The sequence below is a fragment of the Theropithecus gelada genome, chromosome 17 (genome assembly GCF_003255815.1).
Source record: "Theropithecus gelada isolate Dixy chromosome 17, Tgel_1.0, whole genome shotgun sequence".
Taxonomy (NCBI): domain Eukaryota; kingdom Metazoa; phylum Chordata; class Mammalia; order Primates; family Cercopithecidae; genus Theropithecus; species Theropithecus gelada.
The window spans coordinates 44,621,635-44,693,723 of NC_037685.1; the positions used below are offsets into that span (position 1 = coordinate 44,621,635).

The 72,089-nt window shown below is 36.5% G+C and overlaps 1 long non-coding RNA gene across 1 annotated transcript; it reads left to right on the plus strand.

Annotated features, from left to right (window-relative positions):
- The first annotated feature begins 13,666 nt into the window (after window positions 1-13,666).
- LOC112611067 lies at window positions 13,667-36,341 on the plus strand. Its single transcript, XR_003116538.1, has 4 exons — window positions 13,667-13,755; window positions 13,939-14,469; window positions 34,947-35,077; window positions 36,074-36,341. It is a non-coding gene; the product is annotated as an uncharacterized LOC112611067 (long non-coding RNA).
- Window positions 36,342-72,089: the final 35,748 nt, after the last annotated feature.

Here is a 72,089-nt window from a genome sequence, read left to right on the forward strand (position 1 = left end):
GATAATGCATTATAATATAATTAAATATGTTAACACGTAAACAATATTAATGGAAGGTTGTTCAGTGGGTGTAGAGTCTCAGTTTTGCAAGATAAAAATGTTCTAGAGATCTGTTCCACAGCAATATAAATATAGTGAACACGACTGAACTGTATACTTAAAAGTATTTAAGATAATAAATTTTATATTATGCATTTTATCATAATTAAAAATTAATTATCTAATTAATAAATTTTGAACACAAGACATATTAGCATACATTTTTTCAAAACATTTCTAAACCTGTTAATTGTCAAATTCATTGCTCCAAGCATTTCTGTGTTTATCTTATATGTTTTGTTGTGTATATTTTAATATATTGTGTTATACCATGTTTTTATGTGTCTCTCTGTGTTCTCTCTTTTAGGACTTCACATCGATTTGTTGTGTCAGTAACTGTTTCTTGATTTTAGTAATCCCAACACTTAGTGCAGAGAATGCTATGAAACTGACCCTCAAAAAATTCCTGGATTAAATGAAGAAATGAATGAATGTATCTGGTTAAAAATATCAATCAATCTACCTTACAGACTTCTAGAAACATAGTTCCTAAAATAACTATGTGAGGTAATGCATATGTTAATTAACTCAATTTAGCCATTCCACAATGTATGTACATTTTAATACATCATGTTGTGCAAGATAAATACATGCAATTTTATTTGTCAATTAAAAACAAATAAAACAAATAAGTTGGCAAAAAGAAGAAGCACAGCTCTTAACTGTGGGTTAATTTGACACAGTATCATTGTGATTTCAGCCATTACAAAGGTGCTATTAATAAAAATTACTATCCACAAACCCCAGGTGGGCCTAAAAAGACTGTTCGGTAATTAACAGATGTTCCCACAATGTCCTGTTGTTTATGAAGGTAACTGTTTCTACAATTAAATACTGAACACACTCTCCAGGCATTATTCCAGGTGATTTTACACATACTCTACTTGCTAATCGCTAATCTATTTTTTCTTTTTTTTTTTTTTTTTTAGACGGAGTCTCGCTCTGTCACTCAGGCTGGAGTGCAGTAGCATGATCTTGGCTCACTGCAACCTCAGCCTCCCAGGTTCAAGTCGTTCTCCTACCTCAGCCTCCCAAGTAGCTGGGATTACAGGTGCACACCACCATGCCTGGCTAATTTTTTTTAGTAGAGACGGGGTTTTACCATCTTGCCCAGGCTGGTTTCAAACTCCTGATCTTGTGATCCACCTGTAATTGCTTCCCAAAGTGCTGGTATTAAAGGTGTGAGCCACCATGCTCGGCCGCTAATCTTTGTGTCAATCCTTAGAGGTAAGCATTCTCTTCCTCACTTTTCAATTGAGGAAATGTAGGCACAGAAAAGAAAAGTAATGTCCAAAGTCATACAATCGAGTGTGTCCTTGAAATTTTCATGTAAATATACAGAAAGTGCATAGTCACCTTGATGAATTTTTCAAAGTAAACCCATCAGTATAGCTAGAATTAGATCAGGAATTAAAACATCTTCGTCACCTAGAAACTTCCCTCCTGCACCAGCCTAGGTACACTAACCACTAAAGGTAACCACTGTCTTTTCTCACTGTAGAATAGTTTTGCTTGTATTTGAAATTTGAATAAAAGTTCTTATAGAGAATGTAATCATATACAGTCTGGCTTTATCCACTCAAGGAGTTTGGAGTTTCATCCATGTTGCTGGGTGTAGCAATAATCTACTCATTTCAATTGTGGTCTAGAATTCCATTCTATGGGTATAACAAAATTCATCAATTCTACTGTTGATTGACATTTGGGCTTTTCCCGTTTGGAGCTATTCCAAATAATGCCACCATTAACATTTTGTACAAATGTAGGGTACACATATTTATAAATTTCTGCTAGAATGAAATCATAGGTCGTAAGAGATCTTAGAATTTAGTTCATTCATTTTTACTCAATTTCAGGGCTCTTTGACAATTCTGTAGCATATCATTATGTTTTACTAAATCCATTTAGTCATTTTGCCATTCAACCATTTATTTATTGTATATATGTGTATGTGTATATATATGAATGTACATGTGTATATATACATGTGTATACATGTATGTGTCCATACACGTATATATATTTGTATGTACATACATGTATGTGTGTGCGAGTGTATGTATACACATGGTTGGGGGAAGAAAGAGAGAAGAGATAAATAATAAAGTTTGTTATGCACCAGGCACTCACACTGTGCAGGTCCTGGTGATAGGATGAAAACCATCTGGAGCTTTTTCTTATCTTCATGGAATTATAATCCAATAGTTTCATTCACTGCAGTTAACCTAGAGGAAAAAAATAAAAACAGATTAATATTTCTAAATTTCCTATGTACATTCACAGAGCCAACTGAACTAGTGTCAATGAAGTGAAATAACCAACAAAATTGGTCACATTATAATGCCTTGCATTCATATAAGTTGGACTGTTTATTCTATTTACTCCTTGTTACTACACCCAAGGTTAGTGTTTATGTCAGAAAGGCTCCCAGGGGTAAATAATCTCTCAAAACCAAGAATCTGAGTTTTGCAGATTGCCAATGATTCAGTTTTCCTTTAATATCTTATGGAGGCCGCAAAACATATGTGGTAGAAAACCGACGCTGGCCAGAAGACTCACAATGACCGGATTTGATCACGGTTCTGGTCACAGCCATTGTGCGCCATCTTTCATTATCGGCTGGAACTTTCTGGGGCTGTTTCCAGTGTAAAAAGGGACTGATCCACATGAACACAGAGCTTTTCAAGCTCATGTACTTCACATTTTGGTTTATAGCTGGCAGTTCTGGCATTATTTGAATTGTGGTGCAAAAAAATCCACTTTTAGGAAAACTATTTACAATACCCTAATATAGTCCTTTAAGAGAACATGCAATTGGGTTTATTTTACAATACGCTGCATGATATATTTAAAGTGCAATAAATTCTAGTCGTTTTCTTTAGTAGGTAAAAATCTGTATTTACCTTTTAGTTCATCTATTTAATATAGACAGTGAAGGTCTAGTGAACAATTTTCTAGGTTTTCTTACTAATCTGCTTCATTATTTTGTCATCATTTAGTAAAAATCCCTCAACAAATGCTATAAACATTAAATGAACAAGGAAGACCAACCAAAAATTATAATATTAGCTATGGCATACACATACACACACACTCACAAACAGTGTATCTAATTCTGTATCTTCAGCTCTCATAAAACAGGATTTTTCGTGCATATTTTTTATTCCATCTTCACTCAATTAAAAAGCACATTTCTGAAGCATTTAATGTGAGTTGCTATTTATGCCCGTCAATAATTCACATCATCTGCAAAAAATATGTTTGTATCCTTTCTACCCCCGTCAGAGATGAAAGGAAGGAACTGATGTGCTAAAATGGCTTCATGTGCCCAAATCATGCAAATTCTCTAAGCTATTTCCTAAGATTTGCAGATGTGTAAATTGCATCTTTTTTTTAAAGAGTAGGTATACAACGGTATGAATCTCAAATCAGTTTTTGTTCCACCTCATAGTTCTTCAAATGATGAGAACTGATTTATTATTGAGGCATTGTCAAAACTCTGAATGGAGTATAATCTTCCTTTTTAATCTTTCATGAGGCAACTGGGTAAAAAAAAATTACAGATGCAAACGATGTGTGTCAGTGTACATATGCACACACACTTACATAATATCAGCATGTATGTCACACTAATGGGGATGAGATCTCATGGTGCACCAGAGTGACTTGAGAAAAACCTCCGAACGGTGACATTAAAAAGGAAAAGGACTGCATTTAATAAAATCTGGACAACATGGCAAAATGTACACAGTGTCTGACACATAGAAAACCCTCAATAAAGTGTTTGTCTACTCCCATAAAATAGTGGGATCATTTTCCTTTTAGCTTGCAGCTATAGAATAAAGATGGGCTGTTTTAAGTGGTTAGATTCTTTGTGCCTATTTTATTGTATTCATTTTTATACAGAGTTAGTATAACCACTTTACCCATTTGAGAGGAAATTGCCTTTCCAAGACACCAGAGATGCATTTAAGTCTATGGAAGAAATGTTATTCCAACTGATGTCCTCAAGTCTTGGAAACAAACTGTTAACTTTTTCTTTTCAGTGAGTTTATGATAGTCTTTTAAAATAACATTAGTGTTTCCACTAATGTGGGAATATGTATTATATATACATTATATATAATACATATTATATATAAATTATATGTTATAAATTATATATTATATATGTTATAATATATAAAGTTTTATATAATTATATACAATATAATTATAAATATATATTAATTATATGTAATATATAATTTATAATATATAATTTTATACAACTATACATAATATACAATATATTCATTTATATGAATTTATTTATAAATAAAGAATATGGTTTATTCTTTATAAATAAATATAAATATAAAGAAATATATAATATATAATATAATAAATATATAACATATAATATAATAAATATATAATATATAATATACATAATATATATATAAAAATATAAATATAAATATAAAGAAATGGTTGTAATAAATGTGCAGGTGGATATAGATAAACTCTGACTTCCCAGTGGCCACCCTGGCTGATGCAAAAGACCATAAATCCTTTGTATTTGTAAAGGAAGCATCAAAGTGCACTGGAATTTATTTGAACCCTTTTCAGATTTTCTGAGTAGTTCTTTTATTCTTCTCCCAAATAGTCATTTACACTGTTTAAGCAACTTTCTGAAGCATGAATAAAACTCGCAAAGTTAATAAGAAGCACTGCAATTCTCTATCTGTAACTTGAAACAAGATTTGGGTTGAACCTATGACAGGGCACACTGAATGGCTTATATTTGGTGGGTCTTCTCTGCATTGTTTTCTGAAGGGTTTCCTAAGTTTCTCCAGGTGTGCCCCTGGCAGGGATTAGGAAGCAGGAGCAATGGACAGGCAACAGACACAGCTGAGGTGCACTGAACCTTCTCCAGATGACTTCCCTCCTCTCCTCTGAGACACAGTGCAATAACACCTTATGGATAGAAAGTCTCTGAGGCAACATCATGGAGGCTGAGTCCTCAGCACTGGGGAAACCTGGGAAGAATGATGGAGAGAGAAGAGCAAGGAAAGAAAGAGGAGAAGGAAGGAACTGGAGAGTCCAGAGAAATGCTGAGGCTCTCCCTGTAACTTTTTGGCAATGGTTCTTGGGCAGCTCTCATTCCTAGAATTTGAACTGTAAAAACTTTGGCATTAGGTGTAGAATGTAATTATCTCTTATGGAATGTACATCAGAATATCAGTAATAAACTGAGTAATTTTAAAATCACTCATTTTCTGCTTATTTCTGCTGCTATCTTGATATGGTTTGGCTGTGTCCCCACCCAAATCTCATCTTGAACTCTAACTCCCCCAGTTCCCACGTGTTGTGGAAGGAACCTGGTAAGAGGTAACTGAATCATGGGGTGGGTCTTTCCTGTGCTGTTCTTATGATAGTGACTATGTCTCATGAGATCTGATGGTTTTAACAAACAGGAGTTTCCCTGCACAAGTTCTCTCTCTTTGCCTGCTGCCATCCATGTAAGACGTGACTTACTCATCCTTGCCTTCCACCATGATTGTGAGGCCTCCCCAGTCACGTGGAACTGTGAGTCTCTTAAACCTCTTTCTTTTTGTAAATTGCCCAGTCTCGGGTGTGTCTTTATTAGCACCATGAAAACAGACTAATACATATCTACACCATTCCTCAGTATCTATCTCATAGCAGAGACTCAAAATATTTTTCTTTGAAAGATGTGAGTTTGAATTGAAAATCTAATATCCTTCCTAATAGTACCACCCATGTTGATCTAATTTGTGCTTTGATTAAAACTATCAATAATATTCCAATGACATACAATTTAGCTCTAAGAATACAGTAGTCCTCCCTTATCTGCACTTTCACTTTCTGTAGTTTCAATTACCTGTGGCACACTGTCTTTTCAAAATATTAAATGAAAAATTCTATAAATAAACAATTCCTAAGTTTTAAATTGGGCGCTGCTCTGAGTAACATGATGAAATCTCTGCTGTCCCATTCAATTCTTCCCTTGACGTGAATCATCCCTTCTCCAGCGTCTCCATGCTGCAGACACAACCTGCTTATTAGGTCAATAGTAGGCCACCCTGCATCATGATGCCTTTCTCATTCACCTCACTGCATCACATTACATAGGCATAGTATCTTCTCACATCATCAAAAAAGGGTGAGTACAGTACAGTAAGATATTTTGAAAGAAAGACCCCATCAGACAACTTTTATTACAGTATATAGTTATAATTATTCTATTTTATTGTTAGCTATTATTGTTTATCTCTAACTACGCCTAGTTTATAAATTAAACTTTATCACACATGTGTATGTATATGATGAAAACATAGTATGTGTAGGGCTTGGTACTATTCATGGTTTCAGGCATCTACTGGGAGCCTTAGAATGCATCCCACTAGAATAAGGGGGAACATATTCCCACGAGGGCAAGGGGGAGCATATTCCCACCAGGGCAAGGAGGATACTGTGTTGTGAACATCAACTATTGCAGGAAAGAAGAGAAAGCTTTAATACGTTGTTGCTTTCAAATTCAGCAGGAATTTGACAAACATTTTTTCTCCTAAATATTGCTGTTTAAGTTTTGGTCTTGAAAACGAAATCTTTCTTTGCCAAAAATGCCAAAAATGCCAACTATCTCATTTATTCATTTAAAAAAATCCATCTTTCTCTATAGCATGTCACATGCTTCTGACCTAACATGGAAATGTGGAGAAATCCCTTCCTGGAATTTCTCCTCAAAAGTGCAAACTTGCCTGCTCCTTCCCTTTTAGCCGTGGCATTCTTGGTTTCCAATTTATTCTCTCCTTCAACTGCCCTATATTTATTCTTTCCCCAATTTATTCTCTCCATCAATTGTTCCTAGAGGGCGAATGGTCTCTGAGCACCAAACCATGGCCCTGCTCTCAGCCATCACCGTTCTGGGCCATGGCTGAACACTGACTTCTTCATAGAAACAGTCTAGGATCGTACGGAGGCCAAAGAAGAAGATCTTCTTGAATTCCCAAGTTAATCTTATTCTTTTTAACTTCCCTTTACTGCCTTCATTGAGTCTTACTATTCCCAGATACAAGAGCCCCTAGAGTATAGTTTATCTGTGCTGGTTCACTCAATGAGTGCACCTGTGGTTTTATCATATGGTCGGTGTTTCTATCCTATTTGGTTATCTGTCTACATGATAGTCTGCATGGATGATGGATGGCCACTTTGAATTCAACGTGTTCAAAATTGGATTCATTATCTTTCTCTAAAAGCTGGTTTCCTTTAAAATAATTCATTTCTATCTGAGGTATGCCATCATCACAGATTTTGCAATAAATCTTGGAAACACAATTTCTCATCCTCTTTTTTTCATAATCTCATTCTAAAGTTTCAATGCTTTTCCTTCTAAAAATGATCATGTTGAGCCATTTCTTTTTATTTCCATGTCACCACTTCATCACTAATTGCCATTGTTACAGGATTCCACATCTATATTATTTTCACAATTCTCATGGAGTGGTCATTTTGCCTCACAAAGCCTACCAGTCTTTTCCCAAACTTTGCCAATGCCTCCTATATTCACTGCCTCAAATCCAAATCTTTACTTACCTAAATCAAGCCTGCTCTCAGTTGAGGTTGTTTTGTTCTTCGTGGTTAAAATGTTTGAATCTGAAATAAACACAGTAGTTTCTTGATTACATTGTATATCTTCATATGTTTTTTAAAAACTCTCAATGCCAGTTTACTTAAAATCAATGAATAGTGATTTCAGTGTGGTAGCTAAGTAAATGTTGTTCTTGTAAAAGTCAAGAAGGAAATAATGGTTATATAGCGTTTTCATTTATACACAGCTTTTCTATTTTCTTGGAATTTCTCATTGAAATTTGTATTATCATAGGACTTCTTTTTATTGTTTCTCTAAATTTTGTCTATATATTTTTCTATATCTCATACTATACATTTTCTTAGTTTATCCCTCTGTTTGACTATAGCACATCCTGAAGTAATTTTCTAAAAAAATATTGGCATAAGGTAAATTTTCAGAATTATTTTTGTATTATAAAATATCATAATTTGAAGCTCATACTTGATTGATGTTATGATGATAGATTGAAAATAAGTTCTCCGTAGAATTTTTGAGGCATTCCTCCATTGTCTTCTAACATCCAGTGTTTCTGACACAATTTCTAATAATTTTATATTAAAATACTGACTTACAATAGTTTCTAAGATAATACAAAGTATTCCTGTATATCTTTCCCCCCACTTTTCCTAAAGTTTCCATCTTACATAATGATGTTTTATTTGCTACAACTAAGAAATTAACATTGGTACAACAATAATAACTAAAATAGACTTTATTTGTATTTCTTTAGTTGTTCAACTAATGTCTTGCTTTCTGTTCTAGAACTTTGAGTAGCATACCCTATTTCATCTAACTTTCATGTTTCCTCAGACCCCTCTAATCTGTGACAGTTCCTTAGTCTTACTTTGTTTCTCATGACTTTGGCTTTTTTGTTTTTGTTTTTGTTTTTTGAGATTGAGTTTTGCTCTGTCTCCCAGACTGGAGTACAGTGGCAAGATCTTTGCTTACTGCAAACTCCACCTCCTGGGTTCAAGCAATTCTTCTGCCTCAGCCTCCCAAGTAGCTGGGATTACAGGCCCACACCACCACACCTGGCTAATTTTGGTATTTTTTTAGTACAGTTGGGTTTTCTCCATGTTGGCCAGGCTGGTCTCAAACTCCTGACCTCAAATGAACCACCCATCTCGGCCTCCCAAAGTGCTGGAATTAAAGGTGGGAGCCATGGTGCCCAGCCAACTTTGACATTTTTGAAGAGCCTGAACAGGTAGGTTGTAAAATACATCTCAATTTTTCTTTGGCTGAGGCTTGCTCATGATGAAACTTGGGTTATGTATGTGTGGGAGCAATGCCATAAAAGTGAAGTGTCCTTGTCATCTAAGAAGAACATCCATGGACCCCTGACTCTTATCTCTTGTACGTGACCAGATTTTTCTGTTGGTATTTTCTGTGGTTCCAAGGGATGTTTAAAAACATGAATTGTCCCATTCATTGCATTAGGTTTCCACTGAACCTCTTTTGATGTGCCTGTTTGTATATTCAAGCTCTGAAAATTTCTCATTTATTTGTTTTTTGATATGTCCTACTTTCCTTAATCTTTGTCCTCCTTTAATCTTATTTACACCAGCATTTATTAGCCTTTTGTTTACACGGTATCATGAGTTATTTTCTTTTTATGAGTAAATTACTCTTGAAGATGATTTACTAAAACACTGGTTCTTACGGTCTTTTCTCAAAGTTTAAAAGGTGAAACTCATAATTTTTTTTTTTAAATTTCTGATCTCCACACATTCAAAACTAAAATACGGGCAGGCATAATTTTGGCTTCTACTTCTTCTACTTTTAATAATTAACACAATTATTTTGAACTATTCTGGCCTCTGAACACTTCAAAGCAGTGACCCATAATGTACGGCATTCTTCATCTCATCTGACTTGCAGCTGACCAGGCGGGCATGCTGGTTGTACGGCTTGGCTCTCTGTCCACGATCCTGAAGGGATGGAAGCCAATCGTTTGGTCATTCTGACACCAGACACTGTATGCAAAGCTGACTGTGTTTTCTCTGGTGAATTGGGAAGAGGGACTACACTTGAAATCGACGAGATGAGTTTCAGTTACCAGCTGTTCCACTTGGGTCCTTTCCGTTCCTGTAAGTCTCCCGGACACTGGCATGAGGTCATGTTTCCTTTGTCTTCAGTAACACTTTTCATAATCAAGTTCTAGGCCACTAGATAAAGGCTACTCTTACGATTTCTATTTCCTTATTAAAGTAGGTTATACACAGAAAACATACATTGGAGCCTGCCTTCCTGATTTTCCTGCAGTGGTTTACTTACTCTGATTTCCCTGTTCGATATGGAGTTGCTTCAAAAACACATGTTCAACTGAAATTCTAGAATCCCTTTTAAAAATCAGGGTTGGGTGCAGTGGCTCATGCTTATAATCCCAGCACTTTGGGAGACCGAGGTGGGCAGATCACGAGGTCCGGAGTTCGAGACCAGCCTGGCCAACATAGTGAAACCCAGTCTCTACTGAAAAAAAAAAAAAAATTAGCCATTAGCCAGGTGTGATGGTGGGTGCCTGTAATCCCAGCTACCTGGGAGGCTGAGGTGGGAGAATCACTTGAACCTGCCAGGTGGAGGTTGCAGTGAGCTGAGATCGTACCACTCCACTCCAGCCTGGGCAACAGAGTGAGACTCCATCTCAAAACAAACAAACAAACAAAAAATCAGCGGTCCATCAAATACATACGACTTGCTAAGCAAATTAAGGATGTTTGTCCTTACATACAAACCTTAGTTCTTATAACTGGAGCCAACAACAGATTCATACAGCCAACTCTAGACAGTCGAGAGACTGTTTACCCAGGTTACACACCATCTCTACATCATCTCTTCCTCCCACAAGCTGCCATCTAATTTTAGTTACGTCAGTATTAGTGCCTTCATAATGATGGAGGAAAGGTATTAAATTTCTTTCTTCTGGAGGCCCTGTTTTTAATAAATCAATCACAAATGAGATTTATTAAAAACAAATGGCTGAAATGATTTTTAGATTATTCATATTTCATAGTAACTGCCTATCAAAACAGTAATGACTACACATGAAGTTGTTCTATATTTATTTTGTCCAGTAAATTTTCTTCTGGATAAACATATGGAAAGAAAATGGCTTTCTTAGTTAAAATGATATTTAACATAATTTCAAAGCTATGACAATTTCCTTATATTTGAAACACTTTCTGCTGATGCAGCATTCTTTAAAGCATAGTTTATTCCATGACTTGAAGATAGAAAACCTCCTGAGTATGAAACACTGGGTACCCAAATGTCCAGAGAAAGTCTCCCTCCTTTTTTATACCTCGGAAGCCAAATATGTTATTTACTCTTGAACGTGTTCCTACATCTTGCTCCATAGGTCATTTAATGATATCACCATTCATTCAATGTCCAAACTGCACTCATTGGATACACGAGGCTTTAGGGCAGTTTGAGGTTCCCTTAAGACCGAAACAAACAAGTAAACACCTCTGACTATGTTTGGTCGTTTAGTCTATGGTGGATCTGTAGAATGCATTTTTTTAAAACTGAAGTTTGGATGTTTTATTTATTTTAGAAATGTAAAAGGTTTCTGTGTCTGTGAACATGCAGTGTTGTATGGTAGAGGAAGATATAGGCTCTGAAGTAAGATAGATCTATAAGTGACTTTACTTCTTTCACAGATGTTGGAGGAACAATTTTAAAAGTTGCTTAAAATTTCAGATCTCTCTTCCCATATATAAGTGGAAAATTTATATATATTTAAATGTCTGTCATTAAGATACTTTATTTATTTATTTATTTATTGAAACAGGATCTCACTCTGGTACCCAGGCCAGAGTGAAGTGGCACGACATTGGCTCACTGCAACCTCTGCCTACCAGGTTTGAGCGATTCTCCTGCCTTGGCCTCCCTAGTAACTGGGACTATGGGTGCACCCTACCACGCCCAGCTAATTATTGTATTTTTAGTAGAGATGGGGTTTTACCATGTTGACCAGGCTGATCTCAAACTCCTGATCTCAGATGATCTGCCCACCTCAACCTCCCAAAGTGCTTGGATTACAGGTGTGAGCCACTATGCCCAGCCGTGAAGATACTTATTAACAATATGTAAAATTACAGAATCTGGCATTTAGAGGTGCTCAATTATTTATATAAACATGTGAATAGAAAAGAATATAAATCTCCATTCTTGATGACATAAATGATCATATAAAATGTTATATATTCCAGAAGGTTCAGAAAAAATTAAGACTAGATTTGAAATAAAATTATCTAATAAAGAAATATGAATGGGATGTAAAATAATGTCAACTACTCACCCTTTGAATAAGCAGGCTTATAAGAAGCTAGGGAAGAATTCTTATGCTTCTCAAATAATTAATTTTCTGCAGGAATCAAGGTGCTCAGTACTTCCTCTTGTCTCCTTTAGTCTATGCAGATACACTTGGTAAATAGTCTCATTTCCCCTTCATGTCTTCCTTTCTTCCCTTCATTGTAATAATGACCTGTAAGTACAAGAAGAATTACTGTCAGGTAAAAGCCTTTTTAATAGATCCTGCAATGAAAATTATAATTACTTTAAAGCAGTAAAATTGTAATTCTAGTAGGTAATACTCAGGCATGTTCTTCCCAAACATTCCTTTAAGTCTTCCGTGATATTTTCTGAAGCTCCGAAAGAATTTCCCCTTTTAAAGAACTGACATATAAAATACATGCACTCTCCCACTAGAGATAAGAGCTACTTTACTCCCGTATTTTATTATTGTAGGGATAGATAAGTGGATAGATGATGTCAAGCACTCAAATGATCAGACCTATAAAGGGCTAGACATAGAAAGACATAATTTCCCTGACCTCTCCAATGTGCAGTCTATTCTCACTCTAGAGGATGAAATGCAATGACCCAACTCTAAGAATGAAGGTACACAATGTATTTCAGCGGAGTGGACGCATAGCTATGGCCTTACAGTTGGCACTTACTCTATGCTCTGGTGATACTGAATTTGGATATGATACACAACAATATTCAGCTTTTGGAGGGCTGGGGAAGGGTCCATTGCAAAACTGTGTGGAGTTGACCCTTGGTAACAAAGCAGAATTTACATTTCTGTTTTAAATATTATAAGGTACAGTACTGTTCTAATTGCTCTACATAAATAATTTAATTTACTCAAATGCTTAGTGTTTTATGTATTATTATTCGTCTCACTTTATAGTTGTGTAATCTGTCTAGGTAACTCATCTGAAGGCAATGCTTAGCACTGCTTAGCAGCCCAATAGTGGTACCAGCTCAGGATCTTAGTTTCATTTATACTTTGTCTCTGTAGACCTTGCTTTATTCCGGGCTTGAGAAGGAGTTCTCCAAGGATTTGGAAGTAACTCCTTTTCCATTGAAGTTGTTTAAAGAACACTTACCTTTTGAGTAAGCCAGAAGTTTTTTTTTGAAAATATGTGGAATATTATGTTTTTTATTTTATAATGCCCACTTGAGCTGCATACCCAAGGCTACCTGTCAATAATCAGTCACTTTTCACAGGTTATTTTTACTACAATCTATGACAAAGATGATCACAATGAGCTATTTAGTCTCTTAAACCTCTGCTTTGTACTTGATTACCTAAAACACTATTTATTTCACTTCAGTCCTATAAATACTTACTGAGTGCCTGTTATGTGCCAGGCACAGATGCCAAGACATAACCTGTGATTTAACAGAGTAACATAATATCATGCATTGCTTTAGGAGTGTGTACACTGGGCAAAGGGAGCAAAGAGGCACTTGGCTCACCCTAGAGCAAGAGCAGAAGCTCTCCAGATTTGCTGACCTAGAAGGACAAGTCTTGAAGTAGGAGGGTGGGGGAACCAGATTAACAAGGGAGGTAAAAACGTGATCTAGGGAGGCATCCGAGGGAGCAAAGGCACGAGTGAGCCTGGTACACTTTTGGGCAGGCAGAAGGAAGGCAGTTAGGCCGTTAGGAAAGCAGTATGGCTGCAGTGAATTCTACAAAGAAGGCTATGGGAAAGACGCCTGGAAAGGTAGCGAGGTAAGGATACGGACAAGCTATGCCAAAGAGCTGGACTTTGTCATGGAGAGTGACTAGATGCTTTTACATAGGAAAGTCACCTGATAATATTAAAACCTGTGAAACATCACTCTGGTGAAAGTGTGAATGAATTTGAAAGGAGTGTAACATTGTTCTACTTTGGTTTACTCCTCAGTACCCTTGGCTGTGTACATTTGACTAAAGAGAGGACTATAAAATCAAAAACCAATGAAATAGTTTCCAGAACACAAAACTATTAAGCTTAAGAAAAGGACAGAAGGAACTGAAAAGAGAGGAAATGTGTTTTGGAGCATCACATTTCCACCTCAGAAGAAATAGGGAAGGAAGGAGGAGGGTGTTCCCACAGCTCTTCAACCAGGCCAGCTCCTCAGCCTACATCCCCATCTCATCAAGTACGAGGGATTTTTCAACTGGACCAACCAGATGGTTTAACAGTGCACTCCCACACCATTCAACTACGCAAGGGAGATTCACTTAACATATGCAGTCATATAACACCTACTAACATTTTCAAACATTAAACCTTTAAAAAAGAGTCCTAAGAAATAGAAGCATGAAGAATCCTCTCTCAAGTATATAGACACTACTTCATGGTGTGGTAATATATGCATATGGAAGCTAGTAAACACCTCTAGGAGATGCAAAAGGAATTAGAACCTCCACAAGGTGCAAGCAAAACCTTGAAGTAAGCCTGCTCTTTACTCAGTACTTTTTTCCTCTTCGACATTGTAGGTGTGTTATCTCTATCATCTGTATTTGTCTATTGCAGTCTCCATTGATGGTGAAAGTGTTTTCAGTCTTTGGCATTTCTCATCTAGTGCTAGAACAATGCGTTGCATGGAGTAGCAGGTTTATAAACATTTGTGAGTAAAAAAATCCAACCTAAAACCCAAGGTAAACTCCTGAACCAAATACCCAGAGTAATGTGAATCTTTTTCTATACTCTAGAGTTTATGGCTAGAAACCGCACTGAATGCACTGTATCCTAAACTGGGGTCAGGACGGTGGAAAAATGAGTCTAGTGATGAAAGGAAGCAGCTGTGCAAGCTATGAAAAAACCTGGTATGGGAAACTTTTTATGTGATGGCTGTATACGTTTTTCTTATTTTTTAAGAGCAGGTAGCTATCTTCTCATATATAATATACAAACCTCCATTTTTTGATGTATGCCATAGAACTGTCATTTTAATTATTTATTTTCAATTTATTTTCTGTTCTACTAATGAAGATTACAATGAAGAGGAAGGTGAAATCAATTTTTTTTAAAAAAAGGAAAAATATAAAATTCAGACCTAAATCTGTTTTTCTTCTTCTGATCCATTTACCCAGCTTCATCTTCATATTACCTGTATTCCTGTGCTGTAGGGCAGTATTTAATTGGTTCTCAAAGTCATCCAATTCAGGAAGCTTTCTAGACACTCAGTACTTCCCCTCAAACATACCCTTTCTGCCCGCACACGCGCGGGCACACACACACACACACACACACACAGACACACAGATCTTCCTTCTCTAAACGCCCCATGATACTGGATCTATCCTTTGATCACTCTTGTTTACGATGTGGTATTGTTGTTGAGTATATCCTGTGTATCAAGCTCTCTGTTATGTATTTTAAGGATTTAAAATGACTTTGTTGTTTGTACATACTTTGTGTAACATCCTTTTCTATGAGAGCATAAAGACAAAATTTGCATCTGATTTTTTAGAACATGATATACATACACTTTTCAGAGAGCATGCCTCTAATTAAATATTTGATGAGTGCAGAAGAATGAGTGAGAGTATGAATGTCTTTAAAAGATCATTTGGTTATTACATTAAACCAGATAGTCTCTTGGTAAACTTTAAGTTACATTATGTGGAAAGAATTACAAATTCTCCACTGGCACACATGTTGCAGCATTTACTATCTTCTTTCATCTGATCACATGTCAAAAGGAGATTTTTGAGCCATCATTCAGGTAATCGTTCATGAGGCCCAGACCAAAATATTGTTATAAATGTAGTTAAAATTATCATTTTGTTAACTGCTATATTAAGAAAAAATGGATACAAAATAAATTTTACATGTATAAAATGTACCACTTAATAGCTTTTGGCATATGGTCACCCCTTAAAACTGATACTGGCTACCCCTTCCCAAAGCAACCACTGACCTACTTTCTGGCCTTATCTATTACCTTATATTTCCTAGAATTTTGTGTAAAAGGAACTATACAGTGTACCTTTTGTTGTTGTTGTTGTTTGACTTATTTCATTCAGAATGATTTTTTTTTTTGAGATTCATTCACATTGTTGAGCGTATCAATACTTCATTTTTGCTGCTTGGTAGTATTTCATCGCATGGGTGTGCTACGGTTTTTATATTCAATCATCTGTTAATGAACATTTGCATTGTTTCCTAATTTGCAGTGTTACAAATAAAACTGGTATGAATTTGTATGTACAAATATTTGCATGGACATATGCTTTCATTTCCGGTGGGGAAACACCTAGAATGGGAATCAATAAATCCTACAGTAGGTATGTATTTAAAATGTTAAGCAACCATCAAACTATTTTCTGAAGTAACTCCATGGCTTTATCTTCTCACCGGTAGTGTGAAAATTCCAGTTCTCTCAGGATTCTTGACCAAATTTAGTGTGGACAGTGTCTTGAAATTGATTCAAATAGGTGTATAGTGCTGTCATATTGTGCACTTCATTTGGACTTTTTCTAAAAACTAAGTACATTGAACATCTTTTAATGTGCCTATTGCTATCCACGTCTTCTTTGATGAAGTGTCTATTCAAATCAGTTACCCATCTTTTAATAGGGTTGTTTGTTATTTTAAGTTTTAAGAATATTTTAAAAAATATTTTGAATGCAAGTTCTTTATTAGATGTTACACATATAGCTTGATGAATAGTTTTTCCCAGTCTGTGGCTTGTCTTTACATTAATGGTACCTTTGGAAGGGCAGTTCAATTTTGATGAATTAGATGAATTACAACATATCAATTTATTCTATTATTTATCTGAGTCTTATCTAAAGTCACAAATAATTTGTTTCTTTTTTCTAGAATTTTTGTAATTTTAGACTTAACTCTTAAATCTTATTTGAGTTCATATTTTATATAAGGCATGGTATGAATTAGAGATGCATTATTTACATATGGACATCCAATTAGTCGAGCACCATTTATTTAAAGGCTATCCTTTTTCCATTTAATCTTCTGTAAAACTTTGTCAAAAATTAATTGTCCATAAGTGTATAGATCTACTTCTGGAATATCTATTTATTCTCTTGGTCTCATATTTGTCATCATATGATAAGTCTTCAAATCTAATAATGTTAGGTCTACAACTTTGTCTTTTTTATTGAACATATTCTATTTTAGATGCTTTGCATTTCTGTATTTATTTTGGAAACAGTTCACTAATTTCCAAAAAAGACAGCCTAGAGTTTTAATGAGTACATATAGTAGTATTTCTTCCTTTCCAATCTTGGTGATTATTTTTCTTTTTCTTTCCTGATTTCATTGACTAAAAATTCCAGTAAAATGTTAAATAAAACTGGTGAGAGTTGAATCTGTTTTGCTCCTCACCTTAGTGAAAAAAGTTTCAATCTTTCGCTATTAAGTTTGATGTTAGCTCTAGGCATTTCTCATGCCATTTTTCAGATTGAGATGTGTCTATCTTAACTCTTCTAAGAACACTTATCAGGAAATTCAGTTTATAAATGTGTGTAATTTCAGATTAATTTTCAAACATAAAACCAAACCTTAATTCTTAGAATATCTCCTACTTTTTATATGTCATTATTTTTGTATATTGTTGAATTTGATTTGTTATAATTCTGTTAGAACTTCTGCATTTTTGCTCATGATGAATATTAGTCTACGCTTTGTTTTCTATGAATATAATTGTCTGGTTATGATATCAGAGTAAATCCAGGCCACAAAATGTGTTGGGACGTGATTCCCCCTTTTAAATTTTCTGGGAAAACTTGGGTAGAGTTGGCATTTTTCCGTAAATATTTGATATAATTCATCAGCGAAACCATCTGGGTCTGAAATTTTGGTGGGGGCAGGTTTTTAATTACAGTGTAGAGTACTTCAAGTAATCTAACTCTTCTTGAGCGACTATTATATTTTCTCAATAAATGTGTTCATTTTTTGAAGTTGTCATATTTCGTGGCATACAGTTGTTTGCAACCTTCTTTTTTATTACCTAGTATCTATGGATCTTTAGTAATGCCATTTCCATTCTTTGGAAATTTGGTGCCTTTTTTCACATAATTCTGGCTAGAGATGTATTAATTATTGATTGACTCAAAGATTTATCTTTACTTTTTTGAATTTCTCTATTGTTTGTATTTTTATGTTGTTGATTACTATCGGATTTTTACTGTTTTATTTATTCTATATATTTTGTGATTAATTTGGTGATTCTTTTCTAGTTTCTTAAGTTGGAAAGTGAAGTGAATAATTTGGAGCCCTTTTTCTAATATAGATGTTTAGTACTATACATTCAGCTAAGCACTGCTTCAGTGGTATCTTACTTATTCTGACATGATGCATTTTTATTTTCATTCAGTTCATGTATTTTAATATTTCCATATTTTGCTTTGTTATTTGACACATGGACTGTTTTTAAGTATGTTATGTAATACCCAAATAATTCAGGAATCTCCATATATCTTTCTGTTATTTATTTCTTATTTAATTTTACTTTTACCACAGAACATATCTTATATGGTATGAATCATGTTAAATAAATTAAGACCTGTTTTATTGTCCATAATATGGTCTATTTTGGTAAATGTTACATGTGAACTTGAGAATAATGTGAAATCTTATGTTGTTACAAGGAATATTCTTGGTGTCAAGTAGATTAACTTGATTGATACAGTTGTTCAAGTCTTCTATATTCTTAGTAACTTTCTATTTCTTTCATCAGTTAATAAGGCTGAATGTTAAAATATCAGCACATATTTGAAGAATTGTCTAGTTCTTTATTCAGTTCTATCAGTTTTTATTTAATATATTTCTATTTCTTTATTGTGGCATAAAACACATAAAATTTACCATCTTAACCATTTTCCAAGTGTACAGTTAAGTAATGTTAAGTATATTCTCATTGTGGTGAGACACATCTCCATACATTTTCATCTTGCAAATTTCAGTATATACCTATTAAGCAGCTCCTCTTCCTACTCTGCCTACAGCCTCTGGTAACCACCATTCCACATTCTGTTTCTATAACTTGGACTTTTTTAATACTATGTACATTGGATCATACAATATTTGTCATCTTGTGACTAGCATATTTCACTTTACATAATGTCTCGATGGTTTCTCAATGTTGTAGCAAAGGATTTTTGTCCTTTTTAAGGCTGAATGATATTCTGCTTTATGTATCCATCACAGACTTTGTGGTTATTACACATCTTGGCTATTTCAAATAGTGCTGCTAAGAACATGAATGTAAAAATATCTCTTCAGGTCCCTGTTCTCAATCATTTTGGATAAGTACCCAAAGATGAGATTGCTGGATCATATGCTAGTTCTCTTTTTAATTATTTAAGGAAACTCCATGCTGTTTTTCATGATGATTGCATCATTACACAATTCTGCCAGGAGTGCAAGAGAATTCCAATTTCTCCACATCCTCACCAAGATTCACTTTCTGTGATTTTTGTTGTGGTTGTTTGTTTGTTTTGTTGTTGATGTTGTTTTACATAGTAGCCATCCTAATGGGCATGTCGTGATATCTTGTTGATATCTTGTTGATTTACTTTTCTCAGTGATTAATGATGTTGAGTACTTTTTATATGTTTGCTGGCTATTAATATATCATCTTTGTAGCAATGTCTATTCAAGTTCTTTGGCAATTTGTAACTAGTTTTTATTATTTTCTGTTGTTGCATTGTATTTATTTATATATTCCAGACATTAACTTTTCATCAAATATATGACTTGCAAATATTTTCCCCCATTCCGTAGACTGTCTTTTCATTCTGTTTATTGAGTCCTTTAATTACAAAAGCTTTCAGTTTGATGTCATCCCATTTGTTTATTTTTAATTTTTGTCATATGTACTTTAGTGTCATAGACATGAAATTATTGCCAAGTCCAATGTCATGAAGGTTTTCCCTTATATTTTCATCTAGAAATTTTATAGATTTAGGTCTTATACTTAGGCCTTTAATCCACTTTGAGTTTATTTTGGTGTATGGTGAAAGATAAAGTTCCAACTTCACTCTTTTCCATATGAGTATCTAGTTTTCCAACATCACTTGTTGAAGACACTACCCTTTCCACATGCAGTAGTCTTGGCAATTTTATCAAATATAATTTAATTATATAAGTGAAGGTATATTCCTAGGCTCTCTCATCTTTTCCATTGCTTTATTTGTTTGTCTTTGTGCCAGTAACACACTACTTTAACTACTGTAGCTAAGTAATAGGCATCGAAATAAGGAGATGTGATTCTTTTGAATTCCTCCATACTCAAAATTGTTTGACTCTTCAGGGTCCCTGAGCTTCCATATGAATTTCTGGATGCATTTTTCTTTTTCTGCAAGGAAATAAAAGCCACTGAGATTTCTATAGGGATTGCATTGAGTTCATAAAGTTCTTTGGGTGATATGGACATCTTACCAATATTATTAAGTCTTCTAATTCATGAACACAGAATGTCTTTCCATTTATTTGTACCTTTGTCACTGTATTTCAGAACTGCTTTGTAGTTTTCACTGTATAGTCTTTCACCTCCATGGGTAGATTTATTTCTATGTTTTTTATTCTTTTTGATGCTAACATAAATGTAATTTTTCTCTTAATTTCTCTTTTAGAATGTTCATTGTTATTGTAAAGAAACATAACTAATTTTTGTTTGTTAATTTTTGTATACTGCAGCTATGTTGAATTCTCTTATTAATTCTAACAGGTTTGTATGTGGGTGTAAAACTTTAATGAGTTTCTATATTATAAGATCATGATATTTGTGAACAAAGATAATGTTCTTTCTTCCTTTCTAATTTAGGTTCCCTTTATTTCTTTATTTTGCTTAATTGCTCTGGATAGGATTTCTAATATTATGTTGAATGGAAGTGGCAAGAGCAGTATCCTTATCTTATTTCTGGTTGCAAAGAAAAATATTTCAGAATTTTACCACTGAGAATGATTTTTAACTGTGGGCTTTTCCTAAATGGTTTCTGGAGTATTATTAATTTCTTTCATCAAACCATGTTTTCCTGTTTCTTTGTTAATTTTTTTAAAATTTAAATTTATAGTTTCCAAGTAGGTGTATATATTTATGGGATACGTTTCCTGTTTTTATGTATGCTGTGTAATTCTTTTTTGGAATTTGGACATTTGGGGAAAAAAAACTCTCTTTTAGTCTTTGCACACTGGTTTCATTCAGGGAAAGACCTCCTCCCTAAGACTGGATGGAGGTCTAGGACTTCTCAAATCTTTCCTGATCATTTGCACCCCCATTCCCCAATGTCTGGCAGCAGAATGGAAGCTCCAATTTACTGCTTGCCTACTTTCAAGAGTTTCTAAATTCTGCCACCTATTCCATCAATGCTCCAATTCAAGCTCGATAGAAATGAAGTCCTCAAGCCGTTGTAGACAAGCCAGAATGTTGGATATATGAAACATTCATTTGTTTAGTCCCTGACAGAGAAACGCCAGTGTGAGAGGATGTCTCCTAGTTGTAACATGCTATGCTGTGGGAGGGAAGGGACATGAACAGTGTCAAACATCACATTATTTTCTACTTTTTTTTATTGGAATCTTCTCTGCATTTTGCAATGGCCTGGATTTTATAGCCTGTCAAGTGGTCTCTAGAGTTCTCACAGAGGTATTCCAGTCCACATAATGCTGCTAACTCAGTGTCATTTTGGGGGAAAAAGAACCTGTAGCTTCTCAGTCTGTCATAATGCTGATGTCATTCACAACTTAAAGTATTTTGAAGCTCTGTTAGGTACGTAAGAATTTTAAATGTTATGTCCTTTTGATGAATTCAGTCTTTTTATCATTATGAAACAAACTTTTAAAAATAGGTGATCAAGCCGGGCGCAGTGGCTCACCCCTGTAATGCCAGCACTTTGGGAGGCCGAGGCAGGTGGATCACGAGGTCAGGAGAACGAGACCATCCTGGCTAACACGGTGAAACCCCCGTCTCTACTAAAAAATACAAAAAAATTAGCCAGGCGAGGTGGCGGGCGCCTGTAGTCCCAGCTACCTGGGAGGCTGAGGCAGGAGAATGGCGGGAACCCGGGAGGCGGAGCTTGCAGTGAGCTGAGATGGCACCACCACACTCCAGCCTGGGCGACAGAGCCAGACTCCGCCTCAGAAAAAAAAAAAAAAAGATGATCATATTTTTTCCTCTGAAATCTGCTGTTTTTAAATTAATATGCCAATTCAGATTTATTTTTATTAACGTTAATGTAAAATTTGGTATATTTTCCACATCTTTATTTTTATTACTCATATATATATACACACACACACAAATATAAATCCAGTTCCTTCCATGTTGCTGCAAGTGATGGAATTTGATTCTTTTTTTATATCTAGAGGTTATTATGTTGAGTCAAATAAGCCAGGCACAGAAAGACAAATATTACATGCTCTTACTCATATGTGAGAGCAAAAAAAAAGTGGATCTCATGGAGGTAGAGACTAGAATGGTGGTAATCAGAAGGTATTAATAGAATGGGAAGTGAGGAAAAGGAATAAAAAGAAGTTGGCTTGTACAAAATGACATTTAGATAAAAAGAATAAATGTTAGTATTTGATAGTACATTAGAAAAATTATAGTTAAAAATAATTTATTGTATATTTCAAAATAGCTAGAAGAGAAAAATTGTAATGTTCCCAACATAGAACAAATATAAATATTTGAGGTGATAGATATCAATTATCCTGATTTGATCATTACACATTGCATACATATATCAGAATATCCCAGGTATCCCCAAATATTTACAACTAGGATATATCAATTAAAAATGTAAAAGGGCATATCTTGTAAACAAGGTGTATTTGGGTTTGTTTTTTTAAAATTCAGTATTATAATCTTTTCCTTTTGATTGGAGACTTTTCTTTAGACTATTTTCATATGGCGGCATTATTCATGTGTTTCTGTTTAGCTCTGTTATCTGACTCTGGTTTCTATTTGTCTTATGTGTGTTCCTTTTTTCACCTTTTCCTCCTTTTTTTGCTTTCTTTTAGATTAGTTGTAAAACACTACCAATATTAGTTGTAAAACTTAAAAAAAAAAAGCAAAAAAGAGGAAAAGGTGAAGAAAGACATTTTTATATATATTTTCTCATTTTTTGGCTTAATAAATATAACACTTTGTTATGTGATTTCAGTTGGTTGATTTAGAGTTTATAATATGCATATTTAACTTATAACAGCCTAATTCCAAGTAATATTATGTTAACTATAATACTAAAACTCAAAGTAGTGGGCTTCCTTTCCTCTCCTCCAAAACTTTGTGCTGATCTCATTGTGTTTATCATTTCTAGTGTTCTCAATATCTTTGTGTAGATCCAGGCTTCCAGTGATTTCATTTTTCTTCTACCTGAAAGAATTCTTCTACTACTTCTGGCAGTGTGGGTCTGCTGGTGACAAATTCTATCAGGTTTGGGGCTTTGTATCTCTGAAGAAGGCTTTATTTCACTTCTATTTTTGAAAGACACATATTGCAGGATATGGAATTCTCATTTGACAGGTGTTTTTCTTCCAGTACACTAAAGAGGTCTCTTTTCACTTGTGTTGATTCTAATGATAAATCTACTCTCTGTCATTCTTATTTTTCGCTCCTTTTTAATGTGATAGGTCTCTCTTCTCTGGTTTCATTTAAGATTTTCTCTTCATTATATTTTTAGCAAACTGATTATAGTGTATCTTTTTTATGTTTGAGGTTCTTGACTTCTTGAGTCTGCAGGTTTATCGCTTTTGTCAAGGTTGGAAAATGTTTGACCATTATTTTTTTCAAATTATTTTCCTGCACCCCCATTTTTTTTCTTCTTCAGGAGCTCCAGTGGTACATATAAGACCACTTGAAGATGATTTACAATTCATTGATTTTTTTCACTTTTTAAATGTTTTTTCTTAGTTTTATTTTGAATTGTTTCTATTGCTTTGTCTTCAAGTTCACTTTTTTTTTTTTTTTCCTGCAGTGGCTAATTTTCCATTAATCCCATCCTGTAAATTTCTCATCAGAATGAACGTTGTTTTTATTTCTAGAAGTTGATTTAGATCTTTTATACACCTTCCATATCTCTATCTAATTTGATAAAACACAGAATGTTATCATAATGATTGTTTTGGGTTGCAAGCTCCGCCTCCCCGGTTCACGCCATTCTCCTGCCTCAGCCTCCTGAGTAGCTGGGATTACAGGCGCCCGCCACCATGCCCAGCTAATTTTTTGTATTTTTAGTAGAGACGGGGTTTCACCATGTTAGCCAGGATGGTCTCGATCTCCTGACCTCGTGATCCACCCACCACGGCCTCCCAAAGTGCTGGGATTACAGGTGTGAGCCACCGTGCCTGGCCTATTATTGCTTATTCTATATAACAATTCTAGTTATTATTTCTTATGGTCTAACATGAAAGCAGCATAAACACAAGACGAAAATCCCATGTTTACAAACCAAATACATTTAAAAGATTGTTGTTACATATCAGCTGAGGAAAAATGCCCAATGGCAGATGGGGAGAAAAGCTAATGAGATTCCATGAGCTAAACCCACCATGACAAATGTAAATGAATAGTACTAAGTGATTCACGTGTTTATTTCACCAATTTCATTTGCAGGAGAATAAGTAGAAAAGTAAGATCGAACTATTGTCTTCCACAAAAAGAAAGAGCCTTGATGCTTATTTCCCAAACTTATTCAACAGAATGTTACTGTTCAAAGTCATTACAGAAAGTGCCCTTTTTCACACTTCTCAGGCCACTTTTATACTTTTCAGCAACACCTAAAGCAATTGGCAGGCACTTGCTTGTACAATGTTCAGACTCCACTAGTACAATAAGCAAAAGCTCTGCATATGTATTTCATTTGCTTTACAAGTGACGTCAGGAAACAAACACATGGCTTATCTAGGCTGGACGGTTGGGGGAAGTGACAATTTGATCTTGGTTCAAGGTTGCATTTACTTAGGTTTACTACTGAACTACAACTAAAAGAAGCAAAGATATGTTAGGTGAGCACAAAGAACAGATGTTGCATCCTAGTTCACTTACTGCTGGAGGAGTGCCTGAGGCTCCCAGTCAATGCACCCTGTAGGGAGAGAAGAATATATTAAGTTAGGATCAGAGCTGCGCACCTATTTGGCTTCTGTGTATCAGCTCTACATTCCCATCCGCACCATATATACAAACTCTTGACTTTCCAGTTATATACTTCATTTGTCTGTAAAGAAATACTGAATAAATATTCAGTTTTTTCTACAAGTCTAGACCAGAACAGGTGTTCTGTTTCCGATTACAAGTTGTAATTCCGCAAAGAATTTCAAATATATGAAGAGGAAGTCAGCTAGCATTCCATGCAATATCTTCATTAAAACGCATCACAGTTTAGCTCCTATGACAGTCTTTGTGCAACATCTTGCATTGAAACATAGTATTGTTAAAGAAACAGAATGTTTAACGTACTATGACTTAATATAGCTCAGCATTTTGTTTTCATCTTTATTTATTTGCTTCAATTTGTTCTTTTTCCTACTTAAACAACTAAAATTTAGTAATTATACTTTTTTTGAGAATTAAGTACCTAAACTTACATTCTGGACTTCAAGATTCATTGTATCGTACAGTAGACTTAAAGTTATGTAATTAAATAACTGTTTTGATTTGTTTTGTTTTTAGCACTTAAATCTTTTATGTGTATGTGTGGTAGGATGTGCACACAGTGTGAACATTTGTGTATGTGCGTGTGTGTGTTGAGTTGGAAAGTAGTAAATATCTCTTTTTGCTACAAGTGTGCTGTAAACACATTACTCCAATCACATTTGGTTTTAGTTACTTGGTCTCTAGCTAAGTATGGTTCCCTATTTAAGAAAGATACAAATCAAGTTAATTGTGATCGCTCTTATGCTCCATAAACAATCTGAGTGTTTGGAAGCATTGGAGGCACAGCCTTAACAGGCTACCACTAAAGATTAGCCAAAATAAACATTGTGCATGCAAAAAGTCCCATCAGGAGGACAAAGGAAGGAGGAAAGACTGCAGAACTCTTGTTTCACACGCTGCCTTTCACTGGATTGTTTCTGAGCAAGATACTTTCATGTTGGCCAGATACTAATTGGGTAGAAAAACAGAATTGTAATATATTTTATCAAAAAAAATGTAGAATATTTTTCACGTTTTTACATGCAACATAACTTCCTAACTGCAGGATTTTTTTTTCTGAAAAGAATTTCACATTAATTAACAAGCCAGCAGTCTCTACGGGGTCATAGATGGCCAAACCAAATCATAACCAAATCACAATGCCCAGCCACTCCTAGCTCCTACTCCCAACTCCAGACCATGGAACTGTGGGTGACAGCATGACAGGGGAGTCATTCATTACAAGCTGACATGACAAGATTCAAAACAAATGTTTGGACAATCACATTTCATTTCTTAAGAACTTGGACGGGGGGCTGTAGAGGAAATGGAGCACTTGGCAATGGAAGGAAGCTGGATGTCTGCTTCCATGGTGGGGCTGCTTCTGTTTCACACGTTTCTACTAAACCTAGAGAGAAGGTGCATGATTCCCTACTTCTCATTCCCGCTTTCTGACACTGTCTCCTCCATGAAAATCCTGCTGTGAATATCACACATCTTCTTCCTCCTGCTCCTTGTTGCTGTTCATTTACCAGCTATCAGATCCCATTCTGTGTTGCTATTATTCTTAGTAATCTGAATTCTTGCGTAGGTGATCCTTTCAACAGCTGGGCCTCTCGGTTCCTGGGAATCCCCTCCTTTCATAAGCTTGTCCTCACTCAACTCAGCCACGGCTCCCACGGTCATTTCCTAGTTGTGGTCATGACCAAGGACCAGGTACCCTTGTCTCCAAACACCATCTTCCTAGTTCACTCCCTCTAGAACCCTTTGACCTTACAGGAACCCACAGACCTTTAATCCTACCATACCTTTACTCTCTCTTTTGCCAATTCACTTTTCCCTTCATGCAGAATAATTTCCATGGCCCCTAGGCACAGTTACTACCTGGTGTATACCCCAAATGTTTATCCTCCCCTCGCTTCATCATGGTTGCTTGGAAAAAAAATACATTACGGGCTGAGTATAACCAACTTTCTGCCTCTTCCATACCTACATTTGTACAACCTTTTATGGAACTAATCAGTGCTGGAGAAATACACACATCCATGCTGGCAGGTCCAACTTTAAGTTCATGATCACTAACCCCAAAAGGGCTCCTAATACCTCCTGGCAACTACACTCGTAACATATTTCCTGTTCACTCTCCTCTTTTACATTTCTCTTTCACACCTTTCCTCTCCTCAAACTTCCAACACCTCCTCCTCCATTCTCACACCAAACTGGTTTCTTGATTTTTGATTTAGATAGAAAATAGAAGCCAGTCAGAAAATTCCTACAGGCTCCCTCAGCAGACTGAATATGGGTCTGTGCATTCCGTCTTCTCTTCTTTGCTGTGGGTGGCTCGGCCATGCTCCTCCCTGGGGCCCAGCCCGTGAAGTGCATTAGACTGTCTTATTCAACCACTTACAAATATCATTCAATTAAGTTTCCCATTTTCCTCTGCATTCACACATTTTTCTTCACTAATAAGTCATTCCCTTCAGTGTATAAACATGCTCTTGTTTCTTTCATCTTGAAAAAATAATGTTAACCCATATCCTTCTCCAGCTGATGTCCTCCCCCATTCTCAAACAGAATACTTCCCAAGAAATAGTTACTTGTACTTGTTTTTTTCCCTGCAACTCTTCTTTTAGATTTATTCTAATAAAATCAACCTCTACTCTGGGATCAAATCTATTACTATGAATGCACTCAACAACCCCTACATTTCTAACACCTAAAATCGAAATCCACATCCATGTCTCATCTTTCTGTGCTGTAGAAGTATTGTACATAGATGCAAGTTTTTATGGAAGATGAATGGTCTGGAGGTAGCAACGAGGAAGAATAGAATACCAACCCCATTTCTTTCTCCTTCCAATACATTTTTCACTTGCTACTCAAGACACCAGCTTTCCTGGATTGTCCTCATACTTTCTGGCTGATCCCTCTCAGTTTATTTCCCTCTTTGTGTCTTTATCCTTATAACATGGGGCCACCAAAGGCTCAGTTCTTGAGCCTCTTCTTGTTTCTGCCTGCACTCATTCTAATGCTAATTCCATTCTGTCTTGTAGCTTTTAATGACTTTCATATTTACATTCTGAAACGTATGTTTCCATCCCCACCTGTTCGCTTGAATTTCAGACTCATATGTTATGTATCAACATTCCATTTACTCAAAGGTTTATTCTCAAGGCTAGCTAGTTCTTCAGTCAGATCCTCAGATTTTGAGATTTCACCTCTTCTTTCGCCTCTGTAGTTTGGCATTTGCGTGTGTGTCTTGTACATCACAATGGTAACAGGGTTTGATTCAATGTGTAAAATGACCTCAGGTTTCTGCTAAAGTGTAACTGGTCTATGCTGCCTTGGACAGGTGGTCTCTAGTATGTGTTTGGTATGATAGAAAACGGGCATTGAGGGTGAGTGTGGTATTCCTGTGATACAAGCACATTTTTTTCTGTTTCTACCTCTGTTGTTTTTAAACCAGATTTCTGATGGTTCTATCATTTTTTTTTAATTCACTGGCGACAAGACACCCTGTTATCAACTATTTTACTACTATTATCACCCAGTTAAAATAGATACTGACAATAGCCTCTTCCCTATCGAGAGTCACAGGTGTTATGCATAGGGCCATTCAGAGTGGACAGCCCAGGAAAGGGGAGAGACCAGCTGAGAAGGCTCCCCACTGGCCTCTGCAACTTGTCCTAGATGCCTCTTCCACGATTCTTCAAGGCCTTCAGCATTTCTCACTCCCTGTCCTTCCCTCGTTCGTAGTGCCCCCACCTCTGCCAGTGGCCCCTTCCCACACTAATCTCACCTATGGCTATACTCACAGTTGCCTTGACCCTTCTCTCTAGTGGATGAGCTTGGCCAAACACCACCTTGGCTAGACCAGAGCAGGTAAATATGGCTACAAGAAAATACTCAATCATTCTGACAAATTACCTTTGAGATTTCTGGTTGGACAGATAGAAGTGCACCTTTAGCTCTGTCCAGCAATCTTACCTTTAATTTGGTCTTTCTCTCACTAACAAACAATAAATTTCTCAACTCTGTCTCTCTTCTCCAGTCTCTATCATCTTTTCTTTCTCTCACTCTCAGCTGATGGCTTAGCTTCTCATTTGACTGAGAAAGTGGAAGCATTCAGGAGAAATCTAGGGAATTACCTTCCATCAAGGCTGCCAAGCTCCTTGTGTCTGAACCTATCTTCCTATCCAATACTGTATGAGAAATGGCTTTCATCTTCTTGTGCCTATTCAAGGCCTTTGCATTTGACATTTTGACTTACTCCACTAATTCATCAAGTATTATTTCTCTTTGGTATGATTTTTATATCCTCATAAATATGTTGTAATACCTTTCATCGTAAGAACTATAACATCAACAAAACCTTCCCTGATTATAAACTCTCTCCTACAATTTCACAACACATTTTAAAAGAGTTGTCTATACCTACTGTATGCACTTCAGTCTGCTCTTTCATGGTGATAATGCCTGCATTTGCCTCTATTGAAACATACCTGCCGCAGAACAACACGCAGCTCATTCTGTCACTACTTCATCCAGCCCTCTGCTCAAATGCTATTTTTTAAGAGGAACGTCTTTAGTTGGCTTTTTAATTAGAGGGTTACCTTCCGTCAGGGAACTCTCTATCTACCTATCTTGTTTTATTTTTCTTCTGACAACTTCTACTTCCTAAAGTCACACACACATACACACACACATACACACACAATCACATTATATGCTGGCTATTACCTATCTCCCCAGTAGAACAGAAACATCTTGAGGGCCAGCAACCTTATCACGTCCAAGCTTAGCTTCCTAGATGTGCCTGTCAGAACTGTCCCTCAATGAATATGTTAAGTGAATGAATGAATCAGAAATCACTTTTACTTATTTGATACACTGGGAATATGCCAACAATGCCATTTAAAATAAAATTAGGATGTTGGAAGCCAAAATTTGAAAAAATTTATACCACTTGGTCAATCCCATTTCCACTCTCTTTACACTAATATCCTTTGGTCTTAGCTACGAGGAGTTCCAGTTTTTTGGCTTTAATTCTATATAAAATTTAGCACTATATAAACAAGTTCACTACAAGAAAAAGAAAGCTGAACTGAAAATTCTATCTAAAACTTAGCCGTATATAACCAAGTTCATTATAGGAAAAAGAAAGCTGAACTGAAAAGCTGAGTGTTTCCAGGACACTGCTAGTGCAGCACCAATAATCTATATTTGGAAGAACTCTGGAAAGTGAAGAATTAATTGTTCAGGAATCTGGGAGGACATTAACCATTTTCCATGAGTCATGACTCAAGGTTGTCTTCTACGCCCTGCACTGGAGGAGCAGTGGTCGAGAGAGACCCAGAGCCAGTGTTTAAAGATGGGTTTGTCTTCCACCATGGGAATTCTGGCAAGCCATCATTTCAGACACTGTTTCTGTAAAATGGGATCGTAGATCGTGTGGTGAATAGAAGCCAGGGGGCCCTCATGCTTACGTGCTTTCCTCTTGAACGCAAGCGTGACCGCTGACTTCTTCCTTCTTCACGGAAGTCGCTCCAGTGATGAGGCTTTGCGTTGTACTGTGTACGGCTCCAGCTTGGTAGGCGGAAGAGAGACCCTCCTCGCTGGCCTCATGACGTGAGCAGCCATGTTGGGAGCATCCCCACGCCAAGGCCCGTATCTCGTCAACAAACAGCAACAGCTGAGGCTCTGAGTCATGCAGCTGCAAGCTGATTCTGCCCCAAACCTGAATGAGATTGAAAGTGGATTCTTGCAGAGCTGAGAACACAGCCCAGCTGACACCTGATTCGTCCCCATACGGAATCCGTGGGCTCCCGGCTCACAGAAATCATATCATGATGTGGAAAAAATAGTAACAAGGCCATGTTCCGTTTCTTGTTCAGATTTGATAGTTGTTTCACTACATTAAGAGAGGTCAATAAACAAAAAGTATTTTTTCTTCCCTGACTCCCAAAAGTCATAGTATTTTTGGTCCTATAGAAGACTTTGTTTTAAACACTTCTTATATTGAAAATGAACTATTTGCCTATACATAAATGGCATGATCATCTTTCCTACTATATGGGGACTCAGACATTATCTGATTTTTCTGCAACTGCCTTGTACTTGTGCTCAGTGGTTTCTCAGTGGATGTCTGTATATTGGAGGAAGGCAAGTCTTGAACCCTCTCAAATGCACATGGGGTGAACTCAATCTCCTTTCTAATTCTCTTCCCAATCCTCTGTAAATCCTATGGAGGAATTTTGTTAATCATCACTTCTATTTTTGGTCTATGAAAGTGTGCTCAGCACATGTACTGGTATACAGGATGGAAATGATTCACTTGGAATAAAGACCACCCTGTAGATAACACACATACAAAAGACTGGAAGCTATGGCTGTGCTCATGTCCCAGGGCCTCTCAATCTGTGGCTGTTTCTCAGGAAGCTCTAAACACACAATTACAGAATTATGCAAAGCCTCTTACTTGATAAGGTCTTCTGGAAATACTACATGGTCAAGAGCAGTCTACACACAGCTTTACACTTAAAGTCTGTTCCATCCCGCCACCACCAACCGGTGTCACCTTTGATGACTGTGACTTGCATATATTTGTATGTTGTTACAGAAAATCTAATTAACCCTAAAAACAGGGAAAGATACCAAGGGTTTATTTTTTTCTCCTTAAGTGTCCAAATAAGTAAGTGGAGAAGGCATTGTCTGTGATGACCCTCAGTTAAGAAAATGTCGTGAGAGCCTTCTCAAAGCATCTTAGTCTCTGCTCTGTTTTGTTTTGTTTTTCTCACTTCACCCTCCTCCACCAAGGGGGAGAGTGGAACATTTATGCTTATCCCTTCCTTAACCTTTGTGATACAGAAATATTTTGGATGGATAGGCAGGACATTTATTTCGCTTTATTAGCAAAAGTTATTCACAAGGAATGATTTGTAAAATTGAATAAAGGAATCAATTAGTGTCCTTCGCTTTTTGGAAGGCTAACAACATACCATCTCAGAAATGGGGGGAAATGACTCTCCCACACGTTTTGAAGGAAGTCGAACCCCTTTGGTGGGAAGACTTAGGCTTGATGAACCATTAGTGCTATCTACTTTCATGGATATTGGACGTATTGGCACATTTTTCCAGTTTATTAAAAGAATCCATTTAACCTTTCTGACAAAAGCAGGACTAAATCATCTGTGTTTTACGCGAGAGTACCCAATGATTGCCTCCATGTGAAGACTTCTGAACCCTGGTGTTGCCATGGTAATGACTGAGTCTCAGAATTAGTTCACTTCAAATCATCCAAATGTTCCTGTTTTAAAATGTCACCACTAGTAAACCCACTTTGCTTTTAAAATGTGTGTAGTGGAAATTCAGGGAAATAGCAAACCCTTCATTTGCCTCTGATATAGCAGTCCTAAAAGTACATATATATTTATGGATCTAATATATATATATAAAAAATATATTAGATATATGGATCTAATATATATATATAAAATGATTTCCCAAGTTCATTTACTCTGAAGGCAAAATGGGTCAATATACATTTGAAGTACAGTGAAGTTATACAATATTATTACATTTATTACTTTCTGTGTCTGCTCTTTTGTGCATTTTTATGATGCTTAATTACAAACACAAAAGAAAACTAAGGAAAATAAATTTAACTTCCATATCTACTGCTTATAAACCTCTTTAATAACACTAAACTCCAGAAGAATGAGGATCATTTCATCTTCCTAAGGATATAATAGCTATATTCCCCAGAGTTGCTGAGAATAATTTTATAAAACATCATAATGTAGAAAGTATTTTAATGTATTGAAAATATGACACAGGAAGAACTTCAGCCATATGTGCAATTCATGCAAATAAATCATGTCATTTCTGGCTGTTTAAAAGCCTGTTTAAAAGCTTTTTTCTCTTACCTTATTGCATCTTTGGAAATAAAAAGAAAAATAAACTCATTGGCCAAAATGTGCTAATATGCAATCAATTTAAAAGATGAAATATTTTTGCATCACTATATATCTAAAGTGGATTATTGATGGCAAAAAGATCTTTTTTCAGTTTGACAGATAGGACCAATTATAATCTTGTACTTTAAATAAAACTTCTTTAAAATATAAAGACTTCAAAGATATTTATCCAAATCAACCTGATCATTTTTTAAGAGTGAATAAACTTTGGAAGACGCGTCCTTCCTTTAGTAACTCGCAATGGATTACATCCTCTATAAAGCAGTCTGGGGTGAGTGAAAGAAGGGGGTGGAAATTAGTAATTTCATTTGATTTAATTGTTGAATCATACTTAGGAACTTAATAAGGCTTTGTTATTTAGAAAAGCCAGAAACAGTAGCTCAGTGTGATTTTTGTTAAGCTACTGATGCTTTTCCACGAAAGATTATTTTGAATTCTTAAGGTGGTAGAATAGGAAATTATCCTATTTGATGTATACAGACATTTTTGTCAGGACAAAAGGAAAACCCTGTGCTCAGATAATGGCAGCTTATCAAGAATCCTGACAGAAGGCTGGGTTTCTCCCTTCAGTGGGCCACCCACTGCTGTGCGGGTAGGAAATCTCCTGGCATGGACAATCTGAAGGTGTCTGAAAGACTGTCTATACTCAGCTCAGTGAGTGAAAGGAGAAAACCTGGGATGAGCAAATACTCTGGATGATGATACCAAGGGTGATTTGTTCCATCCATCTGACCAGGAGGAGTGCATACGTGCTATGTTGTCATAGACTCCAAACATCTAAATTGTCCAGACCAGACCAATCTGGATATTTGGTCAAAGGAAAGGTCATGGAAAAAATTTTCAGAGTTTTTCCTTTGTGCAATTTTATAATTTTATATTATCTAATGTTTTAGCTTGAAAATATGAAAGACAGGCATCCAATTGATGGAAGAAGAGAAGAGACTTTTCCTTTTAGATGAATGTGTTGAATTATTAGGCTTATTATGCTTGTAAGTGCTTTAGATATTTTCGTGTATTTAATTCTCACAAGAATTTGACAGCTGAGGAAGTAGAGGAACTAGAGGTCAATAATTAGCCTGGGGACACATCTAAGTTGCACAGGCAGTATTTGAACACAGCATTCTAACTATGGTGACGATATTTTTAACAACTCCATTATATTTCCATTTCATGGTCAAATACCTTCATTGAATTATTTAAAATTTCATTTAATTAAGTAGGTCTGGCATTATTCAGATCCAAATTTAAACCAGTTCAGCAAGCCATCTCAAAATATAGTGATTGGGTATTAAATTATCTAGGCATTCCCTAAATTTATTGATATATTCAACGAGCATTGAAAATTATATGTCAGATATTCTGCCCAATCAGAGGCTAACATCTGCCGCAAGACAAATGTGGTGCCTGCCCCTGTGGAGCTCATATTCAAATGGAGAAAATGTCAACAAGTATCCCACATAGGGTGAACACTTCAAAAAGTGAAGCACAGGTTTGTGTGATTAGAAATGGCAGGTGTTTATGGAGGAGGTGTCAGTGCAGCAAGAAAAGGCCTGTATCAAGGACGGTGTTGATGCTGAGATTTGAAGGGCAGGCAGCAATTGAACAGTCGATGGTGTGGAGAGTGAGCCACACTCCAGGACAGGAAGACCAACGCGACTGAGTGAGCAGAGCAAAGAGGGACCCACGCTGTCCAGGAGGCACGGCTCAGTTACTCAGGGCCCCACAGTCAAGCTGAAGATTGGAGACTTCATTGGGTAGGCAATATGAAGCCGTTTAAGGCTTAAGTCTCTAAGGACCATGCCCCAAATACAGATTTTAAAAGATTTCTCTGGTTATGGTTTTAGGTGAGAAGATCGAATTTGGACACCATTGAGGAGACTACTGCAGTCATCCAAGCTCAAGATGGTTGAGAATAACCAATGGGGACAGATTTAAGAGACACTTAGAGTCTGCAGCCAACAGGGCCGAATGGGCAGTAAGTAGGAGCACAGCTGGGTGACGTGGTGGAGGGAAAGAGAGGAGTCATTAACAGCTCCCCTGTTCCTGGCCTTAACATGTTACTAGGTACCTGTCGGACTTCTATATCTCAAAACATGATGCAGCCCATACTACTTTTAGAACTGCTTCCTTTGTTTCTGCATCTGATGGAATAAGAGAAATGTTTTCAATTTTTGCCAGAATACCTTCATAACACACACACATACAATTAAAATAGCCTTTACAGTTTTTACATTCCTATATTTATATTTACACTTAACATTGAGAAGAGCCCACACCTAACGTACATTGTACCAATTGTACTGTTCTGCATGCCCCATCAGGAAAGCAACTCTGGAAAAGGTGTGGTTGTTTACAGTTTCCTGGTTATTTAAATTGACTGCAAAAGGTGATATGGTTCTGCAATATTATTGAATAGTGTTGCTGAGACTTTCTTGAATGTTACTGAACTTCCTTAATAACATCTCTCAACAACTGAGATTATGCTATCCTAAATAATGGTTGATGTGATGAAAACGTCAGTCCATCAGTCACACAGACAAAACCCAAGATGATGTTTTGATTGCCATTGAGACAAAGTTATTCCTGCAATAATAAGAATGGCCAACACCCACGGAGTGCCTTCTACCTGCCAGGCACCAACTGAGAGCTTCACACATATTAACTCACTCAATCCTGCAAACAATACTACCAAAGATGGTAATATTTATATCTTCACTTTGGGGGTGAGCAAAGTGAAGACATAGAAATCGAGTATCCTGCCCAAAGTCAAATGCTAGAGAAGTGGTGGAGACAGAATTGAAAGCTGTTAGGCTGCCTGGAGTGAACGTCACCAGAAAAATGCAAGGACTCTTTTTATGGAGAGTTATTCTTCTGCCCCAAAGATGGAAAGCTATATTTCTGATTGTATATGTGAATAAGCAAATTTTAAAATAATCACATTTAATGCACATACACTGTGTCTTTTCCCTAGGAAAGTTATGATTCAGAAGATCGTATAAAATTGAACAGCTGCCACTACTGGCAGTAAGTCTACTGCCATTTGGTAGATAACCTTCTTATCACACAGAAAAATATCAGTACTGACAAATAGACCGCAAAGAAAATGAGACCATCAGCAAAGAAGATAAAGAAGTTTGTACAAAGCACCTTTTTATAAACAGATGGCTGTCCGGCAAAAATAAATTTCCTGTGGACAAGACCAAGAACAAGGCAAGAGGAAAATAAACATGTTTAAACTATTGGAGAGTCCATAATTTAAATATAAACTCTTCTGTTGAGTGATAGTGTGCACCAAATCAGTTCCAGGGATGGCGATAAATGTTACGCTGCATTTTAGGAGGTTTGGGAGAGGAAGCTGGGGCAAGAGGAACGAATGCATGATTAATGCTGGATATTTGGGATTGCCTAGAGCAAAGGAGGTTGGGGGCTGCAGAAAACTAGATCTTTGAAGATTTAATAGATTCCTCATTCTCTGTCAGTCAGCCCTCTTAGATTTGTCCCGTGTTAGCTCTGTTTTTCTATAGGTTTAATATTTTTAGTAATGGCTTTTACATTTTAAAAAATCAGGTTGGACTTAAGCTAATGGACAATAAAACTTCGGGGTTAGAGATACTGTTTTTAGTCAGCAACTAGATGAAGATCTGCAATGAATGAGAATCTGGAAATTGATGTTTTTATAGTGACACAAGCTGCATCACTATGAGATGTTCTTAGAGAGGAAATATTTGAAATTGTTAACATTTGCATTTAAAATTGGAATTGAGAAATGGGCAAATGAAGACATAGCTCAATGGTCAAATTAAATGTTACTTGGTTTTCTAAATGCAAGATTCTAGTTAAATTAGAAGGGTGGAAAAGTGTTATTAACTATTTTTTCTTCATAGGAATGTAAAATCAACTGTAAAAAATTAATGAATGAGACCCAGAGATTAGCATTACAGCAAATTCAATGATTTCTGCAATCCATGCCTTTACAAAGAATGTGTGATTACTCTGTCTAGACTTCATAGCACATTATAATAAGTAGAGACTGGCAACATCAATATATTTCATAAATACATGACTGGAATTTACATTATTTCTGATGATTAATATTTCCTCAACTACCCTAGGTAGAGCAATGTGTACATCTTATAAAGTCAAATCTATTGATAATGCCATTTGCTAGCAGACAAAAAAATAGCAATGGCATTTATTTCTCTGAATATATTCATCTTCTCAAGTAAACCTAGGAAATCTGAACTGAAATCCATAGATAATTCATTAGCTTCAGTTCATGGGCTTGTGTTCTTAGAGTCTTCTCATACATATAATATCCTAGCAGAGTTTTTGTAAGATTACTTCATGGAATGATTTCTTTTTCCTGAAAGGGCTGAGCTCATATAAAATCAACTATGATGGGTTACTTGTAAAGCTATCGATTGACATGGAGCTGAAATGGCTTCTTTCTAAAAAATTTCTTCTAGAGATACACACGTTTTTGTAATGAAACCACTAACAACAGATGGGAGTTCATTGATACTTGTGCCAACAGGCTTCCATTTGTTCAGTTTCTTAGAGCTGTGGATACAGAGAAGGCAACTAAAAATATAATTTTGGAGAACAATTAGTCACTCTCAGGAAATCTATAAATATTCTGGAAAAGCAACATGGCATACACATTCTGCTCCACAAAAAAAGATGACTGCATTATATTATATTATGTCATGATTTGCAATGTTATGTGATGCATACATGCTTCACAATTCTTTTTTGCTTATATATTTAGAACATTCTAAAAAAAGGAATAGTTCCTTTGCCTGCAAAATTTGCAGAGAATGTCTGAATGCACCCTCTTCCCACCTCCTGCCACTGTGCGGCTGCCTCTCTGCATAGTTCTTTCATCACCCTCCCTAAATGAAGAAAGCTTTTGCTTGCCTCATACCTGTGAAGTTCTTCCACAAATACACATTCCTATAAAAACAAACCAAAAAAAAAAAAAAAAAAAAAAGAGCTAGAGAAGCTGAACATGTGGAGAGTGCTTGTTTTTCTATAAGACGATCTTGATTTCTCTTAGGGATTTGGGGATATTGGCCAGCTCTGAAGTTCTTGGATGCGGTAAAATCATGGACACACCTACGCATGAGTGTGGGCATAGTCAGAAATCAGTTGACCAATCTTAGAAGTCAGCATTGGTCTAGGTACTCACATACAGGAACTATAATATAAATTGTCGATATATAACTATTTGTAATAGGTGGCATTGTAGCACACTGCCAATATTTCTTTAAAGGATAGCAATTTTATGTAGCTCTTCTCAATATTAGTTATTTAGAAGTATGGTAGTTAAAATAACTTACATTCTCTGTTTATCTTTTCAAATCATGCTTATCTATGCTATTTTTTCATCATTAAGAATTAACTTTCAGAATACCCTTTCCAGACCCCGTGAATGATTTGACAAATGTTTATGCTTTGAGTTTCAAATATACCCAACCCAGCTTTTAAAATTGAAAACCATAGCCTAGAACTCTGATTGAATATGCATAGCAAGATGGGAGCATGAGAAGAAAATTGTTATTGATTTTTAAAATATAAACCAATGGCTCTGACTATTGATTTTAGACTCGTGAATTAAAACAGGGGTCCATGAACTATGCGCAGAGGGTCAGATCTGGCCCACTACCTGGTTATATAAATAAAGTATTATTGAAACACAGTCATACCATTGCAGCTATGTAACTAGGGGGATATAAGCTCTGCCCCTATGTCTGTGGTAAATTAGCAGGTCCTGCTATAATCCCTTGTCTTGTTAAGGTTTTGCTCCAGAATGGACATGAGAATTAATGGTAAAAGAACCATAAAGATAGGTCTTCTCAGAAGCTTCTGAGAAATGTCCTGGTTCTTAAGAAAGAACCACAGGAACGTAATTTTCCTTTTTTGCCAAAATCCACTGCTGTTTAACAGAGCTCCTTGAAAATATGTAAATCCTCTACATCTGTGCAGTCCAATATGATGGCCACTAGCTACATGTGGTTGTTTAGCTTTAAAATGTGACTAATTCCACTGGATAACTGAACTTTGATTTTGTTAATTTTGATTAATTTAATGTAAATAGCCATGTATGGCTAGTGATGATGACTCTGAAGAGTATATTTCTAGATAGCATCATGCTTGGATATAAGGTCACTGTTGTATTACAAGCAGGCAGAAGAAACCAAAAATAAACACTGCATAGGAGCAATGGAAAAATCCCACATCCTTGGTGCATCATTGAACCTCTAAACAAACCAGCCCAGATGGTTACTCTAACCTTGTTAAGTGTTTATAAAAAGTTCCTTATTAGTTAGGTTTGGATTTCTGTTTCATTTATTTAAAACATCTTAACACTAGCCCTTTATTTTATGCTGCCTACATGCTTCACCTTTACTCTGAATGAAATGTAAGCTTTGACATTGTGAGAGGCATGCCTTAGCCTTTTTGTTGGTTTGTTTGTTTGTTTTGTTCTTTGAGACAGTCTCGCTGTGTCTCCCAGGCTGGAGTGCAGTGGTGTGATCTCCACTCAGTGTAACCTCTGCCTCTCAGGTTCAAGTAATTCTCTTGTGTAAGCCTCCCAAATAGCTGGGATTACAGGTGTATGCCACCATGCCCAGCTAATTTTTGTATTTCTAGTACAGATGATTTTTCACTGTGTTGGCCAGGCTGGTCTCAAACTCCTGACCCCAAGTGATCCGCCCACCTAGGCCTCCCAAAGCGTTGGGATTACAGGCATGAGCCACCACTCCCAGCCACCTTAGTCTTTTTTTGTGCAGCCCTCAATGCTTGCAATGCTGAACACTGCATGTGTTAATTTAAAAAGAGCCCAGAATCAGGTGTAGACCGTTTCCTCACATTTTGAGCTCTGCCATCAGGCTTCCATTTTTTCAGTTTCTTAGAGCTGTGGATACAGAGCAGAGCTCAAAATGTGAGGAAATGGTCTACACCTGCTTCTGGGAGGGAGCTGGCAGACTGCCACCAGGGAGACTGCCTTGTGACAGTCACTAGTGCACCCAGTAACTAGGGGAGGAGGTCTGACTTGTACACAAACAAACAGAGGAGCAGGCTGCATACCAGTCCAGATGTAAAGAACCACAGCGTTCCCTCAAATTCCTCTCAGCAGTTACTCTGCAAGATAGAAATCTGATCCCTGGATAGTCATTCCATCATTTAAAACACTGACTTTCTACATATTGAGATACAACTTTTTCCTAAATGTAAAATTACACAGCAATCAAATGTAGAAGATAGCAGAGGAAAGTCCAGCTGCTCGGGGGAAAGTGGGTGGTTGGAGGCTCAAAGCCCTTTCCTCCCCTCTCCAGCTGGCCTGACCGATCCCCTCCTAAGGACACACAGGGACCTTCCAGCAAGCCCTAGGCTTCTGCGAAGCTCACTTTCAAAACCTCAAATTTATGTGTAACTTTGTTCCTTGCTAAAACACAAATCTATTCAAAAAGGGTAAGTTTTGTAAGATATTAAGCCTTTGGTTATCAAATAGTCTACCATTGTAATATGCAAGATACAAAAAAAATTGACATTGTCGGTTCAAAATTAAAGCAATAAGGGCCTTGTTTGTTATTTTTTATGCCAGAGGAATTGACAAGGCTAATTGTGAAACAGTTGCATATGAGCCCAGAAATGTAAAAGGCAGTATTCCTAAATTACACACTTGTTCCTTTTTAAATATTTTTTAAAATGTTCTAGCATAGCAATAACATACACTTAATAAAATGAGGAAAGGTAGGAAGAATTGTCACTAATAATTGTACTGCTAACAAAGTTTCACTGTTAAAATATCTAAAAGTTATTTCCAATCTTATTCTGTGACCATATTTTTCTCTGTTGTAATAATATTCAACATGTAATATTCTTTCTTCCCATATGAATTAAGAAGAATCCTTCCATATTATACTAGTTGAGAATATATTTATTTTAATGATGTCTGTGTGTATTGTGTGTGTTATGTGGGTGTGTATTTTTTAATGGTTATTTCTCAGAGAATATAGTTTAAATCAGAAAAAAAAACAGAAAATAAAAGTAAGACAAAAAATAATTAGAATTTTATCACTCTATCAGCAATATATAGATTGAACTTTGAATTTTATTGAGTTTTGTTTAATTTGCATGTAAATAGCCTCATAGTGGCCATTGTGTTGACGAGCATAGCCCTAAATAGTGTCTTTCCACGATACAAGGTCACCCTTCTGCTCCAGGTCTTCAGAAAGGTCAACACTAAGGATAGAAAAGAGAAGCCATTTAGAGAACTCCAGGCCTTCGTGCACCTTGACCTCCATATAAACCAGCCCTGATGGGATGGCCACCCTAACTCCAGGTTTCCTGTCATGAATTTATAAAGTTCTTCATTGTTTAGTTGGAATTTCAGTTGTATGGATCTGAAAACATCCTAACTAGCACAAATTTCCCCTTCATTGTATTAATTGTGCCCTATCTTTACCAAGATATTGCTCTGTGCTTATTAGCATTAAACATTATCCTTTTTAAAAATCTGCAATCGTTTTCTAACAAAAAACAAGAAAACTAAACTTTCTTGCTTGTTGCCTGTGACACGATATTGAATTCTTTCTTAAATTCTCAACAACTGAAGGGGTTATCCCTGAGGTGCAAATAAGGAAATTATAACACAGTATGCAGTGAGGTGCCTACCCCAACACAGTCAGATTCTAAGCTCAGAGTCCATTGTGTGTTTCACCAACATTATACAACAAAACAGTTTCAGGTCTTTCAACATACGTCATCTTCTCCTGGAAGCCTTCTCCTTTCATCCTACTTAGAACTGCTACACCTGCCATTCACAGGTGTAACAGCCCTTCCCCGCACACCTGCCCTGTTCCCTCTTCCTCTCTTGCATTTCATACCATCTAACATCAAATAATGTATTATTTGTTTGTGTAATTTTTATTGTATCCTACAATAACATGGGCTTTACGATGGTAGAGGTCTCTGTTGATTTTATTCATTGCTGTATTCCCAGTATGTGCACATAAAAGATATTCAAAAGTCATGTGTGGAATGAATGAATGGATGATGAATGAGATTCTAGTTTGTTTTCCTTTTGTTATTAGTGCCATTAAGCATTTATTCATAATGATTTGTCAATTACATTCTGTTTCTGAATTATGCCTATTTCTCCTCTGTGCCATTAATTGAATCTGGACCCTTCCCACAACACAATGCCCTGTTGTAGAAGCCTAGGTGTGGAAAATGCTCTTTGCTAGTGTCCTCTTCCTATGTCCAGCTGAACGGTTTCTTGCAGTTATTTTTCTGGATAGCAATTTCATGGCTCATGATCCAGCAATTGAGTCTTGGGGAGTTATGCCTTTCCAGAGACTGAAAGCACTTTTGCCAGACTGTGGTATGTTATCTGCAAAGTCTTTTTAGGGTTTCACATGCTACACAGCTGGAGTTTACCTGGGACACTCCTTCCAGCTAGGCCAACCTGCCCAGCACCAGCAGATAGGGCATTAGACAACTATTATTTTGAGTTTATTGATTTGCATTCTATATCTTTCCTAGTACATTATCAGTTTATCTAGCTGTATTTGCTGTATTCGTAACAAAACAGTAACTTTCCATTATCTTTGTTGAAAAAAAATTATCTTTGTTGGAAAAAATTTTTCTCAGTTTGAATATTTATTGTATAGTTACCAGCATGAACTTATTTCTGAGACATTTTTCTTCTTTCATAAACTTGTTGTTTTTTCCTCTAACAAATTATTAATCCTTCATAACTCACCCAGAATTTTAACTTATTGAAAAAATGTACAATTTGCTTTGTGTTGTTCTTGACTAAAGTCTTAATTATCTTGAATAAGAAGTATATTCTCAGATTTCTGAGTTAATCACACAAAAAGGCTATTAGTTACTTGTCTGAACTCTCCAATATAAAATAAAATTTACTGTATCTGTTTCTAGCACCTTGCTCAACTTTTCACGTCTGACAGAGTTCTATTTCAGGTTTTTAAAAAAAATCTATGAATTAAAGAATTTTTAAAATATATTTTTATTTTGAACTCGGAGGCAGAGCTTGCAGTGAGCCGAGATTGCGCCACTGCACTTCAGGCTGGGCGACAGAGCGAGACTCCATCTCAAATAAAAGTAAAAATAAAATAAAATAAAAAATATATATATTTTTATTTTTGTGAATACACGCCAGACTGTATGTTAGGTATTAGGAAAAGATCAGTCAATGAGACCAACATACAATTCTTGGTCTCATGAAGTCTTTTCCCTCCAGCCGCTGAACATTTGTTGTGTTTATATATAAAAACTTATATTCAGTGCTGCTGAAAGGTGGCTAAGGCATAATAAACCTTGCAGTAAGAGTCGGTTTCTCTGTTTACGTTCTCTGGTCCTAGTCTTAGCTTTGCTATTTACAAACCTAGGTGACCTTGCAGGATTTCCTTTGCTTCTCAAGTGTGCCATGTCTCCAACTTTCGCTCAAAACCAAACTCTTCATCTACCTCCCTAAAACTGATCTTCTCCTCAATTCTCCTCTGTTGGTAAATGGCATCTCAAGTCTTTAAGACTCTCAGACCAACAACCTTGAAGCCATTCTTAACACCTTACTTTCTCTTATACAATTCATTCAACCTATTAAAAAATATATACCATCAGTTCTATTTTCAAAATAGGTCCAGAATCTAACACTTCATAAAACCTTCATACCTGTTATCTTATAAAAGACAACATTATTTCTCACCTAGACAATTACCATAATCTCTTAAATTGTCTTTCTGATTCTATTTTTCCCCCTATGGCTTAATGTCTATAAGACTTCCAGTTATTATTCTTTTAAATAGACTTTATATTTAAAGTAGTTTTAGGTTTATAGAAAATTTCTAGAGAAAGAACAGAGAGTTCGCATATATTCCCTGTCCCCACGGGTACAACCTCCCCAACAATCAACATCTCAGGCCGAAGTGCCCCATTGGTTACAGTCACTGACACATCGTTATCACCCAGAGCCCAGGTTTCGATTAAGGTTCACTCTTGGTGCTGGACATCCAACAGGTTTTAGCAAATGGATAACAACATGTGCCCACCATTACAATGTCATACCCAACCTGTTACTATTTTAATGTTGGTTTCAGTCTCTATTTTGCCCCAAAGCCTTCAATGGCTCATCATCTTATCCAAAATAAAATTCCCCGTCCTTCAACGAATTTAAGACTCTGCCTGGTGAGGCTTCTTGTTTTGTTTTCTTTTGTTTTGTTTCTCATCTGATCTCAGTCTTTGCTACAAACTCTCACTCACTCTGCTCCAGCCACATGAACTTCTTGCCCTCTGCAGACAGACGCCGCCTTGAGGTCACTGCACATGCACTTCTCTTTGCCCACAAGGCTCTTCATTATGGCATCTGCCCAGTTTGTCCCCTCATATGATTCTGGCTTTTATTCAAGTTTCGCCTTAGTAGTAGGGCAGCATTGATTGGCCAGCCTTGATGCTGTGGCAGCCTCATCACCCTCTGAGTCCTCATTCTGCTTTCTTTCTCCTCCATAAACTTACCTCCTCCAGACATTATACATATATATGTATTTTCTTGTTGCTGCTTCTGTGTTTGTTGTCTTTATGTCAAGATATGGTGTAAGTTTCATGCGAATAGGAATCTTGCTGTTATTTCCACCATTATGCATGAATAAATGAACTTCTTGGTGCCTAATTTTTATTTCAGCTGTAGAATAGGTATAATAATATAAATCACAACATAAGATTGCTGGGATGATTAAATAAATTAATATCACAAAGCAGTTAGAATTCTGCCTCATGTAAAATGATTAAAGGTTTGTTAGTTGTTATTATTTTATCATTCTTAAGATGATAGAAGGAACTCACAGTCCTTTCAGCTAGTTTCTTTACCTCCTTCAGTTTAGTCCTTTTGGACTCCTTCCAACTAGTGTCTGAACCTAATGAACCTCTGCTCTTCTATGTGTGTACATATATACATATTTGAGATAGAACCTCGTGGTCCATGCTGGAGTGCAGTGGCATGATCTCGGCTCACGGAAACCTCTGCCTCCCAGGTTCAAGGGATTCTCCTACCTCAGCCTCCTGAGTAGCTGGGACTACAGGCATGTGCCACCACACTCAGCTAATTTTTGTATTTTTAGTAGAGACAGGGTTTCACCATGTTGGCCAGGATGGTCTCGAACTCTCGACCTCGGCCTCCCAAAGTACTGGGATTACAGGCGTGAGCAAGCGCACCTGGCCTCTGAGTATATTAATAGCCATACTTGGCCATAAATTCTTAGCAACTGACTTTTTAAAATGCATTAATATAATGTTTAAAATGACAGTATTTGTCCAATAGAAGAATTAAATGTGGCTTCATGTACTCTTACATATTATAGCAACAATGATACAATAATATGTTCAGTCGAGCAGCTACAATACAACAGAGACTGTATATGTATTTTTTTAACACTTAGAACAACCTTACAAGGTGGGAATTATGAGCCAGTTTCCTAGATCGGGAAACTTGGTGTCAGAGTGTGTAAACTCCTCACCTCTGTAGACCGCGTACCCAGTAAGAGGTGGATTCAGAATGCAGTCTCGTGATGCTCTGATTTCAAAGCCTTGCTCATTTTCTGACAGAAAGATTGAAGGCTACAGGGCGGAGGGTACCATCAGGGGACATGACACAGCATAAGTAATTGCCTAGCAATGGTGGCATTGGCTCTTAAGCCAGGAACCCTGTGGGCCCCCAAGACAGCACCCCAATGCAGTTCTTTTGCAGGAGGCCTATCTGGAGAGCTGAGGTGTTTCCTAAGGATACTGAAGGAAACTTTTCGCTGTATCACAAGTTTTTGCAATTTCACAACTTCCACAAAAACGTAGTAAGTGTGAATGAACAGGTGGTATTTCTCGTGTGGAAAAGTCCGTATTCTCTTGTGGCTGAGGTAAAGTGATAGATCTTCTTACATAATATTTAAGCTCCCACCATTAGAATGTCACTGGATGTTTTAAAAATATCTGATTGATTAATTGCAGGTAGTCATTATGTTTTGTGCATTTGTTTCTGTTTTTGAGGCTGTGTGTGTTTTTGTGTAAATTATCCTTTGTTTTTCAAACTTTGTTCCGGATTTCTTGCAAAGAGCAATACTCATATTGTTTTTTTTGTTGTTGTTGTCGTTTTTCTTCCCCTTCAGATGGATATTAGTGTTATTATGGAAAACAACATTCACAGGAAGACTTTTCTGGGTTAAAGCAATAGGTGGGAAGTAGTGTTAAGGGGTTATTTTTACATTCAAAAATAATTACATTAATTTCTTAATTTGTATTTTAGTTTCACTGAGAAAAAAAGTCTATATTCAAAATTAGGTTATTCCCCTTATATTAAGAAGCCTCCAACCTTATTTTTTTTTTTTTCTGTTTTTGATAACTCACTTGAATGTGAAAGTGTTTAAGGGGACCAGATTCTTTAATAAAGAAAGCCTCTCTCATACCTCCAGAAAACTGACAAAGGCCATGGCTGCAGTTGTAAGCATTTTGAATGGGATATACTACATTGCTTTTTACCCACTATTAAATTAGGGTAACTTCTTAAAGAGCAAAGCATAATTGAAATGATTTACTAAAAAAGCCAATAAAAAGACTAGTAATATTTCCCAAGTCCGTAGTTATGTTAAGAAAACAATTATGGAACTATTTAATCTTTAATGTAGACAAATCCTTCTTGAGTGTAGACACATATTTTGGTATTCGTTGCCAGCTGAATGAAGAAACACATTTTAACAATCTTAATTTAAAATAGTCTCTTCTCATTCTTCACTTGCTTCTTGGCATCACCAAATAATGGTTGGTTTGAACATTCACAAAGCAAGAACTACATACAAAGCACTTGTAAATATCATGCTACATAATTCTTACTAATACACAAGGCATACCTTTTTAATCCCCCTATGCAAATGAAGAAATTGAGTTATAGAAAGTTGGAGTAAATTGCCTAAGTCACAGAGATAGAGATGGTGCCTCACGCCCTAAATTACTTTTTTCTCCTTATAACATGGGACTTTATGGGATTTTTTAATAGTATGAACACAGAAAATATACCATGTATGTATGTGCAGTGAAACAAGATCAAACAATACAGGAGTGTATAAATTACAATGTCATTTTGTCATCTGATTTCCAAACCTACTCTGCAGAACTTATCACTGTCATGGTTAGATGTATAACTTTCTACATTTTTTAATGTCTAGACAGCAGGGGTAACAAATCGTGGCCTGGCCAAGATTTGCCTACACACATGTTTTGCTTGGCTAACACTGTATCTGAAAGTATTTAAATGAAATGAAAACATTAAACACACACCCAAGAGTATACATTAATACCTGAATCTGGCCGGGCGCGGTGGCTCAAGCCTGTAATCCCAGCACTTTGGGAGGCCGAGACGGGCGGATCACGAGGTCAGGAGATCGAGACCATCCTGGCTAACACGGTGAAACCCCGTCTCTACTAAAAATACAAAAACTTAGCCGGGCGAGGTGGCGGGCGCCTGTAGTCTCAGCTACTCGGGAGGCTGAGGCAGGAGAATGGCGTAAACCCGGGAGGCGGAGCTTGCAGTGAGCTGAGATCCGGCCACTGCACTCCAGCCTGGGTGACAGAGCGAGACTCCGTCTCAAAAAAAAAAAAAAAAAAAAAAAAAACCTGAATCTAGTTCCCTTCTCTTGAAAAATCTAAATATCTGACAAAATAGGGCACTGCTACCTGCATGGCAACAATTAATGGGTGCTGGGAGGGCATTTTGCTCAGTGCACCTAGCCTTCTCCTTGTGCCAAGAAGAACACAGGACAATAATTGACATGGGCCACATCTGTTCTGATGTTACCTGGCCGGGCCCTGGGAGAACTTTTAGTTTGTAACCTGTATGTTTTCTCATTAAGTTACTTTCTCTACTTAATGTTCTATAAAGACCGCCTTTCCCTATCTTTCCTGGACTTCCAAAATGCCTACCTAGTAGTCCACTGTTTGGATACACCATCATTTATTTAACCCTCCTTCTACTGCCATAGAGTTGGCATGGTTCCCATTTTTGCCATTGAAATGCTTTAATGACCATCCTTACGGATATATCTCTGCCACTTATGTTTATGTTTCAGCAAGATAAATTCCCATAGGTAGAATTGCAGGGCAAAAAGGTATTCACATTGTATACTTTGATGAATTGGCCAGATTGCCCTCTGATGTTTGTCCTCCATATATTACATGTAAGAGTTAATCAGAGCTCCTACTCCCTGGAACCCTTAGGTAGGACAAGTCACATATGAAGAGACAGACAGTCAAATTCTGGAAATACTTCGAGAAATGTGTATATTTTAGAACAATGAAAGAAAGAAAGTACTGTAAACTTTAAAAAATGGTTTTGAAAGAGTTATGTCCACTTTGAACTTTATTCAAGAGGTCAGTGTAGACAACAGTACAATTGCTCTTAATTCTAATGTGAGGCGGTGAATGAAGAAGTCACAGGAAATGGTACTCCACTTTTCTTCCACCATCATTGCTAAACACGATGATAAAGATGTGGAAAGGGAAGCCTTGTTGCAGGAAATTATATCAAATAGGGCTTTTTAATTGTTCCGAGCTTTTGACCTATTGTTTGAGTACATTTAGGGAAGAAAAAAAATCCCTCCTGGGTAGGAAATATAGTAAATACCATTTAGGAACTACAGAGATATAAATATAATTATGAGAAGAATGTGTTATTTCTGCCAATTACTGCTGGAAATCTTAAAAGGAAATTAAGGCTCTTTACAACCCATCAAAAACTGTTCACTTTACAAAGAATGAATCCTGCTTAAACCTAACCTCAGGTGAGATTTGTGGAAGATTGGTTTGACATCCATCTCCTGCAAGAAAAATAATGAGAGAACCTGAGTATCGGAGTGTTTATGAATGTGCTCATTCAACAGAATGTGATCATCAATCTACTTATTTTTCTATATCAACAAAGATTACTTCTATTTTATACATTTCCGTTTAATGATTCATTTTTAAAAATGCGTGTATATCTCCCTCAGGTAAAATGTAAAGATTGGGCCTTACGTTCATTAAGGTTTAAATAGATTTTACTTCATTTTCAGAAAATAAATTGCTTGTCCAAGTGATCAACTCTACAAAAAACAAAATGCAATCTGTTCTGTATCATATAAGAACATTTCCACAACAAGCATTATAAGAGAGAGGCAAAGAAGTTTTCTATACTGAAATGGAATCAACTATTACATATCTTCCAAATCATTAAATTTCTTAATATGCCCCATTTTCACCTTTTCAGTTCTCATTTTTCTATGAGTAGTTAATGATAGCGAATGTCTTTTGTCAGCTTTACTAGAAAGTTAATGAAAAAAATCAATATATCATTTAGGTCTATCCTTGCTCTGCCAAGATCGTATTTCATAGCCATTTTTCTCACCATATATTTTGCAAAATGAATAAGATTTCTAAAACTATGGAAATAAACACATCAATTAAGAAATGAGAACATGTGTTATGCTCATCAAAGTAGTCTATAGATCACATTTTGCTTCAGAGACCTTGAATTTGAGATCATCCAAATAGATTAAAACAATAGATATTAATCCTTTCCTCAAATATTTGGTGAAGCTCTAATTTGGGCTATGACCTCTATAAGGTGTTATAAATGATATTAGGAAGAATCTGGCAGTTTCTTCTTTACAATCTTAGTGATATGGTTATGGAGGTAACCATGGAAAAGCCCCCGAAATTCCTGGTTCAAATGGAACAAAACAGAAAGGCCATTGATAAACATAAAGGTCTTCACTTAGTTTAAAAGTCATCTGTTTCATATGTTCAAGCTCACAAAGAAGTGGGAACTCGCTACAAACTGAAGATGAGATGATAGTGTAGCCACTGCTAAAATCCCTCATACAAATCTTTTAATGTATCTGTCTTCATTCCAAACCAACACTCAGAGATGTTAACTATGTTCTCACAATTAGTAAGAAGCTAGCCAGAAAGTGGGCGAAGGATATGAACAGACATTTGTCTTCAAAAGAAGACATTTATGCGACTAACAAACATATGCAAAAAAGCTCATCATCACTAGTCATTAGAGAAATGCAAATCAAAGTCACAATGAGGTACCATCTCATGTCAGTTAGGATGGCGATCATTAAAAAGTCAGGAAACAACAGATGCTGGAGAGGATGTAGAGAAATAGGAACACTTTTACACTGTTGGTGGAAGTGTAAATTAGTTCAACCATTGTTGAAGACATTGTGGTGATTCCTCAAGGATCTAGAAGCAGAAATACCATTTGACCCAGCAATCCCATTACTGGGTTTATACCCAAAGGATTATAAATCATTCTACTATAAAGACACATGGACATGTACATTTATTGCATCACTGTTCACAATGGCAAAGACTTGGAACCAACACTAATGCCCATCAGTGATAGACTGGATAAAGAAAATGTGGCACATATACACCATGGAATACTATGCAGCCATAGAAATGGATGAATTTGGCAGGGCACAGTGGCTCATACCTATAATCCCAGCACTTTGGGAGGCCAAGGTGGGCAGATCATGAGGTCAGGAGAGTGAGGCCATCCTGACCAATATGGTGAAACCCTGTCTCTACTAAAAATACAAAAATTAGCCAGGCATGGTGGCACACCCCTGTAGTCTCAGCTACTCAAGAGGCTGAGGCATGAGAATCTCTTGAACCCAAGAGGCAGAGGCTGTAGTGAGCCTAGGTGGCACCACTGCACTCCAGCCTGGGCAACAGAGTGAGATTCTGTCTCAAAAAAAAAAAAAAAAGAAAAAGAAAAGGGAGGGATGAGTTGATGTCCTTTGCAGGGACATGGATGAAGCGCTGGAAACCATCATTCTCAGCAAACTAACACAGGAAGACAAAACCAAATACCACACGTTCTCACTCATAAGTGCGAGCTGAACAATAAGAATACGTTGATACAGGGAGAGGAATATCACACACTGGGGCCTGTCCAGGGGTCGGGGGGCTAAGGGAGGGATGGCATTAGGAGAAATACCTAATGTAGATGACGGGTTGATGGGTGCAGCAAACCGCCGTCGCACGTGTATACCTATGTAACAAACCTGCATGTTCTGCACATGTATCTAAGAACTTAAAGTATAATAAGAAAAGGGGAAAAAAAGAAGCTAGCCAGAATCGGAGAGGGAGAAAAGATCTGTGTACCCAGCATACGGTTGATGTTCAATAAAGTGTTGAAGAATGAATGAGTAAATGAACTTTCTGTAGCATGTTTTTAATAAATATATGATTTTAAAAGTGAATTTATTCCTTATTTTTATTCTATGGAGGAATAAAATATATGGGGAATAAGTTAGAATATAACAGTGTTCTCAGGATGTTGGTTATCTAACTCTGGATAAGAGGTCCGCAAACTGCAGTCTAAAGACTTGTGGGTGGTACTGTAATAAAGTTTTATAAGCAAATAGTTACCTGTTCATTTACTTTTGTCTACAGTTTCTTTTAAAGCCTAAATTATTACAATCTGGCTCTTCACCCATACCCCTGCCACCAGCTATGTTTCAGCAGCATTCGTGGTGATTTTTTTTCAATAGCACTGCTGATTTGTTTTAGATAAAAGGATGCAAAATAAAAGCAGTAAAAGTAGAAAACATCAGTAGTTCCTTGTATGTCTGAGTTTCTTCATTATAGTTGTGTCCTTTTCCAAACTTATACTCTTTTTCCCAAGCTTAGCTGGGGAAGTGATGCATATGCATACTAACCTCCTTCTGGAGATTTATTTATTTATTTATTATTTTTTAATTAATTATTTATTTATTTAGAGACAGGGTCTCGCTCTGTCACCCACGCTGGAGTGCAGTGGCACGATCTCGGCTCACTGCAAGCTCTGCCTCCCAGATTCATGCCATTCTCTTGCCTCCCAAGTAGCTGGGACTACAGGTGCCTGCCACCTGTCCAGCTAATTTTTTCTTTTTTTTTTTTTTAGTAGAGACGGGATTTCACTGTGTTAGCCAAAATGGTCTCGATCTCCTGACCTTGTGATCCACCCACCTTGGCCTTCCAAAGTGCTGGGATTACAGATATGAACCACTGTGCCCGGCCCCTACTGGAGATTCTTAATAAGCTTTAGGCAAATTCGTATTCTTATTCTGAGGCAACCTACAAGCTGAGAGTCACGTTCACTTGTTTAACTCCATTACGTTCCAGTCATCTTCAAGGATGGAACTCTGGTTCTCAGCAGAACACTCCACAGAGTCATGGTTGCCAGAGTCTATGAAACACACATAGAAAATACAGCCTATTCTTCTCTTTAAAAGAACTGGGAGAAACTGCCGCAAGTAGTGTTGACACATACAATTAAAGATAATAATGACAAGATTTCTTGCCAGACTTGAAGGTCAAGTATGCTAATAAAACATGTTACAACCAGGAATGAACATGGTGATTAGAAGTTTGTCCCATGTGTGGTGTTCATTCAAAGAGCCATAGACCCTCAGTATTGGAATTAAAAGTACTGATTTGGGGGTTTCACCCAAAACATATTAGAATATTTGTGGTTGTGATGGGGATCTTGATGTTAACAAATGCCCAGGTAGTTTTTACGTGCCTTATTATTAAATTAAAAAAGGATCAGGAAGATCAAAAATGTCCCAAGGGAGAGACTCTCAAGGCCACTTGCCCATGATATTCCCATGCCCCCATAGTTTTTCTAAGGTCAGATATCGTGTAAATGCTAAGGATAGCTGCCTTGGGATAATGGTAGCAAGGCTGTGCAAGAGGAGTACAGCAACTCTAGGAAAAACACAAAACAAAGATTTGCACCTATCATAGCAATCTCTCTACCAAATTACAAGATATCAAAAAAACTTGCAGAACAGCCCTGGTTTTATTTCTCACTTGTCTGTATAGTTTTCCTGAATCCTTCAGTCTTCCTAGATTGTCTTTTCCACTAAATTTGGTTGCAATTTTAGTTTATTGCCCATTATTTCATGAATATTTATATTTGTTAAATATTACAATACTCTGTTATTTTAGATTTGCTAATCCTTGTCTCCCTATTGTATTGGGCAGGGAAAAGTGTTTTGTTTGACTGCAGATTGTGGGACAGAGTGAGTACAATTAAAGATATTTTAATAAATACATGTGACATGATTGATTTACTAGTAATGTCAAATAGATATTAACATGCATCTACTATATAAGTAGGCTTATTCATGGCTATGTGAAGAACAACAGGCGTAATACGAGTCATGACTGGGGCTAAGTTATTTCACCTTGTCTGTTTTGATTGCATATAATGGTGTCAGCAACTTAGAAATAATCTGCAGGCAGAATGGCAGCTTCAAGGTCAAATAATATGGAGAAATACAGGGCTAAACAAAGAAACTAAGAAAACAGTATAGAGTGTGCTTGTTTCACTAATCAAATAGTCTCCGGCAGGAATTTTCTTGCAGCCCTGAGCTAAGAGTTAATATTTTGAACAACAAAAAGACCGGTGTAAACAAGAGAAAAATTTTCCTGAGTGAAAAAGGTGGTAAGAATAGCACATCCTCAAAGGCATAGAAGGAATCAGGTATCATAAGTCTTAAATTAGGAGAAGACAGCTTGAAGTGGGTTGTTCAAGGTGCTAATACAATGCATGTGTGCTCCAAAGGAAAGATGTATGATTAGTGACGAGGGCATGTGTGTTTCAGGTAGCTGGATGGCAGAACTGTAAATAATTGAGTGAATATTTAAGGATGTGTCGACTCAGAAAGAAAGCAGAATATATAAAGCTTGATTGCAAAATCAGTAGTGCTAGGTCAACTTTTAATGAAAGACTGAGAACAAGAGAGTTCAAAAACAAGACCAATAGGGATCTCAGAATGTACGGTTTAGACATTAGATTCTCAGCCAAGGAAATGAGGGAAGGCCATATTCCTGAATTCAAATAAAAGACTAGGCAGAAATTTCCTCAGCGGGACACCTGGGACCACCAGAAGGGACAGTGATTTATGTGGATATGACGAAAGGTGTTTCCTGCAGCCAACCTAGGCAGGCTGGTCCCCAGATGGGTGACATTCCACTTCTATGGGAACCTCTGTTGTTGCCATAAAGCTTTTCCCAGTTTTGAGGGTTAACTTTAGGTTGAATATGTGAGAATAGAAAGTAAAAGTGGAGAATATCTTTTTAAGGCTTACTGCAGTCTATCACAAAATGTAACTTCATCAGATTTGCAATTTCATCAAACCTATCCTATGGCCATAGTAAGTGCGTAGTAATTACTTCTGCAGGAGAATATAATTATTATTCCAAACCTTCTCATAGGAGCAAAAATTAGTTCTATCTTTGCATATCTTCTGTGCTAAATTCATCATAGATAGCCTGAGGAGATGAGAAGCGCCACCTTTGTAAAGAAAAGGTAAAAAAATATATATGGCATTGATTAGATAGAAATATAGATAGAGATATAGCATATGATAGATTATATATTGATGACACATGTATATATATACTGGACATAAAGATATATGAGTTATATACAAAATATAGACAGATTATATATAATCATTGTTATGATCTGGCTCTGTGTTCTCACCCAAATCTCATCTTGAATTGTAGTTTGAATTGTAACATCCACATGTTGTGGGAGGGACCTCATGGGAGGTGATTAGAGTAAGGAGATGGTCCCCCATGCTGTTATCATGATAGTGAGTGAGTTCTCACAAGATCTGATGGTTTTATAATGGGCTTTTTCCCCCTTCACTCTGCACTTCTCCTTCCTGCTGCCATGTGAAGAAGGACATGTTTGCTTCCCCTTCTGCCATGATTGTAAGTTCCCTGAGGCCTCCCCAGCCCTGGAAAACTGTGAATCAATTAAACCTCTTTTCTTTAAAGATTACCCAGTCTCAGGTATTTCTTCATAGCAGCATGAGAACAGACTAATATAATAATCTCCAAAGACACTTAAACACAGGAAGATTTCTATATTAAACATCAGAATCACCTGAAGATGTCTTAAAAATATGTTTCTGATTCCACCTAAACACACTTGATTTGAATATTTGGTTGTAGATCTATAATTTTCGCAGTTTTTAGGTATTTTCTTCATAGCCCGTTACTGGTTGCTGAAAACCTCAGGGTTCCTCCAATTCCAACCTTATGGAAGAAACCAGCCAAGTTTTGAGGAACTCTAAAGTCAGGAGCTCGGGCCATTAGGAGGCATCAGAATTGCTTAGTCTGTGTTCGAAACTGAAGTCTTCAAATTGACATTATGGTTCAAAATCTAGTCTTAATTTGTCTACTGCTTCTTCTACAAAACCCTCAGCACATATTTCTCTGCTGTTACTGTTGGGTTGTGGCAACGGAAAGTGATCTACAGCAGAACTACCTGGCTAGAGTGGCCTACAATTCGGAAAATAATTAAGTGTCTTTGCAGTTGATTATTCAGATCCCTGGGATGGAGGAGGCCTGTGTTCAGTGAACACACACAAAAGGAAAATTCTAACTCTAAGGAAAATGAGAATTTGAACCAAATGTATTTTACCAGCTAAAGTTCTAAAGTTTCAAAAGAGTGAATAGATCTGGCATGCAATTTTGTTAGTTTAGTTTCTGTTCTGCTGCTTGTTTTGCTTCCAATAAGTTGCTTCTCTCACCCTCTTTTCTGGGCTCTTTCAAGGTCACAGCTTCTGAAAGCTGCACACTCCTGACTTTCCCCAAGGCCTCGTAGATGAGTGAAGCCTCTCGTAGGGATTCCCAAAGAAACTTTGGTTGCTGGCCATAAAGAAATAGCCTTGCAGCTCTCATGCTCCATTCACTGAGATGTTCAGAGCAATCAGATGTATCATGAATGAGCCTTATTTAAAGGGAATTGAACAGTCCAAATGTTTTATTTGCCCGAGAAACTATCCTTCAGAAACTTTGTTTTGTAATTTGGTGTTACTGCCCTAAGACCCTGCTACCATCTAGTTTAATTCTAAGCTACTCTACTCCTTAAATCTGACAGCAAATACTCTATTTCTTTAAAATTAAATTTAATTGAATTTAGTTTTCATTAGATTATTTTCTTTGACTTTTACATGAAATTGTAGAGCAATAGTTTTCAAGCTTTATTTTTTTAAAAAAAGAAAACAAATAAAATATTTTGTTAAACTACAGAGCAGTTGATCCTTGAACAACATGAATTTGAACGGTGTGGGTCTACTTATATGTAATTTTTTTTCAATATGTGTATTGGAAAAGTTTTGGAGATTTGCAGTAATTTGAAAAAACCTCACAGATGAACTGCCACCCCTGAGGCAGCAAAACCAACCCCTTCTCTTCTTCCCCCTTTTCATCCTACCCAACATGAAGACCCCAAGGATAAAGACCTTTATGATGACCTACTTCCATGTGATATATATTAAATATATTTTCTCTTTCATATGATTTTCTTAATGCAATTTTCTTTTCTCCATTGTAAGAGTGCAGTATATAATACATGCAATATAAAAAATACGTGTTAATTGACTGTTTCTATTATCGTTAAGGTTTCCAGTAAAGAGTAGACTAGTAGATAAGTTTTGGGGAAGTCAAAATCTATATTCAGATTTCCAACCATGCAGGAGTGGGCACTCTTAGCCCCTGCATTGTTCAAGGGTCAACTGTGTATATGTCAGTTTAAAGGTGAACCTTATCCTTACATCTCCCCCTTACTTACTTCTGTATCCTTAAATACATTTGCAAAGTCATGAAATGCAACTTTAATTGCAAGTGCAACTGAAAAATGCAACTGTGATTTTAATGCTTTTGGATAGCAGACTGTTTACGAGTTTAACATGGTGTTTGAAATAGCACTGATACTGCCTGGTGTAGAAGACTCAGAGAATAAAACCAAAATTTACTAAGATATTTCTTTTTTACCATCCTGCTTGAAGAAAGTGGTTTTTAATCAAAAAATCATTATTTTAATTTTTAGCATTTATTTGTAGCCTGCACATCTATAGCTAAAGCTAAGCAATTGACAGATATTCATTTAATCATGATCTTCAGAAAATCACTTTATATTTATGCTTTGTTATGATTTTTATTATAAACTTCTACTCATCATTCTTTCCTTTCCAGAAAAATCTGTTGAACTTTGAGAAAATTTATCCTCTAAGTGAGAACATTATGTCTGCTAAATGGAGATAGTCAGTACTTGAATGAAAAAGTAAACAAAGTGAAATAGTGAGATAATTATTTTTATATAAAATATTATCAGTAGTAATCATAGCAAAGATTTTGTTTCAATATCTGCAGACAGTAAATGGATAACTGAAAAAGGATGATGAGAATAGATTTTTCATTGCAGATTTCTATTTGAGTTACACTAGTAACAAAGATGTAAAATTATTTCATATTCTCTCAGATATTAATGCAATTAACCAAACAGCAGATATCATTCTCTATGGGTGCTTGCTCATGTATTGAATGAGAAAGGTACAATAATTGACTTGATCCAGATGTCCATGTAAATAATTGAGAATCTGAAATGTTAAAATTTCTAAAGAAATATGAAAAGGATACTAAATTTTTATAAAATGCTTTAAATTCATGGAAAACAAGTTCAAGTAAGGAATAGCACTTTAAAAATTGTGTGACTTAAAAATGTATATAAAATAATTTTAAGTGACATGGAGCTAAAACTTACCCTGCAACTGTACTTTCTTTTATAAGATACTTTTAAAACTTATGATTATGACAATATTTCCTTATAGCTCATGATTCCCTAGGCATATTCTCATCTAAAATGATAATAAATATGTTATGCTATAGCTCTATTTTTCTAAAAATCTAGCTATTATTAATTTTCAGTCTATGAGACATGACACAAAAAATCCTATGTGGTTTCCCATTCTGTCAAGACTCTGAAATTGTGTCTAATTGTTCCTAAGAAATCTAAATATACAGACTTGATATGCTGGTCAAGCAAGGCTAGCCCTTTGTCAGTCAGGTTTATTTGGAACCTGATATTTTGTTTGAAAGAAAAGAAATAACGTTGACTAACAGACATAGAAAACAGTTTACTGCAGGCATGCAGGTAACTCGGAAAATCAACAGGAAGCCTATACAACCAGACTTAACAACTAAAGTCTAGACAAGTGGCTTACTATAACAAAAATTAAGGTCACACTCAGGAATAACCGGGGTGGGCGTGCAGTTGCCACAAGTCCTAGATGACCACCACCATCTCTGGACCATTGATGCTGCCAGCTCCAGAGGAATGAATTCTACAGAATCCATGGTGGTCGTCACCCATGCAAAGACCCAAGTGAGGACTTGCTTAAGTCTGGTAGCCTTATTGGAGCTATAAAGGTCTTAGAAAGCAAGCATCTACTTTTTTTATTATTTCTTTTTATTTTTTGTACTAAGGTAGATTTAGAGAGAGAACTGAGCTGAAATACTGGGCATTCAAAAGAAGAAAAAGCAGCAATAACTAAAGCTATATTGTTTTGTTAAATGCAGATTTATGAAACACGATTTATATTATTACCACCAAGGTTTAATGTGTCCATTATAGAATAATTAGAAAATACAGATATGCAAAGAGAAACCAATAGCACTCTGAACTCATCCACCCAGAACTAATAAAATGTCAACATTTTGTTGTGCAACTCAAGATTTTTTACGCTTTTAAAAATGTGATTACATATGTGTGTATCTACGCAGACATATGTTAACATATACATGTACAAACACAAATGCACAGTTGAGGAAGTTGAGAAGACAAAGTAATGTATCTTAAGTACTTTTCACATCTTTACAATTTTTCTACATGATTTCTATTTACATGCATGAATTTCATTATATTGCCATATCATAATTCACTTGATCTATCACCCTATTGTTGTCATGCAGAGATTTTCGTTCATATATTTTCCTGTTAAAAATTAGCCTGTAATGAACGTTCTTATAGAAAATGTATAATTATGTTCTTAGGATACATTTTTAGACTTGAATTATTACAGGATCAAAGTAGAATATGTAATTGCCTTTTATAGGAGAACAAAAGTTTCAGAATATTGAACTGTGACAGAGCTAGCATCCTGTAGTTAACAGCTGCTGATTTATAATTGGATTCATCCAAGTCATGCTTTTATGAACTATAAATACATGTTTACAGGACTAGAGTCTGAAGTAGCTTCTTCTCTCTACACTGATTAATAAAGATAAGGCTCAAGAAAACCATGAAGCACAGATGACCAGTCAAGAGATTTTCAGAATGGAGTCCAGTCATTAGCAAACATATTAAAGACTAGAAAATTTTCATCAACTTCACCCCAACCCCCATCCACTTCTGTTAATGTCAAAATTTTATTTATTCTTTGAAGACAACTAAAAGATTGACACTCACAAACAACTTTTTCTTTTTCTGGAAGTGATCTCTCCTTGGAACTTGCTTTCTCAGTGTTTTCTCTATCACCACCACCCCATCCCCAGCAAATTTTGCTTTGAAAATGTGGTCACTCCAGGGCCAGGCACGGTGGCTCATGCCTGTAATACCAGCACTTTGGGAGGCCGAGGTGGGCGGATCACAAGGTCAGAAGATCGAGACCATCCTGGCTAACAGGATGAAACCCCATCTCTACTAAAAATACAAAAAATTAGCTGGGCGTGGTGGCAGGCGTCTGTAGTCCCAGATACTTGGGTGGCTGAGGCAGGAGAATGTTGTGAACCTGGGAGGCGGAGCTTGCAGTGAGCCAAGATCGTGCTGCTGCACTCCATCCTGGGCAACAGAGTGAGACTCCGCCTCATAAACATAAACAAAAACAAAGAAAGAAAAAGAAAATGTGGTCACTCCACACATGTGTTCTCACCTTCAAGAGTTCCTCAACCAAGACCCTATTTCTTCACCTAGAATAATTGTTCAACTGGCCCAATGGGGGAAAAAAAATTTCACTATAAATATAATATGTGCTAAATTTTAAGAGTATACAATTTTAAAAAGTACAAATTAGAACATGAGAGTCCTCTATAACCCACTCATTACATCAAATCAGATTCCTAAATGCCATTGTTCACCAGGATTTCTTCCCTGGGCCCCCGTTTTCTCTCAATATATACAAGTCTCCCCAGTTAATATCATTTATTACCAATAGAGTCACTTCCCAATAGGCAAATGATTCAATCCTCTTTCTTAATTTCAGGACACTTACTTTCAAATGTCTGTTCTATCCCTTTACCTGAAAAATTTTTTCCATTTCTCTGCCTTGGTTCTGAAGCTAGCCCTGTCCTGATCCCCATTAGATCAGCTAGAACTTTTCAGTCTTGCCTTCCTCCTCATGCAGATCCCATCGAAACTATAAAGTACCTTTGTATCGGTTCCTAATATGCCCTGAGATTCACTCTGACTGCACATATCTGCTCCTAATCCCTGGAGTGTCTTGATGAGGAAATGTGCACATTAACTTTTCCTTCATTGCCTATTGACCCGCTTGGAGAACGGATAGCATCAGCTTCCTCAAACCACATAGCTGGCCGTGGAGAAAGAGATCGTTTGTCAAAAGACAGTTGAGGTCCCGTTACCAGGGGAAAAAGAAATGCCGGAAACAAAAAGTGTGTCCCCCACTCTGTCTTCTCCATACCTGCTGACATTGTCCAGGCATCCTTCATCCCCTATGGGAATACTTCAAACCGTTCCCTTATTGATCCACTATCCTGTGAAGAAAGTCTTCTCCCTCTAATATTCTCCAGTCAGATGTGATGACTGATTTGACAGAAACAGGTATAATCTTGTCACTCTTTTGTTTTTGAGATGGAGTCTCGCTCTGTCACCCAGACTGGAGTACAGTGGCGCGATCTCTGCTCACTGAAAACTCCGCCTCCCGCGTTCAAGAGATTCTCCTGCCTCAGTCTCCCAAGTAGCTAGGACTACAGGTGCACGCCACCACGCCCGGCTAATTTTTGTATTTTTAGTAGAGACAGGGTTTCGCCATGTTGGCCAGGCTGGTCTCAAACTCTTGACCTCATGTAATGCACCTGCCTCAGCCTCCCAAAGTGCTGGGAGCTACCATGCCCGGCCGTCACTCTTATTTAAAACGTATTAATGTATATGTACTTACAAACATTTGAATTTCTAAGCATAGCTCAGTGTTCCTTTATGGCTTTATCTCCAATCATAACCCAAACTAGACTGCTCAGTGTTCCCAGAAGTGGGGTTCATTTTTTATGCTTCCGTGGCTTAGCATTAGCTGGAACATTTGCACTGTATGGTTTTTCCCCGCCCCTGTCTCCACTAGCTCATCACTTCCCCTAGTAGATGGAGTTGCTTTTGAATCTATATTTCCATGACACATTGGAAAAATCCCTGTCAAGGTACTAATCACGTATTTGCAGGAATTTATATTTACATTTCAGTCTCTCTTAGTTAACTGCGAGTTGCCAAGGTTGTCTTCTCAGCTTTACAAACCAGGATGTCTAAGAAAGTGCTTTGCATAAAACATAAACTCAGCAAACATTTGCTAAATTGAATTTTTGGACACTTAGCCACAGAAATATTTCAGAGTCGTTCATATTATTCTTGTTAATCCAATCAGCTTCAATCATCCAACATAGCTATGCCAAGGAGGTACAAGCTACTCCAGTGTTTCTGACGTATTTTTATATGCATAGCAGTTATTTATTGGTCAAAATTACTGGGAAAATAATTTCTACTATGAGCATGCCCTATAATTTTTATAGACTGTATTCTTCTTATCCAAGTACAATTCACAATGCCAGACTCAAAGATTACTGACGTTTATAGAAACATGACAATAGTGAGACTCTCTTCTCTCAAAGACTGAGTGTGATGTACAGCCGTCCATGATGGAAGGCCAAGTAGAAAACATCTCCGAGACTGTGATGTGATGATTTCTTTGTGCACAGATGATACAATTCCAAGTTGCAATGCACTCCATTAATTAAACACGTCTGCATGCTCATAATTTAATTTGCTGAAAGAATTCACAAGAGGGATGGGAAACTGGGTTCCCCTGCTTCCCATAAATGTAATTGACATAATGAGTAGCTTTCTTCTCTTCTGAGTCACAATGCCTTACAGTAATACCTGCCTCACATGATATCAAGTTCTCTTTGAGTTGTACAGAGAAATAATTTCCTAAGTGCAATTCAACTCAATGTAGATAGATATCATATGGCATCAGAGGCTTCAGAAGTCAAGCAAATGAAAATGACTTCAATGAACTTGGTGCTTGGAATAGTAAAAACCTTAGTTCAATAATAATTCCCATGGAAACACTACATATTTCTCTCTCATTCTAGGTATTTTCAATTAAAGCTTGCAAAATTTGAAATGGAAAAGAAAAAATCTTAGACTAAAATGTGAAGTATATTAAATTTTATTTTGATTAGCAGTTTATAAAGCACTTTTATATGTGTTAACACACTGAATGTTTTATGCATCATTTAGTGAAAGAGATTTTCTTATCATTCTCATAATCATTCCCTTTTATAAGTGTTAAAACAGAAGAGTTGAAGAGTATAGCCGTTTGACCGGGCTCATATTGTTTATAAGCAGTAGAAACTTGATCTTGAATCTCTGCCTTCATATTTCTAATGCTATGCTTTTTCCACGATGTAATTCTAAGATTGTGCAGCCCTTGTAATTGAGTCATGATCATACTAAATGCTCAGCAATTATATGCCCAGTGAATAGATACAAGAGAATAAAATGCATAACTTTTATCATGCCACTTTTTAAAAATTTTAATTTATTCCTATTGCTGACCATTACAAGATTAAATGTCTTTATTATAAATTTTAACCCCCTCTAATATTACAGTCACAAATCTTTGGATTTTTTTCTTAGCTAATTTTAAAATGATATTTTTAGACCTCTAAGATAAAATAATCAAAGGAGAAAAAAATCTTTTATATTCTGAATATACTCTATACATCTTATTCTATCAAGATTTTACATTACTTTTTGTTTGTTTCGCTCATGCTCCTTCCTGTTAGTTGTTTTTTTCCCCAGTTAATTATGTGTAGCCTTTTCAGTTTTCAAATGCAATCTCTTTCTTTCCTTTCTGAGCTGCATTGTTCACAATCATAAAGAAAAATAACCAGGGAGCTAATAAATGTCATTTTGTACATGTTATATAAAGTATTTGTGAAACAGTAAGCAATGTTCAAGTATCTTTAGAATTGGCCATTTAAGACTTTAATATCTGGCACTGAGAAAAGTAGTACTTTGAAAGCTTTCATTTTATACTGAAGCTATAGAAATTTCAGCACCTACTGATAGATTGTGAACATTTACAAGTGAATGAAACAAATTAGATGGCAAACTCCTACTAGTGTTTAAAATATAATATTTTAGTAGCTGCTTTATTTATTGAATAAAAATAGAATACCATGCGACTATTCAATTAACTTAGTTTTTATTATTCCTGTACCCAACTTGTTTACAAATTTATTATATAGAGAAAGACATATTTTATATTTTTCATTAATTCAACATATTTCTCAAATCTCTTAGTCCTTATGTTAGTGTCTATGAAGATAATAGAGAGTATATGTTTATATCTATATATCTGGACACATATCTATTATAACCTTTCTTCCTAGAAGGTTATTTGGAAATGTTAACCTTGGTGTTTTTCATTTACAATTCTGTTTTTCCTCTTCTAGTCCTTCACCCATCTGAGCTAAAGTCTAGACCCAAGGAGGCTACTAATTCAGGGATGGAATAATCTGCCAAGAAAGAGTTTATTCAAGCATGGTTTGAAATAAAGGTTTCAAACCCATGACCTGTTGATACTTTGAAAGGATTCTCATCATAACGTGTGTGCAATTTGCTATAAAGAAGAATGCCCATTATGGACTAAATGTTTATGTCCTCCTACAATTCATATGTTGAAGACCTAACTCTCAATGTGATGATTATGTGGAAATGGTGCCTTTGGGAGGTAATTAGACTTAGATGTGGTCATGAGGGTGGGGCCTCATGGTGCAATTCGTGCCCTTGTAATAAAAACACACCAGAGCTTTTCATTCTTCCTCTGCCATGTGAAGCCACAGTAAGAATGTGACCATCTGCAAGCCAGGAGGAAAGTCCTCACTGGAACCTGCCCATAATAAAACTCCAGTCTGGGGCTTGTCAGCCTCCAGAACCGTGAGAAATCAATTTCTGGTGTTTAAGTCACCCAGCCTATGGTATTTTATTATAGTTGACAAAAACAATGCCCAACGAATCAAGTTTTCTCCTTCTGGGCTGAGGAGAGCTGGAAAAGGGAATAGCATCGGACCATGAGAGAAATCTTTCTGTCTTTCACTCCAGTGCTCTTCCTGTTCCCCATCTCTTTTTTCCATCACCTGAAATCACATCATGCAAAACCTAAATAAGTTTATGAATGTGAAAGTAGAAAATAGCCATGTCCTACTTCCCATTTGGAAATGGAAAAATGGAAGGAAAAAAAAACCAACCAACCAACCAAACAAACAAACAAAAAACAGCAGTTTGCAGCACTCTCTGAAAGCCATGTAATGCCAAGGGCATTGTGTGTGGTGTCAAGACAGTGGGGGACTGAGATTGCCTCACAAAATTCACTGGTGTCCCAAAGAGCACCTGTAAAGCAGCCAACATTTTCCATGTCCCCAGGAAGGACATGCACTTAGATGAGTGAAGGGCAGCAGACTTAGAGAGGCCATGGGGTTGGGATGAAGAAATCTGTTTGCAGATGACACTGTGGGTCGTAGGCCAGATTTCACATGCAAAGTCATCACAGTGGGTGCTCACAAGACCAGATAGGGCAGTATCAACTCTGAGGACACCAGTGTGAGCCAGATATCAAGGCCAGACATTCACCACCTTATATTGTTGCTATTAATAAGTCTCCAGAATTGTGCATCAATCCTAGAGAAGAAGGAGGGTTAGATTGAGATAACCCTGAATTAAGTACCTAAAGGTTTTGGCAATGACGAAAATAATAATAAGCTTGAAATATGAAAACCTGAATATCTATCAGGTGTGGTGACTTACACCTGTAATTTTAGCACTTTGGGAGGCTAGGGTGGGAGGACTGCTTGAGCCCAGAAGTTTGAGCAACATAGTAAGACCTTGTCTCTACAAAAAATTTTTAAAAATTAGCCAGGAATGACGGGTACTCATATACTCAGGAGATTGAGACTGCAGTCTCAAAAAGAAAAAAAAAAAGAAAAGTTGCATATCCACATTTTGCCCTGGAAATATTACACTTGTTCTAGATATATCCATTCTAAACAATAATGTATGTACATAATAAAATTCCTTAAGTAAACGTCAAAGTTAATGATAGTTCAATAATAAAGCATAAGACAAAGAATTAGATTAAATGAAAGCTTGCCTTGTAAGGTAAAATTTGGGGCACAATTTCAACAAAGATTTTATGCTATATTAATATTTTGGGGGTTTTATGCTATTAGAATCATGAGAAGCCACTGTAGATGGTTAAATATGGGGGAGACATTATCATAGTGATGATACAGGTTAATTTAGCAAAAAAAAAAAATGTGAACAGTGGACATGAGTGAGATTTAGAGACTGGAATGTTAGTTGAGAGGTTATAGCACTTGCCAGGCACAGGACAATAAGGAAAAATAACAAGGCAGCAAAAGTAAAATATGGAAGCGATCATAAGGATTGAATTCATAGTATCTGGACTTGACTGGTGATCAGTTTCAGGGAGAGAAAGTTATGGAAAACAAGTCAGATTTCAAAAGCTAGGAGTTCATGCATATCCCTTGAAGGTACTTGTAAACTATCTTCTGTGATGTAAGAGAGGTGTTGGTGGCCAGGCGCAGCAGCTTACGCCTATAATCCCAGTACTTTGGGAGGCTGAGGTGGGTGGATCACAAGATCAGGAGTTCGAGACCAGCCTGGCCAATATGGTGAAAAACAGTCTGTACTCAAAATACAAAAAAATTACCTAGGCATGATGTTGCATGCCTGTAATCCCAGCTACTTGGGAGGCTGAGGCAGGAGAATTGCTTGAACCTGGGAGGCAGAGGTTGCAGTGAGCTGAGATCACACCACTGCACTCCAGCCTGGGTGACAGAGCCAGACTCCATCTCAAAAAAAAATAATAATAATAAAATAAATTAAATTTTTAAAAATGTGTTGACTGGTAAATACTATCAGGATAGTAAACATTTTTCTATTTTAGGTGATGGGAGGACACCTGAGATGGCAGGCCAGAAGTAACTCAGTAGGAGAAACATCCATTAAAAGTAATAATGTGGGATGGCTGAATTAAAGACTATAAGAAGAAAAATATGTCTGTGCGTAGGAAACAGAAAGGGGAGAAAAATACATTAAGACAGTGAAGTAAGGAAGTGGAAGATCAGCAGAATGTGCGGATGCCAAGCCACCCAAGAAAATCGTCTCTTGTGATTGTTGCAAAGTCAACTAGTTAATGTGACTCACTGCTAGGCTGTTGGATATGAGACTTATGTGGAATAATTTAGAAACTTGCTGGTGTCTTAAGATCAATTAGTCACCAATACGAGTGGCATTGAACTGTTAATGTTCCTCCTGGATTTTCCAGGAAGACTAATGGTTTTGTCTTGTCTTGAATTTGTTTTAATTACAATTTGTATACATCCTGTTGCACCCTGAAATTTTTATTTTCCAAACGGTTTTTCATTTTAAAGAGACTAAATAAAGGTTCTGACTGAGTTGTACTTGTGGGAACTCCAAAATCTTTTTATAGGAAGTTATTTTCGTCAAATAGTGTTGAGAATCAAGTTTCCAGTTACAGAAAATAACAGAGACATGCAAATTCAGGATGTAGCTGTACAGCAATGTTAGTGAAGAGAGAACATTTTGAGTCATTTAGACATTAACCATTAAGCATCTGGATTTTTTTAAATGTTAAGACAGAAAAAAAAAATACCTGTATGTCAACCAAAATTTTATTTAATTTAGTAAACTTTGGAGGATAAGGACACATTCACTGTGATAGAGACTGCTCTCTGCTCATCCAAATCCAGGTTTTCTTCTGCTCCTGGACACATAAGCAGGGTATGTGTTGCAGTTAGCTGTGGCCAGGACATTGGACTTGTGATCAATGGAATATGTGCAAGAAGGGATGTGTGACATTTCCTAGCCTGACTCCCTAAACTGTAAATACTTTCGAGTCATAATTTTCTACGTTCTGTACTCTTAGCTGTGTGGATGGAATGACTATTGGCATGTTAGCAGTTAAAGATGAAAGATCTTCTATCAGCCTGATTCTTCAGAGACTTGCTTGGAACAGAACCTCTGTTGTGGATCTTAAACCACTCACTCTGGGGAATAGTGAAGATTAAATTCCTATTTTGTTTGAGTCATTGTATATCTTGAGGATGATTTGTTAAGCGCTTGTGCTACCTGCAATTCATATATCCTCTATTTATTTTAGCAGCATTTGGGAGCATTTTTTCCCCTCTCCTCCCCTCCCTTCTCCTCCTCTCCCTTCCCCTTTCTTTCCCCCTCTCCCCTCCCCACATCTCTCCCCTCTCTAGCCCTCCTATCTTCCTCCTCCTCTTCTTCCTCTTCTCTTTGTCCTTCTTTTTCCATCTCCTTCTCCTCCTCCTTCTTTTTCTTTTTCTTTGTTTCCTCCCCTCCTCTCCCTCTCTCCTTTTCTCCATTTAATTACTACATTCACATACTTCCCTGCTCCAGTAGTTCCCATGCTAAACAGGAAAGATGAGGGTATTGGCTATTGTTCTTACTTTGTACAGGCAGATATTGTTACTCCCATATTGACTCTTGTCACCTTGCTAACTTTCAGCCCATAGACTTCTATGCACCAATGTGTTCACATAAAACTCACATTCTTTGTAAATGTTTTATCTGGGAGATGCCCACCAACATGTCTAGCTTCAAACATTCTTGTCATCTTTTACTGTTACTTTATCTATGCATACTTCATTTATGCAACCCACTCTCATACACACATTTAATTATTTGACTTGACCTAAAGTGGTAGGATGTTTTAAATTCTGAAATTTGCTTTTTGGGCCACAGCTTCCTATTTACTTCACTACCTCACTCACTCCCCACATGCACCTTGTCTGCATTGACCTAAGTGGTATCACCGTTTCTACTGCCTCTGCTTATTCTCTTAGCCTATAAGCCTTGTCTTGACGCAGCATTGATCTAGTATTTGGATATCAGTATCTAGATCTTAGGGCCAATCCCATCAGCCACTATTTCACCACTAACAATGCCCTCATTCCCTGCAATCTCTGCCACTTTTATTTAGCAAAGAACTACGGAACATTTACCATGGGTTTGGAGCTCAGCAGTGTGGTTGAAACTGCACTTATGGATCAAGGAACCATCAGCACTAGATGGTACTGAAAATCATTAAACTAGAAAACACCTTATAAGTAAGATAATGTAATTAGAAGGCTGAAGGCTGTGGCTCATGCCTGTAACCGCAGCACTTTGGGAGGCCAAGGTGGGCAGATCATGAGGTCAGGAGTTCAAGACCATCCTGGCTAATATGGTGAAACCCCATCTCTACTAAAAATACAAAAAAAAAAAAAATTAGCTGAGCATGGTGCCAGGTGTCTGTAGTCCCAGCTACTCGGGACGCTGAGGCAGGAGATGGTGTGAACCCAGGAGGTAGAGCTTGCAGTGAGCCAAGATCGCGCCACTGCATTCCAGCCTGGGTGACTGAGCAAGACTCTGTCTCAAAAAAAAAAAAAAAAAAAGAATGTAATTCAAGAAAAGGGCCTAAGACCAAACCCCAAATTATTCTAGAGAAAGGGCTAGCAGAGAGAGAGAGAGTCTGCTGAGATATAAAGAAAAATTTATGACCATTTAATATTACTGATGGCAAAAGTAGGTGTATCACTTAAAAATTTTTGATTGCAAGCAACAGAATACAGATTAAGCAAACCTCAGGAAAACAGGTTGATGGGAAAAATATGTTTAAGTGCATACAGTTGAACAAAGATAAAAGAAACATTTCAAAATATTGCTGATCTAAGTAATAGTAGTACACTCTTATCAGTGTGTCACTACTGGAAGTAAGTAAGTTTAAATATTTTTGGATATTGTCTTTTTTGGTTCAAAAGTTATATACCCAAGAATTGGTTAGCCCTGGTTAAATCCCACAAACAATGTTTAAATAGTTAAATACTATAAACTTAGCTAACAAATTTTTCGTTGAAATATTTTCTCCTACCTGAACAAATATACCTTCATATTGAGAAATATGTGTACAAATATGGTTTTAACAGAAAGTTGGCAAGACATGAAAGATGTTTGAATCAAATCACTATTAACATGTTTAAATAAATGATGATATTAAGATACATGCAATTTACAACTAATTATTCATATAAATAATTTTCTTTATTTCAATAAAATTACTAATTAGTTATTATATAAATAATTTTCTTTATTTCAATAAAATTACTAATTAAATAGTTATTATCAGGCATTTCACATAATTTGATTTTCACTAAAACATTATTTTTTTTAAAATGTAATTACTCAAAGCATATCCAACCCAAAGCATATTTTCATAAAAATTGTAAATGGAAGTACATGTAAAATTAGAAAAATTAAGATAAATTTTTTCATATTTTTAAATGTGTCATGTTTTGAAGGAGTTTGAAGTTGTTTTCAAACAACAAAAAGAAAAAAGTAGATTATAATTAATTAATACCATGATATATTAAATCATTTTAATAAAATTAAGCTTTCCTTTTAAAAATGATTTAATCATATTTTTTGATGAACTTACAATTAAGAATTCAAAGCATATCTACTTGCCACTCTGATAATTTATTGTCGTACCTTGTAAATATAGACTTGCATACATCCAAATTTGAGTAACAGGGATTGTAGAAAATTGCAAATGTTTCTCGACTGCCCCATGCAAAGAGACACACACAAACACAGGCACACACACAAATATCATGCTAATTAGTGTGTTCCTCTGGAATCATAAATTGGAGCACAACAGCACAATAAGAAGCAAGAAAGTCAGTTCCAGCGCTGCTGAGAAATGACAACTTTTTCTCCACATTCTGAAGCTATGCCTATCTCTGTAGGGGCAGTGGCATGACCCACACACCGTCACAACATTTAGACACAGTCATCTTTTCCTTTAAGAACGCGTAGTAAAAGATGTACAAAAGAGTTTCCATGAGGTCTGCATAGACGTTAAGCTGCAGGACCTCCTGGGCCAGTGCTAAGCATGGCATGCAGGGTACACTAAATATCATGAATTCTTTAAACAACAGAGATCAGGATAATAAACTTCATTCCTGACTTCTAGAGTGGTCTTGGTTGGGTGATTCTCTCATGTCAAATTGGTGTGTACAAATGAAATACGACGAATAAATACAAGTCAAAAATATGAACAGAAAGCATTACCCAATTGGTTAGACGTGTTTTAAATAATTCAAGAATGATCTATAGAAGTATCTATTTGAACCTGGCAACATAAAGGCCAATGGTGACTTTAACAAGATCAATTTCACTAAAGTAGTGATGAAAACTTTGAGTGAAGTGAATTGAATTGTGAATGGAAAGCAAGGAAAAGAGACCATGAGATTTAACAAATCTCTTGAGAAACTGTGTGGTGAATGGTGAATAAAGAAAAGAGGCAGTCATATAAGAAGGATATAGTATATCAGCATAATTTTGTAAAATGGAGATATTAAAGCAATGTATTATGCTGAAGGAAATAATCTAGCACAGATGGAATGATGGATGATTTAGCACATGGGGAGGGTAACTGAAAGAGCAAAGTCATTAAACAGGGGAGATAGTAGAAGCCAGAGGACAAATGGAAGGCTTGACCCTCAGCATCAGAGAAAATATGTAGACAGAAGACCATGGGGAGGACATTGCAGAAATCCACAGAAGAGTATTCAGAGAACTAGGATTTGGTACATAGTTGATAAATTATCCAGACCCAAAACACATTTTAGAATCCCTCCTCCAAATTAGTTTAGATTCTAAGGTATTGTGATCTAAGACTTGAAAGATTAATGCAACTTAGGGGATAGAAGGGATCTCAAAAAATACGCAACACAAAGTCAGATGTCTCCACATTGGCCATGAACATGACCTTCCAAGTGGGAGAAAGGCATCATGAATAAGAAGACGAGCAGAATGGAACTCTCAATAGAAATGAGAAGGCAAGTTAGATTGGGTGCAATGTTCTCAAAAAACACTGAGTCAGAAAGAAGTGATGATGAGATACCTAAATAGAAGTGCCTCTGCGCAATTGAATCAAAGTTTGAGACTGGATATTGGGATCTGGAAATAATCAGCAAACAGTCACAACCTCCTCTCTAGCTTTAACTTGGTACATTTTTAAAAAAGAAAGAAGAAACCACTTTAATTTTGTATATATCATGCGAACAATTTATAGCAAAATAAAACATTTTTTTCTAAAAATAGATTCTTACATGTTCCTGTAATTCTACATTAAAAGCAATTCAACCATGTTTTGGACCTTTTAATAGAAAAACTTTTATGATATAAAAATGTACACTAGAGAGTAGAATCATTAAATGTATGCATAATAAGTTTATTAAAAACATTTTTGTCTCTCTTAAAAAGCAGTGTCTCTACTATTGATGCTGAGTGAGTTTTAGTAAACTAGCATATTACAGCAAGATTAAACTTTTACATCGTTCTGATATATCTCAAATCTTCTGGTTTATGAAGATGATCATGACCTGCCTCCTAAATGAGCTAAAGTAATTTATGTCACTTAAATTATCTCGTGTAACTAGTAGATAAAAATTCAATCCACATCTATTTGGTGAAGCTTAAATGATTATGTGTACTGCTGAGAGGTTCAAATTTTGGCTTTAAAAGTTTATAACAAAAGAATAAGGCAGCAAAAATAAGGGGAAGTGTCAAATAGAAAAAAAATTCAAAGCATGTATTTGGAGAAAGGAGACTGTGGAAGAAAATTGTCTAGTGGGATTGCAGTCGAATTCCTCTCTACTGGAAAAATTAAAATCCATCACATTCA